Source organism: Vipera ursinii, assembly GCF_947247035.1.
Source record: "Vipera ursinii genome assembly, chromosome: Z".
Classification (NCBI taxonomy): domain Eukaryota; kingdom Metazoa; phylum Chordata; class Lepidosauria; order Squamata; family Viperidae; genus Vipera; species Vipera ursinii.
The window spans coordinates 2,316,074-2,383,915 of NC_139517.1; the positions used below are offsets into that span (position 1 = coordinate 2,316,074).

At 44.8% G+C, this 67,842-nt stretch overlaps 2 protein-coding genes across 5 annotated transcripts in view; both read right to left on the bottom strand.

Moving 5' to 3' along the window:
• Nucleotides 1-9,152, bottom strand: part of LOC310649330 (hydroperoxide isomerase ALOXE3-like) — a gene marked incomplete at its 3' end in the record, with an annotated part of 24,715 nt that extends 15,563 nt beyond the window's left edge. Inside the window, exons 1-5 of the mRNA XM_083377682.1 lie at nucleotides 8,924-9,152; nucleotides 5,056-5,260; nucleotides 3,366-3,450; nucleotides 2,216-2,338; nucleotides 378-481 (exon numbers count right to left, since the gene is read on the bottom strand). Of these exons, the coding sequence (XP_083233808.1) occupies nucleotides 378-481; nucleotides 2,216-2,338; nucleotides 3,366-3,450; nucleotides 5,056-5,260; nucleotides 8,924-9,070 (664 nt within the window). The 5' untranslated portion in view covers nucleotides 9,071-9,152. The remainder of the gene's footprint in view (nucleotides 1-377; nucleotides 482-2,215; nucleotides 2,339-3,365; nucleotides 3,451-5,055; nucleotides 5,261-8,923) is intronic.
• Nucleotides 9,153-19,495: 10,343 nt separating this feature from the next.
• On the bottom strand, nucleotides 19,496-59,444 carry LOC310649309 (polyunsaturated fatty acid lipoxygenase ALOX15B-like). 4 transcript variants are annotated; one of them, XR_014494210.1, is made up of 17 exons: nucleotides 59,283-59,444; nucleotides 59,016-59,087; nucleotides 57,041-57,176; nucleotides 47,186-47,346; nucleotides 42,286-42,495; nucleotides 40,585-40,789; nucleotides 39,475-39,559; nucleotides 37,310-37,432; nucleotides 36,420-36,523; nucleotides 33,834-34,006; nucleotides 33,236-33,379; nucleotides 32,197-32,400; nucleotides 31,053-31,139; nucleotides 25,664-25,833; nucleotides 24,388-24,610; nucleotides 21,032-23,450; nucleotides 19,496-20,992 (listed from the first exon to the last, which is right to left on the bottom strand). XR_014494210.1 is itself a non-coding variant. In XM_083377652.1 (17 exons), the coding sequence occupies exons 3-17, from the start codon at nucleotides 57,126-57,128 to the stop codon at nucleotides 21,785-21,787; spliced, it is 2,328 nt and encodes a 775-aa protein (XP_083233778.1). In that variant the 5' UTR covers nucleotides 57,129-57,176; nucleotides 59,016-59,087; nucleotides 59,283-59,444; the 3' UTR covers nucleotides 19,496-21,784. The 4 variants fall into 4 exon arrangements, 3 of the variants coding, with proteins under 3 accessions (XP_083233778.1, XP_083233776.1, XP_083233777.1); XM_083377652.1 differs by having other exon boundaries at nucleotides 19,496-21,964; nucleotides 23,280-23,450; XM_083377650.1 differs by having other exon boundaries at nucleotides 19,496-23,450.
• Between the last annotated feature and the right edge of the window lie 8,398 nt (nucleotides 59,445-67,842).

The window sequence follows — 67,842 nt, forward strand, 5'->3', positions numbered from 1 at the left end:
TCTCTCTCCATTTCTCCATCTGTCTCTCTCCATCTCTCTCCTCATCCCTCTCTCTCTCCATCCCCCCTCTTTAATCTCTCTCTATCTCTCCATTTCTCCATCTGTCTCTCTCTCCATCTCTCTCCTCATCCCTCTCTCTCTCCATCCCTCCTCTTTAATCTCTCTCTCTCTCTCTCCATTTCTCCATCTGTCTCTCCATCTCTCTCCTCATCCCTCTCTCTCTCCATCCCCCCCTCTCTAATCTCTCTCTCTCTATTTCTCTCTCCATTTCTCCATCTGTCTCTCTCTCCCTCCCTCTCCTCATCCCTCTCTCTCTCCATCCACCCGACCTGCCTCTTCTGCCTGCTTCTGGACCGCCTGCCAAAGGGGAGGCCCACCTGTGACGGGGGTTTTGTGAAACCAGAAGATTTTGCGGAGATCGTCCAGACTCTCCCACGACTCCACCAGGTTGGAGAAGCCCTTCAGCCTCAGTTCGATCTCCCTGCGAAGAAGGACCAGACGGGGGGGGGGGGGGGGGGTGAGCGGAGGAGGGCCAGGAGGCCCAGGAGGCCCAGCAGTTAAACGGACTCTCTCTCCCTCTCGCGTCTATCATCCATACAGGGTCTTGTCTGTCTGTCTCTCTCGTCTACTCCGCCTGCCTACCTGCCTGCCTATCTGTCTGTCTATTATCTGTCTGTCTGTCTGTCTGTCTGTCTGTCTGTCTATCATCTGTCTGTCTATCTCATCTATAAATCTGTCTGTCTGTCTGTCTGTCTCATCTATATTCTATATCTATCTTCTATCATCTATCATCTATATTATATCTATCTATCTATCTATCTATCTATCTATCTATCTATTATCTATCTATCTATCTATCTATCTATTATCTATCTATCTATCTATCTCATCTATCTATCATGTATCTATCTATCTATCTATCTATCTATCTATCTATCTATCTATCTATCTATCTATCTATCTCATCTCTCTCCTTCCATCCTATCTGCCCATCCATTCTCTCTCTCTCTCTCTCTTCTATATTCTATATCTATCTTCTATCATCTATCATCTATCATCTATATCTATCTATCTATCTATCTATCTATCTATCTATCTATCTATCTATCATCTATCTATCTATCTATCTATCTATCTATCTATCTATCTCATCTATCTATCATGTATCTATCTATCTATCTATCTATCTATCTATCTATCTATCTATCTATCTATCTATCTATCTATCTATCTATCTATCTATCTATCTATCTATCTATCTTGGTGGAGCAGTGGGCTACTGCTAAGCTTGTAAGCTGCCCTGAGTCTTCGGAGAAGGGCGGGATATAAATGGAATTAAAATAAAAAAAATAAAAAATCTATCTATCTATCTATCTATCTATCTATCTATCTATCTATCTATCGTCTATCTATCTCCATCCATCCATCCTATCTGCCCATCCATTCTATCTATCTATCTATCTATCTATCTATCTATCTATCTATCTATCTATCTATCTATCTATCTATCTATCTATCTATCTATCTATCTATCTCTTCTATAGTCTATATCTATCTTCTATCATCTATCTTCTATCATCTATCATCTATCATCTATATTCTATCTATCTATCTATCTATCTATCTATCTATCTATCTATCTATCTATCTATCTATCTATCTCTCCATCCATCCATATCTGCCCATCCATTCTATCTATCTATCTATCTATCTATCTATCTATCTATCTATCTATCTATCTATCTATCTATCTATCTATCTATCTCATCTGTACCTCTCTCTCTCTCTCTCTCTCTCTCTCTCTATCTATCTATCTATCTATCTCATCTGTACATCTATCTATCTATCTATCTATCTATCTATCTATCTATCTATCTATCTATCTATCTATCTTCTATCATCTATCTATCTATCTCTATCAAATTTATAGGCTGCCCATCGCACCATTCAAGGCGACGCTGGGGGGCTTACGGTGCAATAAAAAATAGAGATATAAAAACAATTATAAATATAAAAAGAACAGATTAAGATGACAAAAGATTAAATACGGACGAAAGGGCCACAGTTGAGAGGGGTGCAGCGTTGGGGCCTTCTCTGTCCCTGCACCAATTCCAGGGGTGCAATTAGCGGACATGGCGCCAACCACGCAATCCCACCCAGAAGGCGGCATCCGAAGCCGAAACCCGGATCCCGACCCGCAACCTCCGCTACTCACGACTTGAGGGTGCGCATGGTAAAGACGGAGGTTTTGCTGAGCGAATACTTTGAGTTCAAATGCAGGTCGTCGGTGGTGTGGGCGTCAACGCATCTCGGCCAGCCCGGGGCATACTTCTTCCAGCTGTTGTGAGAAAACGCATCCCAAAAGATTGTTTTTTAACAGAAACACACACACACACACATACACAAAAAGACTATGTAACTCCTCGCTACATGACACAATAGGTGCCAAGATTATTGTTGGAAATGAATTCATTCTCTTGTTTGAATGCGCAGCTACAGATGTGAGTTCCCCATTCCAAGCCCCCTTTGTACTGCACACACAAGGACACATGCACATAGACACACATAGGCACGCACACACACACACACACACACACACACACACACACACACACAGAGATGGACAGACAGACAAACACATGCACACAGAAATACATAAACTCACAGTCACAGACACAGGCACACAAACAGCACTGAAACACACCGACACACAGTCACAGAGAAACATGCACACAGGGGCACCCAGATACAGACCCACAAACATGCGCACACTGACCCAGACAAGCACCCAGACCCACGGATACAGACACGCAAACATGCACACCCAGACCCACACAAACACACAGGGAGAGACGCACAAGCACGCACCCACCGACCCACATAAACACAACAGACACTCGAAACACACAGACACACAGCCACAGGCAGGCACATACAGCTTCCCCCCCACACACACAAATGCACAAACGCACAAACGTGCGCAGGCAGACCCACACCAACGCGCAGACCCACAGCCACAAAGATGACCCAGATAAATGCACAAACAAGAAACACACACAGACACACAAACCTGCACGCGCGCACACACACAAACACATTCTGTCCGATCACACTTGTTTCAGATCACAACCTTCGTTCTTCCAGGTGAAGAGTTCCCCCCCCCTAATTCAGCCTCAAAGGGGAGAAATTGACTTGGAATGCAACCGTTCCCTGCTTGTAGAAATCTAGCAGCTCAAGCCAGTGGCCGTTTCTTCCCCAGAATCCCACTTTTCTGGGTCCTTTTTTGAAGCCCTGGGTTTTTGGGGTTCAGGGGAGCAGCTTTGGGGGTCCTGGGGGGGAGAGAGAGGGGGGTTTGCCTTGCTCACCCGTAGCTTTCCTGCCGTTTGGCCAGCTCTTTCTTGCGATGCTCCAACAGAGAAGAGCTCCCCGCATCGTCTCCGATCGTTTTGGCTGCAGGGAAGGAGAAACGAAGGCCGGTTGGGGGTCAGAGTGCGGAAGTCGCCCCACAAAACTCAGGGCGTGTTTACGCCCCAGGGCCCAGCCTTCTCTAATGAACCAGAGTGGCTGTTGAGTGCTGGAGACTCACGGCATGCTCAGAGGCACTGTTCCAACCTGTTTTACTGGCTAAGTCCTGGATCTTTTAACCGCACGCACCTCAAGCGTGGCACCCGGCGGTATGTCGGATATAGCTAATCCCCAGAAAGCGAGGGCGCTGGGGATGCTGGTTATTGCTTCATTTAATCCTCTTTCCTCCTCCTAATTTTCCCCAGAACAACAACCCCGTGAGGTGGGTGGGGCTGAGAGGCAGGGACTGGCCCAAAGTCACTCAGCAGGCTTGCACGCCTAAGGCGCGACTAGAACTCACCGTCTCCTGGTGATTGGCCCAAAGTCACCCAGCCGGCTTTCATGCTTAAAGTGGAACTAGAACTCACCGGTTCCTGGTGATTGGCCCAAAGTCATCTGGCCGGCTTTCATGGCTAAAGCAGAACTAGAACTCACTGTCTCCCAGTGTTTGGTCCAAAGTCACCCAACTGGCTTTCATGGCTAAAGCGGAACTAGAATTCCCCATCTCCTCGCGATTGGCTCAAAGGCACCTAATGAGCTTTCATGCTTAAGGTGGAACTAGAACTCACAGGTTCCCGGGGATCAGCCCAAAGTCATCCAGCTGGCTTTCATGGTGAGAGCAGAACTACAACTCCCTGCCTCCTGGTGATTGATTGAAAGTCACCCAGCCAGCTTTCCTGGCTAAGGCGGGAGCAGAACTCACCCTTTCCTAGTGATTGGCCTAAAGTCACCCAGCCAGCTTTCATGCCTAAGGCGGCACTAGAACTCACCCTCTCCTGGTGATTGGCCCAATGTTACCCAGCCGGGTTTCATGCCTAAGGCGGCACTAAAACTCACCTTCTCCTGGTGATTGACCCAAAGTCACCCAGCCGGCTTTTATGGCTAAGGCAGAACTAGAACTCATTCTCTCCTGGTGATTGGCCCAAAGTCACCCAGCCTGGCTAAGGCGGAACTAGAACTCACTCTCTCCTGGTGATTGGCCCAAAGTCACCCAGCCTGGCTAAGGCGGAACTAGAACTCACCCTCTCCTGGTGATTGGCCCAAAGTCTCCCAGCCTGGCTAAGGCGGAACTAGAACTCACCTTCTCCTGGTGATTGACCCAAAGTCACCCAGCCGGCTTTTATGGCTAAGGCAGAACTAGAACTCATTCTCTCCTGGTGATTGGCCCAAAGTCTCCCAGCCTGGCTAAGGCGGAACTAGAACTCACCCTCTCCTGGTGATTGGCCCAAAGTCACCCAGCCTGGCTAAGGCGGAACTAGAACTCACCCTCTCCTGGTGATTGGCCCAAAGTCTCCCAGCCTGGCTAAGGCGGAACTAGAACTCACCCTCTCCTGGTGATTGGCCCAAAGTCACCCAGCCGACTTTCCTGGCTAAGGCGGGACTAGAAGTCCCCGTCTCCTGGTGTCGAGGCGATCTGGCTCACCTGCCTTCTCCCCTCCCTCCCTCCGTCCCAGGTAAGGGGGCGGGGCGGAAAGGCGGAAGTGGACCCACCTGTCCCTTCCCGCAGAGTCAGGGTGCAGTAGCCTTCCAGCCACTGATAGGAGGGGAAGTGGTAGGTGTCCCCCCGGGGCGACGTCACCCGGACGGAGCTGCAGAACCAGTTGTCCTTGGGGAAAAAGAGGTACGGCTCCTTGTGCAGGCGGATCAGGAGGATGGGTCCCAGGTCCTGCTCGCAGGGCACCTCGTATTCGTCCACCTGGAGGCGGGAGAGAATCCCGACAGCGGCTTAGGCGAGGCGGGATGAAGCGTTTGCCAAGCTGGAACGAAAGGACGAAACTTCACCGGCAAGGGGGGGGGGACGGACAATTCACCGGTGGAACAGCTTGCCACCAGGACATGGTGGGCGCTCCGTCGCCGGGGTGGGGGTGGGGGTGGGTGGGTTGTTTTTTGTTTTTTGTGAAAAAGAAGAGATTGCACAGCCGTTTGCCTGACGTGGGCGAGGGTCTCCTACTTGGGCAGGGGGTCAGGCTAGAAGACCTCCGAGGCTCCCTGCCAGCTTCTGTTCTGATTGTAACATTTTGGGCTGTTGGAGCCAAGCGATGGAAATTGTCTCTGCTGCGTCAGTGTCTCTGTGTGTGTGTGTGTGTGTGTGTGTGTGTGTGTGTGTGTGTGTGTGTGTGAGAATCTGGGCTTTGGAGGCATCTCGGCTTCTCCTCTGCTCTGCGCCTACAGTTGCCAAATCCAGGCAACAATCACAACATCCAGGTGGGCCTTCCTCTCTCGGAAAGGAAAACTGAAGGACTTGTGCGCTCTGGGTGGAGACGAATACGTTGCATTTGTGTGATTTTGCTCCCCGTTGTGAGATTCTGCAATGTTCGCAAATTTGCAACAGAGTCTGTCTGTCTGTCTGTCTCTCTCTCTCTCTTTCTCTTTTTTCTTTCTCTCCCTCTCTTTTCTCTCTCTCTCTTCTTTCTCTCTCTGACTTTTTTCTTTCTTTCTTTTTTCTTTTTCTTTCTTTTTTCTCTCTCTCTCTCTCATTTTTTTCTTTCTCTTTCTCTTTCACTCTCTCTTTCTCTTTTTTTCTTTCTTTCTCCCTCTTTTCTTTCTCTCTTTCTCTCTCTCCCACTCCTCTCTTTTTTCTCTCGCTCTCTCTTTTTCCTTTCTCTCTTTCTCTTTCTCTTTCTCTCTCCCTTTCTTTTTTCTTTCTCTCTCTCTCTCTCTACTTTTTTTCTTTCTCTCTTTCTCTTTCTCTCTCCCTCTCTCTCTCTCTCTCTCTCCTTCTTTTCGTACAATCCTCTCTGATTCTCAGAGACTGCCCAAGCAACACCCAAGCAGGTTTTTTGACAAGGCTTTTTTTCTTTCTTTCCAGAAGTGGCTTGTCATTGCCACCTTTCTAGGGCGGAGAGAAGGTGGCTGGCACAAGATCACCCAGCTGGCTTCAACTGCCCCAAGGCGGGATTAGAACTCCCAATCTCCCACTTTCTAGGCGGGTGCCTTCAGCACTACACCAAACTGGTTCTCAGTCTTGTACAAAACAATTAAGAGGGTTGGCTGAAGAGGCCCGATCCACTTGGCGTAATCCCAAACACCCTTGCACCGGAGAGGAGACCGGGACGGCGTGCAAAATTCCCTCCCCCTCTTAGAAAAGCAGAAGCCTTTGTCCTACCTCCACCTCCAGGAAGGCTTGGCAACTTTTAATAAGCATCAGGAAATTACAAGGCACACTCCCCCCACCGTGTATATACATAAGGTAAAGGTAAAGGTTCCCCCGCACATGCGTGCTAGTCGTTTCCAACTCTAGGGGCCGGTGCTCATCTCCGTTTCAAAGCTGAAGAGCCAGCGCTTGTCCGAGGACGTCTCCGTGGTCATGTGGCCGGCATGACTAGACGCCAAAGGCGCACGGAACGCTGTTACCTTCCCACCGTAGCGGTCCCTGTTTTTCTACTTGCATTTTTATGTGCTTTCGAACTGCTAGGTTGGCAGAAGCTGGGACGAGTAACAGGCGCTCCCTCTGCTACGCGGCACTCGGGATTCGACCCGCCAAACTGCCGACCTTCTGATCGACAAGCTCAGTGTCCTAACCCACTGAGCCACCACGTTCCTGTATATATGTGTGTGTGTGTGTGTGTGTGTGTGTGTGTGTGTGTGTGTGTGTGTGTTGAGGTGAGGGGTCCCAGGTGGTCTCTGACCCAGCTAGGGAACATCATCAGTGCTGGAAGGAAGTGTGGGAGGAGGAGGAGGAGGAGGAGGAGGAGGAGGAGGAGGAGGAGGAGGAGGAGGAGGAGGAGAGGAGGAACTGTGGGGTCCTTGGTGCTCTCTGAGCTGGGTGCTTTTCTTGCAGACGTTTCATGACCCAATTAGGGAACATCATCAGTGCTACAAGAGAATGTGGGAGGAGGAGGAGGAGGAGGAGGAGGAAGAGGAGGAGGACAACGACTGTGGGGTCCTTGGTGCTCTCTGAGCTGGGTGGTTTCCTCGCAGACGTTTCATGACCCAGCTAGGTGACATCAGCAACGCTAGAAGGGAGAGGGAGGAGGAGGAGGAGGAGGAGGAGGAGGAGGAGGAGGAGGAGGAGGAGGAGGAGGAGGAGGAGGAGGAGGAGGAGGAGAGGAACTGTGGGGTCCTGGGTGCTCTCTGAGCTGGGTGCTTTTCTTGCAGACCTTTCATGACCCAGCTAGGTGACATCAGCAACGCTAGAAGGGAGCGGGGGATTGGATCTGTTGTACATCAACGGAGTGGTTTGCTGCTACCAACTCAGACAAACCATCACAGAGTATACAAAAGCTCAATCGAGCAACTACCAAGAAGAAGCCAATACTCCCATCCACACTGAGAGGGCAAGCCACTCGTGTGTAAACAGAGAGCAAGCCCCCTCCCTTCCAGCCCTGATGAAGTTCCCTAGTCCAGTCATGAAACGTCTGCAAGAGACCATCTAACACCTCACAGTCCTCCTCCTCCTCCTCCTCCTCCTCCTCCTCTTAGAATAGAATAGGAGCTGGAAGGGACCTTGGAGGTCTTCTAGTCCAGCCCCCTGCTCAAGCAGGAGAACCTATACCGTCACAGACAAGCGACTCTTTAGCCTCTTCTTAAAAACCTCCAGTGATGGAGCGCCCACGATTTCTGGTGGCAAGCTGTTCCACTGGTTAATTGTCCTCACTTTCAGGAAGTTTCTCCTTAATTCCAGGTTGCTTCTCTCCTTGATTAGGTGCCGTCTGTTGTTTCTTGTCCTGCCTTCTGGTGCTTTGGAAAATAAATTGACCCCCTCTTCTTTGAGGCAGCCCCCCAAATACTGGAATACTGCTAACATGTCGCCTCTTCCTCCTCCTCCTCCTCCTCTCCACACACCCAACTCCCTTCCAGCTCTGATGATGTTTCCTAGTCTAGTCACGAAATGTCTGCATGGAAAACCCCCAGCTCAGAGCACCAAGGACCCCACAGTTGTCGTCGTCGTCGTCGTCCTCCTCCTCCTCTTCCTCCTCCTCCTCCTCCCTTTTAGCACTGATGACGTTCCCTAGTGGGGTCATGAAACGTTTGCAAGAAAACTACCCAGCTCAGAGACCACCAAGGACCCCACACTTCTTCTTCTTCTTCTTCTTCTTCTTCTCCTTCTTCTCCATCTCCTCCTCCACAAATCCCCCTCCCTTCCTGATGATGTTACCTAGTTGGGTCTGCAAGGAAGCTACCCAGCTCAGAGACCACCAAGGACCCCTCAGTCCTTCCTCTTCCTCCTCTTCTCCACAATCCCCCCTCCCTCCTAGCACTGATGATGTTCCCTAGTCGGGTCACGAAACGTCTGCAAGGAAAACCCCCCCCCCAGCTCCGAGAGCACCAAGGACCCCACACCCCTCGCCCATCACGGAACCTCTTTCGAATCCCCCTCCCTCCCTCCTCGCCAGGATGCCGGGATCCCCCTACTCACAGATCCCGGGACGAAATCCTTGCCCAACTTGTCCAGGCGCTGCTTGGCGCTTTCTGCCCGCTCGCCCACCAGGGTGATGGAGATGCTGCTGTAGGTGCCGGCTAGGATCATGTCGCCGGTGGCCACGGAGACCTTGTACGTCGCCATTCGGGAAGCCGGGAGAGAGAGAGAGAGCTCAGAACGCAGCCGATGGAGAACGAAGGATTCTGGCCAGCCGATGCCTCGAACGGGCTGGGACATGTACAGCAGCCCCTCCCAGGTGCGCCCCACACACCTGTCACGGCGGATAAATTAGCCACGTCTCTCTCCCACGCCTTGGGCAAGAAATGGGGCTGTTCTCTGGTTTTGAAGTGGCCGAGCTGTGAATTGGCTGGTTTGGGCTTCAAAAGGAAGACCCACGCGTGCTCTTGAGTTACAAAACCACCTTGGCTCGTGTTTCACCATTCGTTGATTTATGGCCCTGCCGGCAGGGAGCCACACTAAGCAGGCCTATACATAGAATGAAGGCTATTGCTAAGCACATTGATTTGTGCTTCTTAGATTGTAAGCCGCCCTGAGTCTTCGGCGGGATACAAATGGGATTAAAAAAAAAAATAAGAAATAGAATAGAATACAATAAGAAATAGAATAGAATTAAAATAGAATAGAATAGAAATTAATAGAACAGAATAGAATACAAAATGGAAAATACAGAATAAAATAGAATAATAAGAAATAGAATAGAATAGAATAGAATAGAATAGAATAGAATAGAATAGAATAGAATAGAATAGAATAGAATAGAATAGAAATTAATAGAACAAAATAGAATACAAAATGGAAAATACAGAATAAAATAGAATAATAAGAAATAGAATAGAATAGAATAGAATAGAATAGAATAGAATAGAATAGAATAGAACAAAATAGAATACAAAATGGAAAATACAGAATAAAATAGAATAATAAGAAATAGAATAGAATAGAATAGAATAGAATAGAATAGAATAGAATAGAACAGAATAGAATACAAAATGGAAAATACAGAATAAAATAGAATAATAAGAAATAGAATAGAATAGAATAGAATAGAATAGAATAGAATAGAATAGAATAGAATAGAAATTAATAGAACAAAATAGAATACAAAATGGAAAATACAGAATAAAATAGAATAATAAGAAATAGAATAGAATAGAATAGAATAGAATAGAATAGAATAGAATAGAATAGAATAGAATAGAAATTAATAGAACAAAATAGAATACAAAATGGAAAATACAGAATAAAATAGAATAATAAGAAATAGAATAGAATAGAATAGAATAGAATAGAATAGAATAGAATAGAACAAAATAGAATACAAAATGGAAAATACAGAATAAAATAGAATAATAAGAAATAGAATAGAATAGAATAGAATAGAATAGAATAGAATAGAATAGAATAGAACAGAATAGAATACAAAATGGAAAATACAGAATAAAATAGAATAATAAGAAATAGAATAGAATAGAATAGAATAGAATAGAATAGAATAGAATAGAATAGAATAGAAATTAATAGAACAAAATAGAATACAAAATGGAAAATACAGAATAAAATAGAATAATAAGAAATAGAATAGAATAGAATAGAATAGAATAGAATAGAATAGAATAGAACAAAATAGAATACAAAATGGAAAATACAGAATAAAATAGAATAATAAGAAATAGAATAGAATAGAATAGAATAGAATAGAATAGAATAGAATAGAATAGAATAGAACAGAATAGAATACAAAATGGAAAATACAGAATAAAATAGAATAATAAGAAATAGAATAGAATAGAATAGAATAGAATAGAATAGAATAGAATAGAATAGAATAGAATAGAAATTAATAGAACAAAATAGAATACAAAATGGAAAATACAGAATAAAATAGAATAATAAGAAATAGAATAGAATAGAATAGAATAGAATAGAATAGAATAGAATAGAACAAAATAGAATACAAAATGGAAAATACAGAATAAAATAGAATAATAAGAAATAGAATAGAATAGAATAGAATAGAATAGAATAGAATAGAATAGAATAGAACAGAATAGAATACAAAATGGAAAATACAGAATAAAATAGAATAATAAGAAATAGAATAGAATAGAATAGAATAGAATAGAATAGAATAGAATAGAATAGAAATTAATAGAACAAAATAGAATACAAAATGGAAAATACAGAATAAAATAGAATAATAAGAAATAGAATAGAATAGAATAGAATAGAATAGAATAGAATAGAATAGAACAAAATAGAATACAAAATGGAAAATACAGAATAAAATAGAATAATAAGAAATAGAATAGAATAGAATAGAATAGAATAGAATAGAATAGAATAGAATAGAACAGAATAGAATACAAAATGGAAAATACAGAATAAAATAGAATAATAAGAAATAGAATAGAATAGAATAGAATAGAATAGAATAGAATAGAATAGAATAGAATAGAAATTAATAGAACAAAATAGAATACAAAATGGAAAATACAGAATAAAATAGAATAATAAGAAATAGAATAGAATAGAATAGAATAGAATAGAATAGAATAGAATAGAATAGAACAAAATAGAATACAAAATGGAAAATACAGAATAAAATAGAATAATAAGAAATAGAATAGAATAGAATAGAATAGAATAGAATAGAATAGAATAGAATAGAACAGAATAGAATACAAAATGGAAAATACAGAATAAAATAGAATAATAAGAAATAGAATAGAATAGAATAGAATAGAATAGAATAGAATAGAATAGAATAGAATAGAATAGAAATTAATAGAACAAAATAGAATACAAAATGGAAAATACAGAATAAAATAGAATAATAAGAAATAGAATAGAATAGAATAGAATAGAATAGAATAGAATAGAATAGAACAAAATAGAATACAAAATGGAAAATACAGAATAAAATAGAATAATAAGAAATAGAATAGAATAGAATAGAATAGAATAGAATAGAATAGAATAGAATAGAACAGAATAGAATACAAAATGGAAAATACAGAATAAAATAGAATAATAAGAAATAGAATAGAATAGAATAGAATAGAATAGAATAGAATAGAATAGAATAGAATAGAAATTAATAGAACAAAATAGAATACAAAATGGAAAATACAGAATAAAATAGAATAATAAGAAATAGAATAGAATAGAATAGAATAGAATAGAATAGAATAGAATAGAACAAAATAGAATACAAAATGGAAAATACAGAATAAAATAGAATAATAAGAAATAGAATAGAATAGAATAGAATAGAATAGAATAGAATAGAATAGAATAGAACAGAATAGAATACAAAATGGAAAATACAGAATAAAATAGAATAATAAGAAATAGAATAGAATAGAATAGAATAGAATAGAATAGAATAGAATAGAATAGAATAGAATAGAAATTAATAGAACAAAATAGAATACAAAATGGAAAATACAGAATAAAATAGAATAATAAGAAATAGAATAGAATAGAATAGAATAGAATAGAATAGAATAGAATAGAATAGAATAGAACAGAATAGAATACAAAATGGAAAATACAGAATAAAATAGAATAATAAGAAATAGAATAGAATAGAATAGAATAGAATAGAATAGAATAGAATAGAATAGAATAGAATAGAATAGAAATTAATAGAACAAAATAGAATACAAAATGGAAAATACAGAATAAAATAGAATAATAAGAAATAGAATAGAATAGAATAGAATAGAATAGAATAGAATAGAATAGAATAGAATAGAATAGAATAGAATAGAATCTGGAAGGGACCTTGGAGGTCTTCTAGTCCAGCCCCCTGTTCAGGCAGGAGAACCTATAGCATTTCAGACAAATGGTTGCCCAATCTCTCCTTAAAAACCTCCACTGACAAAGTACCCACAACTTCTGGTGGCAAGTCATTCCACTGGTAAATTGTTCTCACCATCAGGAAGTTTCTCCTTAGTTCTAGGTTGCTTTTCTCCTTGGTGAGTTTCCATCCGTTGCTTTGGAGAAGAGCTTGACTCCCTCTTCTTTGGGGCAGCCCCTGAGATACTGGAACGCTGCTATCATGTCACCCCCTCGTCCTTCTCTTCGTTAAACTGGACATCCCCAATTCCAGGAGTCGTTCTTTGTATGTTTTAGCCTCCAGCCCCTTGATCCTCTTCGTTGCTCTCAACATCTTTTTTAGTATTCCAAGCGTGGCCTTTACCAAAGCGTTATAAAGCAGTATTAATTCTGCACGTGATCTTGATTCTATCCCTCTGTTAATACAGTCTAGCACTGTGTTGGCTTTTTAGGCAGCTGGATCATATTTAAGTGACTTGAGGGGCTGCCCCAGAGAAGAGGGGGTCACGTTGTTCTCCAAAGCACCAGAGGGCAGGACAAGAAACAAGGGATGGAAACTGATCAAGGAGAGAAGCAACCTGGAACTAAGGAGGAATTTCCCGACAGTGAGAACAATTAACCAGTGGAACAGCTTGCCACCAGAAATTGTGAGTGATCCATTACTAGAGACTTTTAAGAAGAGTCTGGACAGCCATTTTCTCCTCTCCTCTCCTCTTCTCGCTTCTCCTGTCCTGTCCTGTCCTGTCCTGTCCTATCCTACCCCACCCTACCCTACCCTACCCTACCCTACCCTACCCTACTCTACTCTATTCTATTCTATCCTATCCTACCCTACCCTACTGTACTCTACTCTACTCTACTCTATTCTATTTCATCCTATCCTACTCTACTCTACTCTACTCTACTCTACTCTACTCTACTCTACTCTACTCTATTCCATTCTATCCTACCCTACCCTACCCTACCCTACTCTCCTCTCCTCTATTCCATCCTATCCTACTCTACTCTACTCTATTCTATTCTATTCCATCCTATCCTACCCTATCCTACCCTACTCTACTCTACTCTATTCCATCCTATTCTACTCTACTCTACTCTACTCTACTCTATTCCATCCTATCCTATCCTATCCTATCTTATCCTATCCTATCCTATCCTACCCTACTCTGTTCCATCCTTTTTCTTATTCTATTCTATTCTATTCTATTCTATTCTATTCTATTCTATTCTATTCTATTCTATTCTATTCTATTCTATTCTATTCTATTCTATTCTATTCTATTCTATTCTATTCTATCCTACCCTACCCTACTCTACTCTACTCTATTCTATCCTACCCTACCCTACTCTACTGTACTCTACTCTACTCTATTCTATTCCATCCTATCCTACTCTACTCTACTCTACTCTACTCTATTCCATTCTACCCTACCCTACCCTGCCCTACCCTACCCTACTCTCCTCTCCTCTCCTCTATTCCATCCTATCCTACTCTCCTCTCCTCTCCTCTACTCTATTCTATTCTATTCCATCCTATCCTACCCTATCCTACCCTACTCTACTCTACTCTATTCCATCCTATTCTACTCTACTCTACTCTACTCTATTCTACTCTACTCTACTCTACTCTACTCTATTCCATCCTATCCTATCCTATCCTACCCTACCCTACTCTACTCTGTTCCATCCTTTTTCTTATTCTATTCTATTCTATTCTATTCTATTCTATTCTATTCTATTCTATTCTATTCTATTCTATTCTATTCTATTCTATTCTATTCTATTCTATTCTATTCTAATTCTATTCTATTCTATTCTATTCTATTCTATTCTATTCTATCCTATCCTATCCTATCCTATCCTATCCTACTTTCCTACTGCTCTGCAAGGCCCCAATTTAGAGCTTTCGTTCGTTCTTTTCCATCCTATCCTTTAGCAAGCTTCAAACATCAGCCAGTCTGGCACCAAAAGTAGGCGTGGACAGAGAGGAGGGGGGCTGCCAGCCCTGTAATTCCCCTGACCCCAATCCCCTGACCTTCTTGGGATCCTTCCAGTGAAGCAACCTACCCATCATCCAGGCAGGGCCCTCCATCTGGGAACTGCAGACGGCTTCGGGCTGGGAGATCAAAGCCCATGGACCTTTCCCCGGAGTTATGAAGGAAGGCAGACCTATGTGGAGAGCAATTAGATTTAACTTTGAATTATTATTATTATTATTATTATTATTATTATTATTATTATTATTATTATTATTATTATTATTATTATTATTATTGCAAGTCAAAAATCGCTCACACTTTGGAGTGGGCCCAGAATTTTCAAGAAGTTATAACAATGGATACTTGGGGAAAAGATCTGGGTTAGAAATGTAAAATTTACACAGGCCCAAAACTTAAGAGAGAATTTTTATAAAATGTTTTATAGGTGGCACTTAGACCCTAAAAAATTAGCAAGAATGTATCCGAACTGCCAGCCCAAATGTTGGAGGTGTGGTGGTGAGGATGCAACCTATTTTCATATATGGTGGACTTGTAAAAAGGTTAAAGCCTTTTGGATTAAAATTTGGTGGAATATGCAAAAGATATTTAAGAAAAGGATGAAAGTTTTCTCCGCAATTGTTTTTATTGGGTATTATTACAGATACTACTGTTATAGACACTAAGTTGATGTTGCATCTAATTATGGCTGCAAGACTTTTAGTTGCGCAATATTGGAAGAAGGAAGAACTGCCGACTATAGAAGAGTGGACTTTGAAAGTTTCCAACTTGGCGGAAATGGCAAAGATTTCAGCATATTTGAAAGATCAATCGCAACAGACATATATTGTGGAATGGAGAAGATGGATTGAATATATTCAGAATAAATATGGGACTAAAACGTTTCATTTAGCATTTGAATAAGTAGTGGATTTTTATGATGTATGATTAGTTATTTGTTACTTTATTAATATTATGACTATGGAAAGTTAAAGTCCGATAGAACTTAATGTTTTATTTTTGTTGTTAGCATATTTTAATTTATGTTTGTATTATTATACCCTGTATTCAGCTCTGGGAAGTCGGGGAGGGGGGGAGGGGAGGGGAGGGGAGGGTTGGGGAGAGGGGAGGGGGAGGAGGGAGTTCATTGTATTTAGAAATGGTAAAACTTTTCTTTTTCTTTTTTTTATTAAAGAGTTTTACAAAAACAAAATTTTACAATATATCCCCAAATCCCTCCCACCCCAAACCCGCCCACTTCCCCCCCCACTTCCCAGAGCTAAATACAGGATTATAGTTACAATAATCATATTCTAAATAAAAATTATGCATAATATACAATTAACCAAATTCATAATGTGCTTTAACTCCCCTTTAACATAACTACAAACAACGTACCAAAATAACAATATCCCACTAAAATCTACTCAGAAGCTAAATGGAACTTTTTAGTCCCATATTTGTTCTGAATATAATTTATCCATCTCCTCCAAACTGAAATATATCTTTCCCGTGAATGATCTTTCAAATAAGCAGAAATCTTAGACATTGGTAAATCTTTTCAATAAAAAAAAAATCGCTCACACTTTGGGAAACGGAGCTCTGCTTTTCCAGAGTTTCAACTCGGGTTTTGGGTCAGAATAGACCTTCGAGGTCATCTAGTCCAACCCCCTGCTCAAGCAGGAGATCCCGTACCACTTCAGGCAAGTCGCTGTGCAATCTCTTCTTAAAAGCCTCCAGGGTTGGGAGAAGCACTCAGAACTTCTGGTGGCAAGGCGTTCCACTGGTTAATTGTCCTCCCTGTTAGGAAGTTCCTTTTTAATTCCAGGTCGCTTCTCTCCTTGAGCAGTTTCCATCCGTTGCTTCTTCTCCTGCCTTCTGGTGCTTTGGAAAATAAGTTGACACACACACCCCTTCTTTGGGGCAGCCCCTCAAGTATTGGAAGAAGAGGAAGAAGAAGAAGAAGAAGAAGAAGAAGAAGAAGAAGAAGAAGAAGAAGAAGAAGAAGAAGAAGAAGAAGAAGAAGAAGAAGAAGAAGAAGAACAGGAAGAAGAAGAAGAAGAAGAAGAAGAAGAAGAAGAAGAAGAAGAAGAAGAAGAAGAAAGAAGAAGAAGAAGAAGAAGAAGAAGAAGAAGAAGAAGAAGAAGAAGAAGAAGAAAAAGAAGAAGAAGAAGAAGAGGAAGAGGAGGAGGAGGAGGAGGAGGAGGAGGAGGAGGAGGAAGAGGAGGAGGAGGAGGAGGTGGTGGTCCTTGGTGTTGATCTACAACTTAATTGGTGCCCTGACCTATTGGGTTGTTGACCAACGTTTAGCATGTGGATTGCATGTTTGAAGATTATTATTATAAAGTGGGAAGGGACCTTGGAGGTCATCTAGTCCAACCCCCTGTTCAGGCAGGAAACTCTGTACCATTCCAGACAGATGTCCTCCCCACTAGCGCTTCTTTTCTCTAGACTGGCCATACCCACATCCTGCCCCCCCCCCGTGCTTCTTCCTATATTTTAATTTCCAGGCTTTTCATTAATCGTCTTGGTTCATGGGTCTTCAAAGTTGGCCCTTTGAGGACTTGTGGACTTCAAGTCCCAGAACTCCTCAGCTAGGCACAAGTGGCTGAGGAATTCTGGGAGTCGAAGTCCACAAGTCCTCAAAGGGCCACGTTTGAAGACCCCTGCCTTTTTTTTGTTGTTGGTTTGTTTGTTTTTTTGCTCTTCTCTGCACTTTTTCCAAAGTCTCTGAAGAAGGAAGAATTTCCAGTGTTGAGAATGAGGTTTCTCCCACAAGCCCTACCTGGGGTGGGCCCCCCATCAATCTGGCCTCTTGGACTGATCCAGTCTCACACTGCCCCCCCATTCCTATGGATTGGTACACCCCCCCCCCCCAAAAAAAAAAGAGAGAGAGAGAGAGAGAAAGAGAGAAATTCCTAGCAAAAACTGTAGAGGGATCCGCAGGCAGGCGGGAAGAAAGCAACAGCGCCACCTGGAGACCGCAGAGGGTAACGCCCGAGCCCTCCAGGTAGCTTTGCAAAAAGGCTTTGCAAGACTTTTGACCTAAATAAAAAATTTTAATTGTCGACCTTCCTTTTTTATCCCCTCCCCGCCCGGGAGGATTTTAATCCTCTGATGGATAGTTTGCAGCTTTTAAATTAAATATATATATATATATATACACATTCGCCCTCTCCTTCAAACCCAAAATACAGGGTGCAGATGCTTGAAGAGGCTTGTAATTATTATTATTTCTTTTGACAGTTTCATGGTTTCATCCTCCTTGAGATTTCCTGGTGGATCCCATCCAATCCCTAACCAGTTCTGACCCGACTGAGGCCTAGAACCAAGATCGCGCGCAAAGTATTAGCACCACTTTGTAAAACCCTAGTAAGGCCACACCTGGAATGCTGCAGCCAATTTTGGTCGCCCTATCATAAAAAAAAAGAGGTTGAGAGTTTGGCAAAAGTTCAGAGAAGAGCAATTAAGATGATTAAAGGCCTGGAGACTAAAACGCACAAAGGACGGCTGCGGGATTTGGGTTCGGCTAGTTCCAAGACAGAAGAAGGACTAGGGGTGACATGATAGCAGTTTTCCAGTATTGGGGTGGGGGGCTGCCCCAAAGAAGAGGGGGGGTTGTCAACTTATTTTCCAAAGCGCCTGAAAGCAGGACGAGAAACAACGGATGGAAAAATAATCAAGGAGAGAAGCAGCCTGGGATTAAGGAGAAACTTCCTCCCATTGAGGACAATTAACCAGTGGAACAGCTGGCCACCGGAAGTTGTGGGCGCTCCATCACTGGAGCTTTTTTTTTTAAAGAAAAGACTGGACAGCCAAGTGTCTGAAATGGTGGAGGTCTCCTGCCTGAGCTGGGAGGGGTTGGACTAGAAGACCTCCCGAGGTCCCTTTCCAGCTCTGTTCTGATTAAATGATATGGACAGCTGGCTCTCCTAGATTTTGGTTGAAATGTTTCACTTTCAGAGGAGAATGGACTTCCTGTCCCTTTGCACCAGGATGGTGGCTCCCAACTGTATCTTAATTTGCCTTAAGACGCTAGCCCTCAAGATTGTCCCACTGGGCAACTCAACTTTCAGAGCTGTTTAGCTTGGACAAAGGAGAGCTTGGAAGGGCACCAATTAAGTTGTAGATCAGAGGAGAGGAACTAACAACAGTTAGAAATTGGGGGGGGTCAGGTAATCCCGACTTACGGCCCCCAAATGGGGCCAGAATCTCAGTTGCAAAGCAACGTGGTTGTTAAAAGTGTCTCGGCTGATTCTGTGACCTTTTTTAGCCACAGTGGTTAAGGAAACCCACTACTGTTTGGTTACCGTCGTTCAGCGAATCACCTGGTCATTAAGCAAATCCAACCTCCCCCCCACACTTGACTTTGCTTATCAGAAGGTTGCCGAGACACGGCCACCATCATAAATAACATGCCGATTGCCAAGCGCCCCAATTTTGATCACACTAGCATGGATGCTGCCACGGTCGTTAAGTGTGAGGACTGGTTTTTATGGCCCTTTTTTCAGTCGCTAAGTCGAGGACTACATGTGTTAAGTAAATCTGACCGCCAAAGCAGAGCCAATCTGCCAAATTATAGAGACTGGACAGCCATTTTGTATGGTATATAGCGTCTCCTGCCTGAGCAGCGGGTTGGACTAGATGATCTCCAAGGTCCCTCCCAATAATAATAATTATTAAATACGCAGTATATTTTCTCAATTTATTTTCAAGAAGCAACGCTGTTGAGTTTTAATCGGCACACCAAAGGAAGAAAGCATACCGCTTTAGATCTAAGACATACTTTTATTTCAAATGTGTGTATATACATATATTTGAGTCCCGGGTGTATTCATTTAAAGGATTATAAGAGACCGTTGAAATGTTGATCTCTGGGATAAAATCTTTTATTTATTTATTTATTATTTATTTTACACTGAGGTTTTATCCAGTGATCAACATCTCAACAGTCTCTTATAATCACACACACACACATACACACACACATTTCCATTTATTAAAAGTATAACCACCTCCATACGCATTCGAAAGAGGGAAACATCCCAAACACCCTTAATTAAAAATTAAGATGCCCTTAATTACAAAAAAAACTGTGTAATTCTTTACTTGCAACCCAAGTTGCGACGTAGGTACTCCACTGTGAAAACGCTGTGCAAAACAGGCACCAAATTGTCAATGTCGCGGGCCGTTACACAACGTCGCATGGCTTTATATAATTGGACGAGCTTAAAAAAAAAGTACATTTCAGGCTGGGCGGCTGACCGAGAATCTCGCCAACACAAGGTCAATGTGTTGTTCCCAAACAACAACAATCACACAAATGTTTTGTCCGGCTGGGAGACTCCGATTTTGAAGCGTGAGGCTGAAACTAGGAAGACTCAAATTTTTCGCCTCGACGTGGCTCAGACTTCGAAGTCGGGCCAAGCACGAGTAGGCGTTCTCCTGCTTGTCGCCAACTCCCATCATCCTGGGCCAGCTTAGGTTGCTTCTGTCTTTCGAGGCCGAGTCCTCGACTTACGACAACCGAGTCCCAAATTCCTGTTGTTAAGTGAGACATTCGTGAAGTGAATTGGGCCCACCCGTTTGACGACCTTTCCATGACCTGGTTAAGTGAATCACTGCGGTTGACAAGTTAGTAACTTGGTTGTTGTGTGAAACTGGCTTTCCTGTTGACCTTGCGCGTCAAAACGGGATCTTGGGACACAGCGACGGTCGTAAGTGTGAGTCGTAAGTGGCCAAGCAGAGCTGAATTTGGATCAGGTGACAAGGAGAATGCTGCAAAAGTTATAAAACGCAGACAAAACGGTCATCGTTCCCTTTTTTCCCCAATGCTGTTGTAATTTTGAACGGTTACTAAATGAAGCATTGGAACTTGAGGACTGACTTTATGATGCCAAGATTTGATCTCATGATTGCAGCTGCCATCTTGGCTTCCTTGGGCAAATATCCATGTTCCCAGGCCAAGTCATTCTTTATGACCAACCAGCTACCTCTCCTCAAAGAGGTCCGGTCTCTTTAGGGACCTACCAATGAGTAAAATATTTGCAGGGCAGAAACACCCAGAAGAAGCTCCAAAGTCAACATCCTCCTGTCCACCCGTCTTAAAGTGACTGAGGAATTCTGGGAGATGAAGTCCCCAAGTCTTAAAGTGACTGAGGAATTCTGGGAGATGAAGTCCCCAAGTCTTAAAGTGACTGAGGAATTCTGGGAGATGAAGTCCACCAGTCTTAAAAGTGACTGAGGAATTCTGGGAGTTGAAGTCCACCAGTCTTAAAGTGACTGAGGAATTCTGGGAGATGAAGTCCACCAGTCTTAAAAGTCATTGAGGAATTCTGGGAGATGAAGTCCACCAGTCTTAAAAGTGACTGAGGAATTCTGGGAGTTGAAGTCCACCAGTCTTAAAGTGACTGAGGAATTCTGGGAGATGAAGTCCACCAGTTTTAAAGGTGACTGAGGAATTCTGGGAGTTGAAGCCCACCAGTCTTATAGTGACTGAGGAATTCTGGGAGATGAAGTCTACAAGTCTTAAAGTGGCTGAGGAATTCTGGGAGTTGAAGTCCCCAACTTTTAAAGTTGCCAAGTTTGGAGACCCCTTGGTCTAGTCTAAAGAAGAAAAGGACGAGGGGGGACATGATAGCCGTGTTCCAGTATCTTGGGGCTGCCCCAAAGAAGAGGGAGTCAAGCTATTCTCCAAAGCCCCCGAAGGCAGGAGAAGAAGCAACGGATGGAAACGAATCAAGGAGAGAAGCAACCTAGAACTAAGGAGAAACCTCCTGACAGTGAGGACAATTAACCAGTGGAACGGCTTGCCACCAGCTGTGGGTGCTCCATCACTGGAGGTCTTCAAGAAGAGACTGGAGAGCCGTAGCGTAGGGAGTCCTGCTCGAGCAGGGGGTTGGACTAGAGGACCTCCAAGGTCCCTTCCAACTCGGTCGTTCCCGAAAGGATCCTGCTGGATGGGCCAATCAGGTGAGGCTGACGCCCAGGTCTCTGGATCTCGTCGTCTGCGTCCCCAAAACTAGATCGAGACGCTGTTCTCCACGCAGGTGGGGTTGAGGTAATCGTAGGGGAGAGCCAACGCCTGGTTCCGCCGCTTGATCTGCTCGCCAATGTCGGCCAGGCGGGTCTGAAAAGCCTCCATGAGCCTCGTGGGCTCCTCTTCCACAAAATGGCGGTCTGGGTAGAAGCCCAGCGGTCTCTGGGAGGGAGGGAAGCGGAGAAACACGTCAGCAGCGCAACAGCCGCGGAGAACGGCCAGGCTCTGTGCCCCAGGCCTTTCCTAGCCGAAAACGAGACTTAATGTCTCTTGATCTACGGAGGAATAAAAAAGGGATTCCAGGCGAGGGGCCCTCAAAAAGACCCTTACAAGGGGTCTCTTTCTTTCTTTCTTTCTTTCTTTCTTTCTTTCTTTCTTTCTTTCTTTCTTTCTTTCTTTCTTTCTTTCTTTCCATCCTTCCTTCCTTCCTCCGTTCCTTTCTACTCTTTCTTCTTCTTTCTTTCTTTCTTTCTTTCTTTTTCTTTCTTTCCATCCTTCCTTCCTCCGTTCCTTTCTACTCGTCTTTCTTTCTTTCTTTCTTTCTTTCTTTCTTTCTTTCTTTCTTTCCATCCTTCCTTCCTTCCTCCGTTCCTTTCTACTCTTTCTTCTTTCTTTCTTTTTCTTTCTTTCTTTCTTTCTCTTTCTTTCTTTCCATCCTTTCTTCCTTCCTTCCTTCCTTTTCCTCCCTCTTTCCTTCTTCTCATTCCCATCACCTTCCTTGTCTGTTTTCCTTTCGTCTATTTTCCTTCCTTCCTTTCTTTTCCTTTCTCTTTCCTTTCTTCTTTCTCTTATTTCTTTCCTTTCTCTTTCTTTCTGACTTCCTCTTTTTCTCTCTTCTTCTTTCTTCCTCCCTTCCTCCCTCTTTCTACTCTTTCATTTTTTCCTTCTTCTTTCCTTTCTGACTTCCTCTTTCTTTTCTTTCTTTCTTTCTCCTTTCTCCCTTCCTTTCTTCTTTCCTTTCTACTTTTCCTCCCTTTCTTTCTTTTTCTTTCTCTTCTTTCTTTTCTTTTTGACTTCCACTTTTTCTTTTCTTTTTCTTTCTTTCTTTTGTCTTCCTTTCTCTTTTCTTTTTCTTTTCTCTCTCTTCCTTCCTTTCTTCTCTTTCCTTTCTACTTTTCCTCCCTTTCTTTCTCTTCTTTCTTTTCTTTTTGACTTCCTCCTTCTTTCTTTCTACTCTTTCTTTCTTTCTTTCTCTTTTTCTTTCTTCCTTCCTCCCTTCCTCCGTTCTTCTACTCTCTCTCTCTCTTTCTTTCTTTCTCTCTCTCTCTCTCTCTTTCTTTCTTTCTTTCTTTCTTTCTTTCTTTCTTTCTTTCTCTTTCTTTCTTCTTCCTTCCTTCCTCCCTTCCATTCTACTCTTTCTTTTTCTTTCTCTTTCTTTCCCCCCCTTCTTCTTTCCTCCTTCTTTCTTTCCCTTCTCAAACACCGAGGGGACATCTTGAAATCTTTTCCCTTCTCCATCGGGTTCCCGGCGACTTACCCGGTCCCCGGCTTCCTTGCTCAGGAGCCAGAGGGAAGAGAGGGCAATGCAGGTAATGTTGACCTGTGGCAGGGTCTTGAGGATGCCTTCCAGAGACGCAGAGCCCTTCGCAGTTGGCGGGGGTCTCCTCATGGTTGGGGGGACGTTTGGCATCCAGGCGCCGAAGTCAAACTGAGAACGAGAGAGCAGGCGGGTGAGCAGATCCCCGGAACTCCCGCCCTGCACGATAAAGGGCAGATTTCCCCATAACTTGCAAGACATTACACCGGATATGCTTTCTCTGTCATGAACGAGGGTTGTTAATCAAATTTGGGGTCCAAATGCTCCAGGTTTCAGACTGCAAAAGAAGGGGAGAGGGTTGGGAATCGTCAAGACTTAAGACACGGTATTAGCGGGAGGAGAGAACCTTGGCAGCTCAGGGTTGAATTAACGGGTTCCTTGGGGCTGTCTGAGCCGAGTTGTTTCCTTGCGTATGTTTCATGATCTACAAGTAGTCCAGTATTTGAGGGGCTGCCCCAAAGAAGAGGGGGGCGGGTTTCCACCTATTCTCCAAAGCGCCCGAAGGCAGAACAAGAAGCAACGGATGGAAACCAGAAGCAACCTAGAACTGAGGAGGACAGAACAATTAACCAGACAGAACAATTAACCAGACAGAACAATTAACCAGTGGAACCACCTGCCTCCAGAAGTGGCGAATGCTCCAACGGCGGAAGTCTTTAAGAAGAGACTGGACAACCATTTGTCTGAAATGGAATAGGGTCACCTGCTTGGGCAGGGGGTTGGACTAGATGACCTTCAAGGTCCCTTCCGACTCTGTTATTCCTCCTCCTCCTCCTTTTAAAGAAGAGACTGGACAACCATTTGTCTGAAATGGTATAGTTTCCTGCCTGAGCAGGGGGTTGGACTAGATGACCTCCAAGGTCCCTTCCAATTGTGATTCCATTATTATTCCTTCTCCTCCTCCTTTTAAAGAGGAGATTGGATAACCATTTGTCTGAAATGGAATAGGGTCTCCTGCTTGGGCAGGGGGTTGGACTAGATGACCTCCAAGGCGCCTTCCAACCTTGTTGTTCTGTGATTTGATTATCTAGAGTAGGATGGTTCTCACCTGCCCGCTGTTGACCGCAGCATGTTGAACCGAACAGGTAAAAATGACCATGGTCAGGAATTTGGTGAGCTCCTCCGCGGTTGTCAGAGATGAGGGAGCCCCTGACGCCTCTCGGCTCTTGAACGCTTCCTTGAAGATCTCCCAAATCCAGGCCTGCAGCTCGGAGTCGCCTCGGATCCGATCGTCCTTCCAGTAGTAATATCGGACGAAGCCCGCCACGAAGCTGGAAGACAAGGAGACATAGTGGGGAGGTCTTCTAAGACAGCTTTGCACCAACTTGGATAGTCCTCAGATATGTCGGCTGTTCCGTTCCCGGAATTGCCCGCTAAGCTAATTGAAGGGCGAGAGAGAGTCAGGTCTATGTGTGCGGCCGCCGCCAAAAAAGGCTAACACAATCCTGGGTTGCATAAACAGAGGCACAGAGTCAAGATCATGGGAAGTATCAGCACCGCTTTATAAAGCCCTAGTGAGGCCACCCCTGGGATGCTGCAGCCAATTGTGGTCACCGTATCACAAAAAAGATGTTGGGAGTTTGGAAAAAAAAATCAGAGAAGAGGATCCAAGGCCTGGAGACTTAAAACTTACAAAGGACGGCTGAGGGACTTGGGTTTGGCTAGTCTAGAGAAAAGAAGAAATAGGGGAGACAAGATAGCAGCATTCCGGTATTCTATTCTAATTCTAATTCTGTCATATTCTTGTTCTGTTCTATTCTATTCTATTCTATTCATTTAATTTCTATTCTATTCCATTCCATTCCGCATTTTCTATTCTATTCTATTCTATTCTATTCTATTCTATTCTATTCTATTCTATTCTATTCTATTCTATTCTATTCTATTCTATTCTATTCTATTCTATATTCCAATATCTATTCTATTCTATTCTGTATTTTATTATTCTATTCTATTCTATTCTATTCTATTCTATTCTATTCTATTCTATTCTATTCTATTCTATTCTATTCCTTATTTCTAATTCTATTCTATTCTATTCTATTCTATTCTATTCTATTCTATTCTATTCTATTCTATTCTATTCTATTCTATTCCTAATTCTATTCTATTCCTAATTCTAATTCTAATTCTAATTCTACTTCTAATTCTATTCTATTCTATTCTATTTCTATTCCTGTTCTGTTCTGCTCCATTCCATTCTAATTTCTATTCTATTCTATTCAATTTCTTATTCCATTCCATTCCATTCTAACGTTTTCCTATTTCTATCTCTACTCTACCTGAGACCTCAGAGAGCGTCCACACCCAAGACCAGACCCCACCTCTCTATGGCCGCCCAGATCCTGGTGGCATCGTCTCGGTAGTAATAGTTGGCGACGGAGTCCACTCCGCGAGCCTTGATGTCCTCCGGCAGGCAGAGGGAAGAGTAGGTCAGCTGCTCCACGCCTCTGCTCACCAAGGGGCCGATGCCCTCGAATCCGGCCGAGGTGGCCTGGAAGAGGGAGAAAGTGGACGTTAGGACCACAACGGAGCCCCAAATCTCTGCTGTTCCGAGCACGATGGGGGTTAAGCGGGTTTTACGCTACCGTTGTTAACCGAGTCATCGCAGTGGTTAAGGGAGCCACACGGTCGTTAAGCGAATCTGGAGTCCCCCCTCCCCACCTTTGACGTTGCTTGTCAAAAGGTGGCAAAAGGGGAGCACGTGACCGGGGGACGCTGCAACCGTCGTAAATGCTGGCAGGCCGGTTGCCAAGCCCCTGGACTATGGTCACATGAACGTTGGGGATGCTTGAGGGTTGTTAAGGGTAGGGAGCAGTTGAGGTCATTATGTCTATCTATCTGCCTGCCTGTCTGCCAGTCTGTCTGATCTATTTATCACCTATCTATATCTATGTATCTCCATCTCTCTCTCTATCATCTATCTATTTCTATCTCTATATCTATCTGTCTGTATGTCCGTCTCTCTCTCTGTCTACATATATATATATATATATATATATATATATATATATATATATATATATAGAGAGAGAGAGAGAGAGAGAGAGAGAGAGAAGAGAGAGAGAGAGAGAGAGAGAGAGAGAGAGAAGATGATTATATGTGTGTGTGTGTGTGTGTGTGAGAGAGAGAGAGAGAGAGAGAGAGGGAAGTATTTAGAACACCTTGCTAGGCCCCAAACACAGGACAAATCTTGGCTGACTGATGAGAACAAATAAGTTTGAAATGGCCATATTAGTCTCGCTTTAATTCTTTGTTAGCAATCCAAAAAATTTTTTTTTACACACACACACACACACACACACACACAAACATATATATACACAGACACATATATAATCATTATAAAATACTTAACAAACACTTAACATAATCATCTATCTCTCTATATATCTATCAACTATCTCTATTATCATCTATATATCTCTATATCTATCATCTATCTATTATCATCTATCTCTATCTATCATCTCGGCCTTCTATATCTATCATCATCTATCTCTGTATCTCTCTATCATCTATCTCTCTATATCGGTCTATCCATCCATCTATATCTATTATCATCTATCATCTATCATCTCTCTCTCTCTCTCTCTCTCTCTCTCTCTCTCTCTCTCTCTATATATATATATATATATATATATATATATATATATATATATATATATATATATATATATATATATATATATATGTTTTCTGAGGTTTTCGCGGGTGCCTGTATGTGGATCCTTGGTTTTTCGGGTTTTTCCCCGCGTAGAACTAAAGGTGTGGGCGCAACGTTTCGACGGAATCCCATCCGTCATCATCAGGCTTTAGCTTCCTTCTTCTGGGAGAAGCATGTGGCTGTTTGTTCCTCTTTTTTAAACTGCCAGAGGTGGTGTGTTCTGTGGAGGTGTGCTCTGATTGGGTAGGGGACCAAGTGTGTTCTGATTGGGTGGGAGTGTGTTTTGAATGGTGGGTGTGTTCTGATTGGGTGGGGGGGTGTTCTGAGTGGATGGGCTGGTCTCAGCTGCCAGCTCCAGACCTGAGCTGGTGAGTTGTGCTGCTTTTGTTCGGCTTCGTGTTTGTGGTGGTGCCATGTTTTTATAGTGGGTGTCAGTTTGCTTATTGTGTGGTTTGGAGGGGTTTAAAGTGGCTGATGTTGCAGCTGTAGTTAGGTTTCTGTTTTGTGGTTGTGTGTCTTTATCGTTGTGGGTTCGGATTTGCTTTTTGAATGGTTGTGTGGTGGTGATGCCATGTGATGTTATCATGAGTTTGGGTCTGGTATCATTCTTGGTGGTTGGGCCTCGTCTGTCAATCAAGGCGGGTTTCCAAATGGCTGGTAGACGAGAGGTATCATCTCGTTTATTCATGCTGTGGGGGCGTTTTTCTATCTCAATGGCTTCTCTGATTATTCTGTTGTTAAAATGTTCAATTTTGGCGATAGTTTTGGTTTTTTTAAAATCAATTTCATGTCCCGTGGCTTCAAAGTGTTGGACCAGGGATGAAGTTTGTTCTCCCTTTCTGAGTGAGTTTTTGTGCTCTTCAATGCGTGCACTTATTCTTCTGTTGGTCTGTCCGATGTATGTAGTGGGGCAGGTGGTGCATGGGATTTCGTATACTAATTGGTTTTCTAATCCAATTATGTCCTTGGGGTTTCTTAGGATGGTGGATATTTTTCTGTCTGTGTAGAATGCTGTTTTGATGTTGTGTTTTTGGAGGACCTTGCTGATTCTGTCTGTGGTCCCTTTTAAGTATGGGAGGAGGGCTTTGCCATTTTCTTGTTCTCTGTCTTGGGTTTTTGTGGGTGTCTCTCTTCGGATTAAGTTGGTAATCATGTTTCTTTGGAATCCATTGGCTGTTAGTACATTAGTGAGAGTGTGTAGTTCGGTTTTTAGGTGTTGTTTGTCAGCTAGGTGTTTTGTTCTGGAGATGAGTGTCTTGGCTACGGAGTTGATCTGTGCTGGGTGGTGGTGTGAGAGTGCGTTCAGATAGCGGTTTGTGTGTGTTTTTTTTATGGTAGATAGTGTGTCCTAGGGAGCCGTTGGATTTCTTGTAGACTAAGACATCAAGGAAGGGAAATTGATTGTTAGCTTCTGTTTCCATGGTGAATTGTATTTTGGGGTGTAGGCTATTGAGGTGTATAAGGAAGTCATCCAGTTTTTCTTTGCCGTGTGGCCAGATTACGAAGGTGTCATCTACGTATCTGAGCCAGAGTTTGGGTTTGTGGTTGGATTTTTCTAGAGCGAGGGTTTCAAAGTGTTCCATGTAGAGGTTTGCGATGACAGGTGAGAGGGGTGATCCCATGGGTGCTCCTTCCATTTGTTTGTATCTTTGTCCATTGTAGATGAAGTATGTGTTAGATAGGCAGTGGTTGGTCAGATCTAGGATGTGTTTTGGGGGGTTGTATTTATTTAGGATAGCTGTCAAGGCTTCTTTGATTGGCACTTGGGTGAAGAGGGATACAACATCGAAGCTCACAAGTAGGTCACAGGGCTGTAAGTTTAGTTTACTTATGATCTCTATGAATTGGAATGAGTTTTGTACGTGTGAGGTGATGGAATTTGCATAAGGCTGTAGTTGTTTGGCAAGAAATTTGGCTAGATTTTGTAGAGGTGAGCCTATGGAGCTGACTATGGGTCTGAGTGGGGTTCCTTCTTTGTGTATCTTGGGCAGACCATAGAGCTTAGGACATCTGGATGATTTTTCTCTGGGAATGATTGTTTTCTGGATCTCTTCACTGATGGGGGTGGCTTTTATTTTTGATTTTGTGGTTTTTTCCAGGTAGGTGGTGGGATCTGTCTTGAGGAGTTTGTATGTGGAGTCTCGGAGTAGGTTGGATAATTTGGTATGGTAGTCAGATGAGTTCATTACCACCGTGGCGTTGCCTTTGTCTGCTGGCAGAATGATTATGCTGGTGTCATTTTTAGGTTAAGTAGTGCTGTCTGTTCCTCTTTGGGTAAGTTGCTTTTGGGTGGTTTGCTGGTGCAGAGGATGTTGGTAACTTCGAGTCTGATTTTACCAACATCCTCTGCACCAGCAAACCACCCAAAAGCAACTTACCCAAAGAGGAACAGACAGCACTACTTAACCTAAAAAAAAAAAAAGAAAGAAAAACTGGATGACTTCCTTATACACCTCAATAGCCTACACCCCAAAATACAATTCACCATGGAAACAGAAGCTAACAATCAACTTCCCTTCCTTGATGTCTTAGTCTACAAGAAATCCAACGGCTCCCTAGGACACACTATCTACCATAAAAAAACACACACAAACCGCTATCTGAACGCACTCTCACACCACCACCCAGCACAGATCAACTCCGTAGCCAAGACACTCATCTCCAGAACAAAACACCTAGCTGACAAACAACACCTAAAAACCGAACTACACACTCTCACTAATGTACTAACAGCCAATGGATTCCAAAGAAACATGATTACCAACTTAATCCGAAGAGAGACACCCACAAAAACCCAAGACAGAGAACAAGAAAATGGCAAAGCCCTCCTCCCATACTTAAAAGGGACCACAGACAGAATCAGCAAGGTCCTCCAAAAACACAACATCAAAACAGCATTCTACACAGACAGAAAAATATCCACCATCCTAAGAAACCCCAAGGACATAATTGGGTTAGAAAACCAAGGAGTATACGAAATCCCATGCACCACCTGCCCCACTACATACATCGGACAGACCAACAGAAGAATAAGTGCACGCATTGAAGAGCACAAAAACTCACTCAGAAAGGGAGAACAAACTTAATCCCTGGTCCAACACTTTGAAGCCACGGGACATGAAATTGATTTTAAAAAAACCAAAACTATCGCCAAAATTGAACATTTTAACAACAGAATAATCAGAGAAGCCATTGAGATAGAAAAACGCCCCCACAGCATGAATAAACGAGATGATACCTCTCGTCTACCAGCCATTTGGAAACCCGCCTTGATTGACAGACGAGGCCCAACCACCAAGAATGATACCAGACCCAAACTCATGATAACATCACATGACATCACCACCACACAACCATTCAAAAAGCAAATCCGAACCCACAACGATAAAGACACACAACCACAAAACAGAAACCTAACTACAGCTGCAACATCAGCCACTTTAAACCCCTCCAAACCACACAATAAGCAAACTGACACCCACTATAAAAACATGGCACCACCACAAACACGAAGCCGAACAAAAGCAGCACAACTCACCAGCTCAGGTCTGGAGCTGGCAGCTGAGACCAGCCCATCCACTCAGAACACCCCCCCACCCAATCAGAACACACCCACCATTCAAAACACACTCCCACCCAATCAGAACACACTTGGTCCCCTACCCAATCAGAGCACACCTCCACAGAACACACCACCTCTGGCAGTTTAAAAAAGAGGAACAAACAGCCACATGCTTCTCCCAGAAGAAGGAAGCTAAAGCCTGATGATGACGGATGGGATTCCGTCGAAACGTTGCGCCCACACCTTTAGTTCTAACCAAGGATCCATATATATATATATATATATATATATATATATATATATATATATATATATATATATATATATATATATATATATAATCATCTATCTCTCTATACATCTATCATCTATCTATTATCATCTATCTCTATATATCTATATCATGTCTCTCTATCTCTCTATTTATCTGTCTATCTCTATCTATCTCTCTATCTCTCTCTCATCATTTATCTATCCCCCTTACCTGATCCATCATGCCACCCTTCCTGATCAGCCGGATCCTGGCTAATATGTTGATCTGAAGTGTGTATCTTTGGTGAGGAATCAGGAGCTGCGGAGGAAAAGGGGGCAGAAGCGATTAAGGCCTTCAGCCCTTGTGCTGGAGAAGGTTGGTGGAGACCACGGAGGTCAACGGAGAGGGCAACGCAAGGCATCCGACACAACTTTAGTGTGTGACCAACACGCCAAATGGCAGAAAGCAGGCTGAGGCACCTGGACCTGCCAGGTGAGCAGAAAACCTGGATTTGCACCTTCAAGAAGTAGATGGAGACGAGGACAGGGACAAGATCTCAAGGTGACCAATTCCCCAGGAACAAAACGGGGGACTTGCTTGGTGGGACAAACTCTCCAGGGCAGAAGAAGAGAGTTGGGAGGGGGCCTTGGAGGTCTTCTAGCCCAACCCCCAGCTCCAGCAGGAGACCCTAACCCACTTCAGACAAATGGTTGTCCAGTCTCTTTTTTTAAAAAAAATCACTTCTGGAGGCAAGCCGTTCTACCTATTTATTGTTCCCACTGTCAAGAAAGGACATAGAACAATAGAACAGAACAGAACAGAACAGAACAGAAATAAGGTATAGAACAGAACAGAACAGAATAGAATAGAATAGAAATATGGAAATTAGAATAGTATAGAATAGAAATAAGGAATAGAATAGAATAGAATAGAATAGAATAGAATAGAATAGAATAGAATAGAATAGAATAGAATAGAATAGAATAGAATAGAATAGAATAGAATAGAAATAAGGTATAGAATAGAATAGAATAGAATAGAATAGAATAGAATAGAATAGGAGTATAGTAGGAATAGAGTAGAATAGAATAGAATAGAAGTAAAGTAGGAGTAGAGTAGAGTAGGAGTAGAGTAGAATAGAGTAGGAATAGAGCAGAGCAGAGCAGAGCATAACAGAATAGAACAGAAGCTGGAAGGGACCTTGGAGGTCTTCTAGTCCAGCCCCCTGCTCAAGCAGGAGAACCTATAGTACCATCTCAGACAGGTGACTGTCTAGCCTCTTCTTGAAAAGCTCCAGGGATGGAGCGCCCACGATTCCTGGGGGCTGGCTGTTTACCTGCACCAGAACCCACGTGAGACAGCAATGGATCCATACCTTGAAAACTGGGTGGCACATGGGGAGGTGCCGTAGAGTAGCCATGGTGAAGACCTCGGCCATCAGGTGGGTCTTCAGCAGGTGGGAGATGTTCTGGTGGACGTGGAAATCGGCATTACGGACCCACATCTTAGCCAAGGTCCAATCCCAGCGTGGGTCAGTGGGAAGGAAGATGGGACTCTGGGGGCCGGGGATTTGGCTCAGCTGAGAGAAGGAAGAAAAGAAAGAATGATAGATGTAAAAGAAGGGATTTGTCTGAAATCGTTAAGCGAACCAATGGGTCACTAGGGCAGGGGTCCCCAACCTATGTGTCACAGCCCACTACCGAGCCGGGGCCTGCTGGCCACCGGGACACGGGACGTGTGTGTGCATGCACTCACCCCCACTCACGCTAGCACCTGCAGACCCGTTTGCGCATGTGCATGGGGCTAGTGGCGGAAACGGGGCCAAGAGCGCGTGGAGCTTTTGTGGCCCATTCGTGCATGTGCGCGGGTGCTAGTGGTGGCGCACAGCGCCTGCACAAACAGGGCCGCTGGCCCCGTGCGAGTTGCACAGCCCATTTGCACGTGTGCTAGCGGCGGCTGGCCCCTGCGCCAACGCACAAACAGGCCGCTAGTCCCCGTGCAGATGCGTGCGGCCCGGTTCGCATGCACACACACACATTTCCCAGCTGCTCCCTTTCCTTCCGGGCCACCAGCACGAAAAAGCTGGTGACCTCTGCACTAGGGGGTACGTTTTTCCTGCAAACCAGGAGTAAATGCTGGTTTTTCTGCAAAACGGTCATAACACGGAACGATCGGGGAACGCTGCAGACGAAGGTGGAATAACCGTCAGAATTCCGAATCCAGGTCAGGTACCCCTTGGGTATCTGGAATGACCTCTGCAGTGTCAAAAGAGGTTGTGTGGAGGTAGACCTGCCAGTACCAATGTTGTTGTGGTCAAGAAGACCTTTAACCACCTTGAGGTGTTCCTCTTCAACCGTGTCGAGGTTCAGTGGACCCAACTCTTTCTCAAGCTGGGTTAATCAAAGTGGGTTTACCTGGATGGCTATGGGTACGAGATCCCCAGATGGGCCCTGGTGGAAGAGGCACAAAGGACTGGCCAGGTACTGCTGTTCCCCTTGGATGACGTTGGTCGGGATGCCTTGGAGGATCTTGTAGTCCACTAGGAAGAGGTTCCCCTTCTTTAAACAGAAGAAAGAAAGAAGTTAGAGAGGTCCTTGTTCTCGTTGGGAAAACAGCTCACCTTCACAGCCAAAATGCAGCCCGCAACAAGGAGATGTTCATGTGTGTCCATGGGGAAAGATCAGAAGGTCAAGAAGCTTCAGAAAGATCAGGTCAAGATGGGGGCTTCATAAAGATGAGAAGGTCCAGATGGGGGCTTCATAAAGATGAGAAGGTCCAGATGGGGGCTTCAGGAAATTCAGAAGTCAAGAGGATGGCTTCGGAAAGATCAGAAGGTCAAGATGGTGGCTTCAGGGGTGGAGTCGCAACCACCATCTTCCCTCTACTACTTCTCCTTGGAGATTCCCCAGTTCCTCCACTGAGAAAGTCACTAGGTCAACCCAACCCTAGTGTGGTTCTTGGGGAAGCGCAGCTACAATTCACAAGAGAAAGCTAGAAACCACACCCAGTCACCTGAATTTCTTCCGAGAGAGTGGTGGATTTTCCAAGGGACTCGGCGACCATCTCCTGGGTCACAGGGAAGTTGGCCGGGATCTCGGTGCACTTCTCAATCACCACAGGGTTGACCCCGTTCAGATACTGGTAGCCAAAAAACGTGTCTTCTTCCCAGTGATCAGCCACGTGTTCTGGAGAGTCAGAGGGGATCGAAAGCAAAATAGGAGGTGACTTTCCGATGGATCGTTGAGGTCCGCGCCGAAGATCTTGAAGGTCAGGCTGGACCACGAAGAAGGGAGGACCAACAAGTTGGACAAGGTCCCTTCCAACGCTGTTATTCCACTAGTAAGTCAAAGTTGCAGCGTTACAACTGTCTGTCCTTTCACAACATCCAAGAAAAAGAGCAGGCACAGCTGGAGGTGGAATTAAGTGTGTCATGAACTTAGAATCGTTACATTGCCACAAACGGTTCACCTCCAGCTCCTGAATTCTGTTGACCCTTATTGGGCTCCAATTTAGCATTGAACTTTAATTGACTAGATTCTTGTGCATAAGCTTGAATCAACTAAAGTTCAATACTCAGTAATTTAATGTTTTCCACAGTGGTGGGTGAATTCTGGGAGTGGAAGTCCACCCGTCTTATTTATTTATTTATTTTATTACATTTATATACCGCCCTTTCCCGAAGGACTCAGGGCGGTTTACAGGGTGATTAAAAAAAAGCAGGTTGAGTTTGGAATTCTGGGAGTTGAAGCCCACCCATCTTAAGGCAGGCAAGCTGGGGAATTCTGGGAATCGAAGTCCACCTGTCTTAAAGCAGGCTGGCTGGGGAATTCTGGGAGTTGAAGTCCACTCATCTTAAAGCAGGCTGGCTGGGGAATTCTGGGAGTTGAAGCCCACCCATCTTAAGGCAGGCAAGCTGGGGAATTCTGGGAATCGAAGTCCACCTATCTTAAAGCAGGCTGGCTGGGGAATTCTGGGAATCAAAGTCCACCTATCTTAAAGCAGGCTGGCTGGGGAATTCTGGGTGTCAAAGCCCACCCATCTTAAAGCAGGCTGGCTGGGGAATTCTGGGTGTCAAAGCCCACCCATCTTAAAGCAGGTTGGCTGGGAAATTCTGGGAGTTGAGGTCCACCCATCTTAAAGCAGGCTGACTTTGGAATTATGGGAGTTGAAGCCCACCCATCTTAAGGCAGGCAAGCTGGGGAATTCTGAGAATCGAAGTCCACCTGTCGTAAAGCAGGCTGGCTGGGGAATTCTGGGAGTTGAAGTCCACTCATCTTAAAGCAGGCTGGCTGGGGAATTCTGGGAGTTGAAGTCTACTCATCTTAAAGCAGGTTGGCTGGGGAATTCTGGGAGTTGAGGTCCACCCATCTTAAAGCAGGCTAACGTTGGAATTATGGGAGTTGAAGTCCACCCATCTTAAAGCAGGGTGACTTTGGAATTATGGGAGTTGAAGTCCACCCATCTTAAAGAAGTCTGGCTGGGGAATTCTGGGAGCTGAAGTCCACCCATCTTTAAGAAGTCTGGCTGGGGAATTCTGGGAGGTGAAGTCCACCCATCTTAAAGAAGTCTGGCTGGGGAATTCTGGGAGCTGAAGTCCACCCATCTTTAAAGCCTCTCAATTCTGGAGCTCCATGTTCTGTACATGGCCCACGTTGCTTCTTCCACGGGGCCTGTCGGCCGCTGGAGGACTCCACGGCCGACTCAGAGGAGGAAGCACAGGGGTGGACGTTGGTCCCAGTGTCATGGCCATCTGAAAGCTCCGATGGGGACGAAGGACTGGAGAGGTTGCAGCCAGGGATAGTGGCGGAGCCTGGGCCCTCCGCTGGCCCCCAGACGGAACGGCTGAAACCTCCACGCCTGGAGGGAAGTGATTCAGGAGAGGAGGATCACATGGGGCCAGTGATTGATGCGGGGGCGTGGCGGAGGCCGAGGAGAACAGCGAGAGGCTATGGGCTGGTCTTCGGGGTGGAAGAGTCACTGCTGCTAAGAGACCCTCAGCCAATGGTGGGATTCAGCCAGTTCTCACCAGTTCAGCAGAACCAGTAGCTCATTTCTTGTTGCATTTCCGGAAGCACCATCCACACAGAGAACCGGCAGTTCACCTATTTGAATCCCAGCCCTGCCCTCAGCAGTGGGTAAAAGGCAAGCGCGGATGACGAATAGGCACTCGTCTCCTTGCCGGTGGGCAGTAGTTGGAACTACTCCTGTTAGGAAACTTGCCGGAGTTTCCAAGTGGCGGCGGGAGTCGGGAGCGCCTTCTGAGCATGTACGTGCGCCTTGAGCTGGAGGAGAGCCAGCTTGCCCAAAGGACGCTCGCTGCAAGCGTGCTGAGAGAGTGAGATTAACTCTGGGGTTTTGGGAGGTCCCTGCAGGAGAAAAGGGAGCGAGAGCCGTTTGCCTGGGAGGCAACGAAAAGACTTTCCACAGCTGGCTGCGTGAAACAGCGGGTGCTCCCGAACGAAAGGAACGTTGGAGGTTTATTGGCACGTCTGTTGTCTTCGGGGAATTGGGTCAGGGCACATTTTAGCCACTCCCTACATCGGTGGCCGTGCCGCATTTTGTCCTTCGTCGCCCTCCTCCTCCTCCTTGCATACCAACCTGAAACCAAAGTCTTGTTGAACCAGAAAATCTTGCGGATGTCCTCAAGTCTTTTCCAGGATTCATGGTAGTTCATTAAGCCTTTTAACCTGAACTCCAGCCGCCTGGGGACCCAAGGAGAAAGGGAGAGGGAGTGAATCCGGATCGCCCTTCGGTTGCCGGATCAGGGTGAACCGTTTTTCTTCACAAGCGAGCGAAAGGAATGACAAATTCAAAGGCTTTCCCTGTCAGCCTTCGGTGGGAGATTCCTTCGCTGGGTCTACATGAGCCGCTGGTACATAAAAAGAGAACCCCCCTCCCTTCTAGCACTGATGAGGTTCCCTAGTTAGGTCATGAAACGTCTGCAAGGAAAACAGCCAAGCTCAGAGAGCACCAAGGACCCCATACTCCTCCTCCTCCTCCTCCTCCTCCTCCTCCTCCTCCTTTTTAGCACTGATGATGTTCCCTAGTTGGCCCATGAAACTTCTGCAAGGAAAATAATCAAGTTCAGAGAGCACCAAGGACCACAGTTGTTGTCCTCCTCCTCCTCCTCCTCCTCCTCCTCCTCCTCCTCCCTTCTAGCACTGATGACGTTCCCTAGTTGGGCCATGAAATGACTGCAGGAAAACAGCCAAGCTCAGAGACCACCAAGGACCCCACAGTCCTCCCCCTCCTCCTCTCCAGAAACCCTACTTCTTCTACCACTGTCACCTAGCTGAGCCATGAAACATCTTCAAGAAAGCCACCAATCATACTCCTCCTCCTCCTCCTCCTCCCCTCTGCAGACCCCCTCCCTTCTAGCAATGACAAGGTTCCCTAGTTGGGTCACGGAAGGTCTGCAAGGAGACACCCCCCCCAGCTGAGTGAGAGCCCCAGGGACTCCCCCATCCCGTTCCAGAGCCGGGACTCACGTCAGTTTTGAGCGGACCATGAATGTGCTCATCTTGGTTAAGGAGAACTTGATGTTGGTGTTCATCTCGTCCACGGTCTCCACCGCCACACACCGAGGCAAGCCGGGGGCGAATTCGGCCCACCTTGCGTTTCAAAGGGAGAGATTAAATTCATTTTCAGCCTAGTTTTCACAGCAGCCATCCTGGTGGGTCCCAAAAGACTTTTACAGAACCAAACAGAACAAGATTAAAGAAAGTGGAAACCGCAACAAAATGTGACAGTTGCAGATAGATAGATAGATAGATAGATAGATAGATAGATAGATAGATAGATAGATATAGAGATGGATAGATAGATAGATAGATAAAGGTAAAGGTTCCCCCGCACATGCGTGCTAGTTGTTCCTGACTCTAGGGGCCGGTGCTCATCTCCGTTTCAAACCCGAAGAGCCGGCGCTTGTCCGAGGACGTCTCCATGGTCATGTGGCCGGCATGACTAGACGCCAAAGGCGCACGGAACGCTGTTACCTTCCCACCGGAGTGGTCCCTATTTTTCTACTTGCATTTTTACGTGCTTTCGAACTGCTAGGTTGGCAGAACCTGGGACCAGTAACAGGCGCTCACTCTGTTACGCGGCGCTCAGTATTCGACCCGCCAAACTGCCGACCTTCAGATCGACAAGCTCAGCATCCTAACCCACTGAGCCACCACGTCTTTTTATAGATAGATAGATAGATATAAACATAGATAGTTGTAGATATAGATAGATAGATAGAGATGGATAGATAGATATAGATAGATGTATATATAGAGAAAGAGATAGCTATAGATATATAGAGAGATATAGAGATAGATGTGTAGAGATAGAGATAGATAGATAGATAGATAGATAGATAGATAGATAGATAGATAGATAGATGGATAGATAGATAGATAGATATAATTAATGTTTATAGGGTTAGGTTGTTTTTTTAAAAAACATTCTTAATATTTAGCAAACAGCATGTTGTCTGGGTTCATGTATTTTAAAAAAACAATGAGCAATAATTAATTTCTGTATTATCATCATCAATATGTTAATCACTCAATAGTCTTCATACTAATATATATTCAGTGTTATATATCACGTTCCTTTCTCGCTAACTTGTTTTTCTAGCCATTGATAAAAATTGTCCCACGTTCTAAAGTACACTGCGTCTTCTTTCTCTTTCATCCTTTAATGTCAATCTGTCCATTTCTGCAAAATCCAAAATTTTCTTAATTAGTTGTTCTTCTGTTGGTAAGTTTTCATTTTTTCCAATATTGGGCAAATACAATTCTTGCTGCAGTTAATACATGTAAAATTAAGTATATACAATCTTTCTCATAGTTTCCTCCTATTAGGCCTAACAGAAACAGTTCTGGCTTAAAATCTATGTGTTTTTTTAGTCATTTTTCCCCCCAACCGTATGTGTAGTTTTGACCAAAATCTTTTAGCTTTACGGCAGTTGCAGCTTTAAGACGCCTCCCGAGTAAGCCACTAACTGTGACCTTTTTTTGGAGAAAATCCCTTTCCTTCCTTCTCCTCCCTACTTTCCCCTCTCCATTCCAGACTTACAAGCACAATTGGGGCCAGAACCGCTCTGGCTAAGCGACTCGGTCATTAAGCGAGTCGTGCTTCCTTTTACGACCATTTTTGCCCCGGTCGTTAAGCGAATTCAGCAGGTTCGGAAATCTGGAAAGTTCGCAAAGGGCCCCGGGGACGCTGCAACGGTCATAAACAGGATGGCCAGCCATAAATTTGAAGTTGGTCATAAGTGAGAGGAGCGGTCATAAGTGCGAGGACCTGAATTTTTTTTTTTCCCCTTCCCCAGAATCATGGTAATTTTGAACCGTTGCGAGAGTCGAGGCGCTTTTATAAAACCGTCCGTAAATCGGGGAGACCTTATAACGGAAACGTCAGCGGCCCGAGCCAACTTCAAAAATCGGACAAAACAACCGTCCACAGACACGCGGGCCTAAATCGCGTTTACACACGTCGGCGAAAAGGGTATTTGCAAGACTGTTTGCAGAGAGGAGGCTGCGGTGTGTTGTGCGTGCTGTGGGGGTGTGAGTGTGCTCGGGCCTGCAAGTCTCTTGCGTCGGAATAAAAGGGATGGTTTTTTTTAAAAAAATAAAAATAAAAAACCAGCTCCGGAAAGCCTTACCTGTAGGTGTCCTGCCTGTTTCTCAGCTCCTCCGTCCTGTGTCCCAGGAGGCAAGGGTTCTGACCATCATCACAGATCAATTTGCCTGGCAGAGGAAAAAAAAAAGGAAGGACAATGTCCTTCTGGGCACTGGGTTCAAATCGCGCGTGGGTTTCTGCCAGGGATCTCAGATCCACCAGCAAGGGGGCGGGGCTAACTCTGGGAAAAAAAACAACAAAACCTTCCTATTCCTCAGAAGTGGAGAGGAGAATATTGTCTGAAATGGTACAGGGTTTCCTGCCTGAGCAGGGGGTTGGACTAGATGACCTTCAAGGTCCCTTCCAAAATTATTATTATTATTATTATTATTATTATTATTATTATTATTATTATTATTATTGTTGTTGTTGTTGTTGTTGTTGTTGTTGTTGTTGTTGTTGCTGTTTTTGTTTGTTGTCGTTAAATTTTAAAAATATTGGAATGCGCAGAAACGGATAGGTTAACGTTAAAAATTAAAGAAAAAGAAAGAAACGGAATATTACATGATTTATTTTGCCAATGGTTAGCTGATCGAAACAGAGGTCAGAAAGTTGGAAATATGAGAACATGTGGATTAAGCGAGCGAGATTTGTAACGGATTAGTAAATGCTTTTTAACTGCGATATAACTAATGTTAAGGCTATTTTTAATCATTTGATGGCTATTTTCTAGCATGCGAATGCCTTTTGATAAGATTATCGAACAAGCCGGCCTGGCCTGATGGGTGATGGGTTTGGATTTTAATATTGTTTTAATGCATTTTAACTTATTGTTGTTAGTTTCTGGGCACCTTGTTTAATCTTTTTTAATATTTGTATTCTTGTATTTTTATATGTTTGCCCTGTTCACCGCCCTGAGTCCTTCGGGAGAAGGGCGGTATACAAATAAAATTATTATTATTATTATTATTATTATTATTATTGCAAACGTCACGATTACTCTATTTTAATACTTGCATACCTAGCCAAGAGGTTTAGGTTTTAGGTTTTATTTGATTTGTATACCGCCCTTCTCCCTACGGGATTCTTTCAGGGTTATTATTATTATTATTATTTTATTTCCCAAGATGGGGGATGGACTGGATGGTCTCACCTGTCCCCTCTCTGAGCTCCAGGGTTTGGTAGCCCTCCAGCCACTGGTAGCAAGGGAAATGGAAGGTCTGGCCATCCGGCGCGGTCAGCTGGACGAAGTCGCAGAACCAGGGATCCTCGGGGAAAAATTGATACGGTTCCTTGTGGAGACGGATTAAAAGCAGGGGACCCAGGTCACGATCGCTCAGGATCTCGTAGTCATCCACCTAAGGGAAGAAGAGGATCTGTTGCAGGACGGAAGCACTACCGGTTGGACATCTGTCTGTCGAGGCCCTCATTAACCCAGAACAAAGAAATTAGGGAAAAGGTAAGAATAGAATCGAACGGAACGGAATGGAACAGGACAGAATAGAAGAATAAAAATACAGAATAGAATAGAATAGAATAGAATAGAATAGAATAGAATAGAATAGAACAGAATAGAACAGAATAGAATAGAAATAGAATATTAGAATAGAAATTAGAATAGAATAGAATAATAAAATATAGAAGAGAAGAGAATATAAATTAGAACAGAATAGAAATAGAAGACAATATACCAGAACAGAATAGAATAAAATAAAATATAAGAATAGAATAGAATAATAAAATACAGAATAGAATAGAATAGAATAGAATAGAATAGAATAGAATAGAATAGAATAGAAATTTGAATAGAATAGAAATAGAAGAGAATACAACAGAACAGAATAGAATAAAATATTAGTATAGAAGTTAGAATAGAATAGAATAATAAAATATATAAGAGAATATAAATTAGAACAGAATAGAAATAGAAGAGAATATACCAGAACAGAACAGAATAAAATAAAATATTAGAATAGAATAGAATAATAAAATACAGAATAGAATAGAATAGAATAGAATAATTAAATATAGAATAGAATAGAATAGAATAGAATAGAATAGAATAGAATAGAATAGAATAGAATAGAATAGAATAGAATAGAATAGAATAGAATAGAATAGAATAGAATAGAATAGAATGGAATAGAATGGAATAGAATGGAATGGAATAGAATGGAATGGAATAGAAACTGGAAGGGACCTTGGAGGTCTTCTAGTCCAACCCCCTGCTTTGGCAGGAGAACCTAAGCAGATGGTGGAGCAGAGGGTCCAAGATGCTGTGGACTGCTCACTTGTCAGTTCTGAAGGCACTTAAGGGACAGGTGTGTACCTGTAGATAGTCCTCAACTTACAACCATTTGTTTTAGTGGCCGTTCAAAGTTACAACAGCCCTGAAAAAAGTGACCTACAACTGTGTTGCACGCTTACGACCGTTGCAGCCTCCTCGTGGTCACGGGATCAAAATTTCAGATGCTTGGCCACTGACTCCTATCTATGATGGTCCCAGGGGAGGGGGGCGCAATACATGATCCCCTTTTTTGCGACCGCCCGTCGAGCCAAGTCAACGGGGGAAAGCCGGGTTCGCTTACACAACCGAGCGCCTGGCTTCAAAATGGCAGCGATTCGCTTAACGACCGCGGCAAGGGAAGTCGTAAAAAACAGGGGGGAGAGTAAAAAAGTAGTATCCCTTAACTGTGGTTGTGGCCGTCGAGTCCACCGATAATAAATCAGCGAAGCCACAACGCTCTGCACGGTGGCGAGTCGCCAGTGCGAAGGGAATTCTGCAAGGTTGCAAAGCCTAAAGATGGCCTCTCGCCTGCCCTTCCCCTGCCTGAGCCCAGGGTGCGAATCTCACCGCCCCGGGGATGAAGTCCTTCCCGGTCTTATCCAGGAGCTGCTTAGGGCTTTTCCCCTTTAAGCCCACCAGGGTGATGGAGATGGAGTCGAAGGTGGCGGAACCCCAAATCTTCCCGGTGGCGACTCGGACTTTGTACACCAAGGGTGGCGTTGCATCCCTGCAAGACCCGGAACTCCATCTTCTCCCAAAATTCTTCTTTTCCTGCTCCTGGAGGAGGAGAAAAGGTGAGATGGAGGATTGCACGCTTCGGAATTGAAAGGACAACAGCGATTTTTGTTAATATAAGCGGGGAGATAGCAGCTGGACGTCCGTGTTGTTGTTGTTGTTTTTACTTCTGAAGACTTTTCGCTTCTCGTCCCAGGAGCTTCTTCAGTTCTGTCCGGAGGGTGGGGAAATGGAAGGATTTATGTTCCTTTGCAGATCGCTGGTCATTTGCGTTCTTTTGGAGGGTCGTTGAGGCCCTCAGGTGCTTTTTTTTCAGGAGGCAAACTGGATCTTCCGGTTTTTCTTTGAAGACATTTCGCTTCTCAGCCGAGAAGCTTCTTCGACTCCTACTGGACGGTGGGGGAATGGAAGGATTTATACTCCTTGCGGGCAGCTGGTCATTTGCACCCTTTTAGAGAGTCGTTGAGGCCATCTGGAGGTTTATCTTGTGTCCTCAGGCTCAGCTGAGTGGTGCAAATGGGCGTGGAGCCTTCTTGGAAACACCGAAACGACTGTGTGGTAGACTGAAGGTAGAGGATGTGATTTGCACCACTCGGGTGACTCTGAGGACACAGGTAAAACTCCAGGTGGCCTCAACAGCTCTCTAAAAGAAGGCAAATGACCAGCTGTCTGCAAGGAGTATAAATCCTTCCCTTTCCCACCATTCAGTCAGAAATGAAGAAAGCTTCTGGGATGAGAAGCGAAACCTCTTCAAAGAAACGCAAGAAAGTCCAGTTGGCTCCTGGAAAAAGCACCCTTGGGACAAACCTCCAAGCGGCCTCAACGGCTCTCTAAAAGAAGGCAAATGACCAGCTCTCTGCAAGGAGTATAAATCCTCCCATTCCCCACCGTCTAGTCGGAGCAGTAGAAGCTTCTGGGAGGAGAAACCTCCCTTCCCCTAATTTCCTTTTTTTTTAAAAAAAAAATTTTTTTATTAATTTTCCAATATTACAATTATATCTTTGAAAAGCAACGTGGTGTCTGGGTTACAATAGTTCCATTTCCTACATATGTATATTATTACAAATCTCCAGTTGTTATATCCAATAATTTCCTCTCTTTTTTCCTTTAACACAGTTTGTCTCTTATCTAAATTAACATACTCCTTATTTTATCCGTCAGCTATTTAGTAGTTTTTTATATATTTATTTTAACATTCCATCTTTAAACCATCGATCCCCTTATAACTTTTCCCAGCTTTAATTTTGCACTAAAATGTAAGTTAACCGTTTGAAATTTATCATTTCCAAATTTCTGAGTGACCCCATTTCCCTTGGTCACAATTCTCTCCAATACCTAGTAACCCAGATACGTATCTATCTCATTTGCATACCAACAGATTAGTAGTACAATATAATATTCTTATTTGGATTGTAATTGCCACATACTGTAGATTCAGTCACCAAGATTTCTCCCATTTCAGCATTTAATACATCCTCTCTCTTCTCCTTTATATCCGCTCTCTCGTGCTTAAAAGGTAAAGGTAAAGGTTCCCCCGCACATGCGTGCTAGTCGTTTCCGACTCTAGGGGCCGGTGCTCATCTCCGTTTCAAAGCCGAAGAGCCAGCGCTTGTCCGAGGACGTCTCCGTGGTCATGTGGCCGGCATGACTAGACGCCAAAGGCGCACGGAACGCTGTTACCTTCCCACCGGAGTGGTCCCTATTTTTCTACTTGCATTTTTATGTGCTTTTGAACTGCTAGGTTGGCAGAAGCTGGGACGAGTAACAGGCGCTCCCTCTGCTACGCGGCACTCGGGATTCGACCCGCCAAACTGCCGACCTTCTGATCGACAAGCTCAGCATCCTAACCCACTGAGCCACCGCGTCCCCTCTCGTGCTTAGGCTTATAAAAATACGAAGGAAATCCCCTAATTTCCTATAGGTTGGTTTCCTTCGTATTTTTTTAATACTCGGACAAAACAATAAAAAGTCGGTGCTTAAAAAAAGAAAGGAAAAAAGATTGCAGGATGGAGACAGGAGGAAATTTATCTCGCCAGAAGCCGAAGCACCTAACATCCCCCACTACCACCACCACCTTGGACCACAGAAATTTGGCCTCAAGGATGCGTCTCCCGTCTGTTATGACTCAGGGCCAGCCGGTGGGTCCGGCAGCTGGTTCAGATGTATCGGATGACTCAGATGAGGGGGAGGAGGAGGGTGTGGAAGACGAACCGGCTGATGATGGCTTGGAGGCTTTGCAGAGCCCTCAGCCGGGGACCTCTTCTCAGCTGCGTGAGCCTGATAGTGCGGAGGATGATGACCCACAGCTGGCCCTGTTCAAGGACGCCCGACGCAGGAGGCAGTCGAGCAGGAACAAACAAAGAAAGGCTGTGGGACTCCTCGGGAGGAGGCACAGGGAGACCACGCCCTGAACTCTAAATAAAAGGAGTGTTTGGGGAGGGGCTGGTTGCTGAAAGCAACCCTTCCGCTTGAGGATTCAAGTTCCAGTGTTTTTGTTTCTTGTTCTGTTAATTGACTAATAAATCTTGGCAGACGCTTTTCAGCCTTGGACGCTCTCCAGTCTCTTCTGTTTGAATAGGGGTTTGCCTTACTACAAGGCCGGAAGAGGGCTGGTTCAGAACACCGTCTTACAAATCTGACCGATTTGTATCTTGCAAGCTTGACCGACCAGTTGCGCTGGCCAATCAAACTGCTTTATTGTCCAGCGCAAAACTGGTCAAGCCTGCAAGATACATACCTGTCAAATATATAAGGGGGATTGTAACAATTCTTTTTTTAAAAAACAAACTTCTGGGTCATTTTGAAGAATACTATAATTCTAAAAAAAAAATGGTTCGTGAAGGTGCCCGTTTCTTCTCTTCCCTCCACCTCTTCCTTTCCTTTTATGATGTTGCTCCAGAAGGAAAGTTTTATCACTCGTATTATCTTCTGGGGGCCTTTTTCTTTTTATAAATATTTTATTAATCCCTGGAGATTTTCAAGAAGAGACTGGACATCCACCTGTCTGAGAGGATATAGGTTCTCCTGCTTGAGCAGGGGGCTGGACTAGAAGACCTCCAAGGTCCCTTCCAGCTTCTATTCTATTCTATTCTGTTCTGTTCTGTTCTGTTCTGTTCTGTTCTGTTCTGTTCTTTCCATTTCCATTCCATATTTTCTATTCTATTCTATTCTATTCTGTTCTGTTCTATTCTATTCTTTCTTATTCTATTCTATTCTATTCTATTCTGTTCTGTTCTGCTCTGTTCTGTTCTTTCCATTTCCATTCCATATATTCTATTCTATTCTATTCTATTCTATTCTATTCTATTCTATTCTATTCTATTCTATTCTATTCTATTCTATTCTATTCTTTCTTATTCTATTCTATTCTTTCTTATTCTATTCTATTCTATTCTTTCTTATTCTATTCTATTCTATTCTATTCTTTCTTATTCTATTCTATTCTATTCTATTCTATTCTATTCTATTCTATTCTATTCTATTCTATTCTATTCTATTCTATTCTATTCTATTCTTTCCATTTCCATTCCATATTTTCTATTCTGTTCTATTCTATTCTATTCTATTCTATTCTATTGTATTCTATTCTATTCTATTCTTCTATTCCTCTAACTTTGCAGGCAAATACTTAATAAACAGCGTGTTGTCTGGGTCCATTAGTAATCCAGTGGTCTATATTAACTTCTTGAGTATAGAAGATCCATTATTGTACCATCAAATGTTTCCTCTCTTCTTCCAATGGTACCTGTTTTCCCACACGAGGCAAATAGAATTCTTATTGTTATTAAGTCTATATATAATTGAGTATCAACATCTTTGTTACATTTTTCTGATAATATCGATAACGTCAGTTTAAGATATCTTTTCTAACCAAAACATTACTTAATTGCATTTGCATTTAATATCCATATGTTCAACCAGTATCCTGTTTTCTCTCTCTCTCTCTTTTTATTTTAATTTCCCATCTGTGTTCCAAAATGCCTCTATTTTTATAATTCCAAAGTAAGTTATATTGGGGGTAACCAAAAGCTTCCCTTGCTAGAAACAGAATTATTGTTATAACTAGAATGATAAGATTTATAATTAGAATATTAGATGTTGGTGTGAGAAGCGAAACAGGAAAACGCTAAGGAGTTTGAATAAGGGAAGCCTTTTTCAGATGACGGGATAAAACATGCGAAGAAAATCAAAAATTGCAATTTCACTGACTTTGCTTGTCGGTCGCAAAAAAAGGGGATTACGGGACCCCAGGACACTGCGACCGTCATAAATATGAATCAGTTGCCAAGCGTCCGAATTTTGATCGCGTGGCCCCGGGACTCTGCGACCGTCGTAAATACAAGTCAGTTGCAAAGCATCTGAATGTTGATCATGTGACCCCGGGACTCTACGACTGTCGTAAATCTGAGTCACTTGCCAAGTGTCCAAATTTTGATCCTGGGATCCTGGGACACTGAGACCGTCATAAGTACGAGTCAGTTGTCAAGCATCCAAATTTTGATCACGGGACCATGGAAATGCTGCAATGGTCGTAAGTATGAAAAATGATCATAAGTGACTTTTGTAACTTCAAACGGCCACTAAACGAAGGGTTTAAGTAAGCCGAGGACTACCTACCTCGTGCGACTCACTTAACGACAGCCAACAGAAGTTTCCTTTGCGGTCACAAGTCGAGGACTGCACGCACACACTCGCAAAAAAAAACCAACAACAACCCAACAGATAATCTTACCTGCATTTCTCTTTGCAAAATGGCGGCTTTTCCTAATAACAGAAAACCACATCCTTGAATTCCCGGGAATCCAGCCCAAGGCCTGGATGTGTTTAGACTCGTCTGGTTCAAACCAGGGTTGCCAAAACCAGCCAATTTTCTCCAAGGATCACCGCTGTAGGCTGCAAAAAAAAAAAAAAAAAAAAACCAGGACTTTTTTTTTCTTCCCAAAAGACCCTGGGTCATCTGGGTCCATTTCCTGCTTGAAGAAAACAATGCGCTGATTTATTGCAGCGGAAAATTTATTGCAGCCCTGATAAATCAGGCCATTGTTGAATTTTTTTCTCTCTCTCCTTAATATCCATTTTGGCTGAGAAGCGAAGCAACCTTTTGACCCCAGGCTGCAAAAGGGCGTGTTAACTTCCAGTCACAATCTCATTTCTCCCAGCTGTTCCCCGCTCTTGCATCACTGCTGCAACAACCCCTTTTTAATCACTTCCCTTTATTCCTTAAGCCTTGCACAATATTTATTTACTGGGGTCATTGGCCAGCCAGAGAGAGAGAGAAATACACAAGCCCAAAGTGGTTTATGAGGCTGCCTGGATTGGAATGGGATGGGATGGGTTGACTCAAGGTTGACTCAGCCTTCCATCCTTCCCAGGTAGGTAAAATGAGGACCCAGATTGTTGGGGGCAATTAAGCTGACTTTGTAATAATGCCGCTTGGGGTGTGTGTGAAAGCCCTAATAAGCAGGCATATACATAGAATGAAGGCTACTGCTAAGCTTGTAAGCCGCCCTGAGTCTTCGGAGAAGGGCGGGATATAAATGGAATTAAAATAAAAAAAATAAATAGGGTAGAATAAAGAATAGCACAGCACAGCATAGCATGGAATGGAATGAAATGGAATATAGAATATGGAATAGGATAGGATAGGATGGAATATAATAATAATATAAAAATAGAAATAGGGATAGGATAGGATAGGATAGGATAGGATAGAAATATAGAAATAGAAATAGAAATAAGAATAGAATAGAATAGAATAGAATAGAATAATAATATTGAAATAGAAATAGAAATAAGAATAGAATAGAATAGAATAGAATAGAATAGAATAGAATAGAATAGAATAGAATAGAATAGAATAGAATAGAATAGAATAGAATAGAATAGAAAATATGGAATAGAACAGAATAGAATAGAATAGAATAGAATAGAATTGAATAGAATTGAATTGAATTGAATAGAATAGAAAATATGGAATAGAATTGAATAGAATAGAATAGAATAGAATAGAATAGAATAGAATAGAGTTACAGAGTTGGAAGGGATAACAGATTAATAATGGACAGAATTAAATAAAATACAGAATAGAGTAGAAGAATAATGGATAGAATAAAATAGAAAACAGAATAGAGCAGAGTAGAATAATAATGGATAGAATAAAATAGAAAACAGATTAGAGTAGAGTAGAGTAGAGTAGAGTAGAGTAGAATAACAGGGTTGGAAGGGACCTTGTAGGTCATCTAGTCCAACCCCCCAACCAAGCAGGAGACCCGACACCATTTCTGACAGATGGCAGTCCAGTTTCTCCTTGAAAGCTTTCAGTGGCGAAGCTTCCACAACGTCATGTTTAAAACATGAAAAAAAACACCCAAATCTCGAAGGTAATTAATGATAAATAAGCTGGTTCCAGATGGGTAGTGATGCACAGCTGCAGATAGTCCTTTAATTGCCTTTCATTTAGTTTGAAGTTACAGCAGCGCTCAAAAAAAAAAAAGGATTTGGGAGCGTTTTTCACACTTACAACTTGATCGAAATTGGGATGCTTGCAAACTGACTCGCACTTATGACGGTCGCAGCGTCCTGGGCAAGGGGGTGGCGGTCATGCAATCCCCTGTTGCACGCTTGCGTCCATCAAATTCAACGGGGAAAGGTGGATTCCCTTAGCAGGTTAAGTACGAACTAAACAACCGCAGCGATTTGCGGCACGGAAGGTTGTCAAGTGGGGCAAAACTGACTTGTTTCGCTTAGTGGCGGAAAGTTAGGGCTCCATTGCGGTCGTAAGTCAAGGACTAGCTGTCTTTGCCAAACCCTCAAGTTGCCATCGAATTGAACGAGTCCGCCCAGGGAATTCCTAAGAACTCTTAAACGTTTTCGTGTTTTTTTTCCTGCAGTGTAAACTAACTTCTCTGGAAAATTCCCCCACCCACTTTTTGCAAAATGCTCACATTGTGCATTGTTGCTTTTTTTTTTTTTTTTAAAAAGATTTTGACCTCCCTTTCACTTATTTTTTTTTTAAAAAAGTGCTTAATTACTTTTAAGTTACAGCCTTGCAGGATAACTTTCCAGCAATGAAAGCAAACTCAAATTCCACTTTTTTTTTTCTTTTTTGCGTGGGAGAGGGTGGTACACAATGTCAACACAATTCTGCAGCTCCCTGGCAGAGCTGAATCGGCACAAAGGGGAACTATTTGGCAAAACAAAAAAAAAGTTGGTTCAAATCCAACTGAAACGTGGTTGAAGGCCGATGACCTCTTTACTTCCAGGCTAATAAAGACATTTTGATCCCCAGAATGGCGGAACGGCTGCAAAAGCTGATGTAGTTAGCAGAGATGGCTAAATTGACTGCTTTGATCAATACTATATCTATATCTCTATATCTCTATCTATCTCTATCTCTATCTCTATCTCTAATAATAATAATAATAATAAGAAGAAGAAGAAGAAGAAGAAGAAGAAGGAGAAGGAGAAGGAGAAGGAGAAGGAGAAGGAGAAGGAGAAGGAGAAGGAGAAGGAGAAGGAGAAGGAGAAGGAGGAGAAGGAGAAGTTGGAAGGGACCTTGGAGGTCATCTAGTCCAACCCCCAGCTCAGACAGGAAACCCTATACCATTTCAGGCAAATGGCTGTCCAGTCTCTTCTTAAAAACTTCCAGTGTTTAAGAAGAGACTGGACAGCCATTTGTCTGAAATGGTATAGGGTTTCCTGCCTGAGCAGGGGGTTGGACTAGAAGACCTCCAAGGTCCCTTCCAACTCTGTCATTCTGTGAAATTCTGAAAAAAGATCTTTTTTTAATAATAATAATAATAATAAAAAATGTCCATATATTTCTGGGAAGCTCAGCCACAACTTCTAGCAGGCCTTATAACCATTTTGTTTAGCGACCCGCTCAAAGTTACAATGGCCCTGGGAAAAGTGACTTCCCAGCAGTCCTCGCACTTACGACCAGCACGGTTTCTCTACGGTCACGGGATCAAAAAAAATTGGGCGTTGGGCATCCAGCCCCGTATTCACAACAGTTGTAGCGTCGTCCCCTTGGCGACCATGCCAGCTGGCTTTCGACAAGCGAAGCCAACCTGGGGGTGGGAGCCAGATTTGCTTAATGACTGGGTGATTCAGTTACCGACTGCACCGACTGACTTCACAATTGTAGCCAGAAAGGTCATAAAACCGGGTGCGACTCATTTAGCGATATAAATTCTCCTCCCCATTGTGGGAGCCAGTTTTTGGTTTTTTTTGCCTCTGTTTAAATACCTTCCGTTCAGGGTAGAACAACACAACTTACTGTTGTGTTTGAATTGTGACTGTGACAAGCCCACAGCAGCCAGAAATTCCACGAACGCAACTTTGGCACGTTAGCTGCAGGTTTTAAAACCAACGCAGGCGGTCCTCAACTTATGGCCACAACATTTCTAGTGTGAAGCAAGACTACTCTTATTTGACCCCCTTTCTTGCCACGGTTGTTAAGTGGATCGCAGCTGCCGTTAGCCACACAGTCATTAACTGAATCTAGCTTGTCCACACCAATGTAGGCAGTCCTCGGCTTATGGCTACAGTTGAGAGCAAGTGAGTTTTAACTCGATTATAAAACCATTTTTGGCCAGGTGCGTTAAGCAAATTTGTCTGAAATGGTATAGGTTCTCCTGCTGGAGCAGGGGGCTGGACTAGATGTCCTCCAAGATCCCTTCCAACTTCTTCTCCTCCTTCTCCTCCTCTTCTCCTACCCCTCCTCCTCCTCCTCCTTCACCTCTTCCTCTCATTACTGTTGCTGTTGTTGTTATTATTATTATATCATTGCAGTTGTTCAGTTAGTAACACAGTTGTTAATTGAATCCGACTTCCCCATTGGCTTTGCTTGTCAGGTCACAAAAGGAGGAAGCACCCTCAGACCGTCATAAATACGAGGCAACGTCCAAATTTTGACCACCTGACCACGGGGAGGCTGCAACGGTCGTAAGTGCAAAACGCAGTCAGGAGTCACTTTCTTCAGGGCCCTCGTCACTTTGAACGGCCGCTAAACAAGTGAAGACAATCCGTAACTGGAGGATGAAGACGTTAAATACACACACACACACACACACACACACACACACACCCAAAAAGGGAATTTTTCAAAGATCCAAGATCAGGGAGAAAAAAAAACGGGAGAAAACGTCCTGTCAGCTGAAGAAATCTTGGGGATTACTGCAGCAAATGCAAATCGTAGGTTATTATTTCGAAATCACGACGTTAAGAAACGAAATGAAATTAAGAAGGATGTGTTAACACAGGGGAAATAAAATGTCGTCACCTCGATGAAGAGGAAAGTCTGGCCGAGGGGGATGGGTTTTATTTCGTTTTGGTTTTTTTTTTGCCGTTCGCCACATTAGAATTAGGACAGAATAGAGCCGGAAGGGACCTTGGAGGTCATCTAGTCCAGCCCCCTGCTCCAGCAGGAGAACCTATCCCATTTCAGACAGGTGATTGTCTAGCCTCTTCTTAAAATGGAGGAGGAGGAGGAGGAGGAGGAGGAGGAGGAGGAGGAGGAGGAGAATAGAGCCGGAAGGGACCTTGGAGGTCATCTAGTCCAGCCCCCTGCTCCAGCAGGAGAACCTATCCCATTTCAGACAGGTGATTGTCTAGCCTCTTCTTAAAATGGAGGAGGAGGAGGAGGAGGAGGAGGAGGAGGAGAATAGAGCCGGAAGGGACCTTGGAGGTCATCTAGTCCAGCCCCCTGCTCCAGCAGGAGAACCTATCCCATTTCAGACAGGTGATTGTCTAGCCTCTTCTTAAAATGGAGGAGGAGGAGGAGGAGGAGGAGAATAGAGCCGGAAGGGACCTTGGAGGTCATCTAGTCCAGCCCCCTGCTCCAGCAGGAGAACCTATCCCATTTCAGACAGGTGATTGTCTAGCCTCTTCTTAAAATGGAGGAGGAGGAGGAGGAGGTGGAGGAGGAGGAGGATAGAGCCGGAAGGGACCTTGGAGGTCATCTAGTCCATCCCCCTGCTCCAGCAGGAGAACCTATCCCATTTCAGACAGGTGATTGTCTAGCCTCTTCTTAAAATGGAGGAGGAGGAGGAGGAGGAGAATAGAGCCGGAAGGGAGCTTGGAGGTCATCTAGTCCAGCCCCGTTCAAGCAGGAGAATCTATCCCATTTCAGACAAGCGACTGTTTTTAGCCTCTTCTTAAAAACCTCCAGGGATGGAGCACCCAGGATTTCTGGTGGCAGGCTGTTCCACTGGTTAATGGTCCTCACTCTCAGGACATTTCGCCTTAATTCCAGGTTTGGGGCAAATAGCAAAGTGAAATAAAACCTAGAGAAAAAGCAGGGTCTACACCTAGGTAGGGGGAAAAAAATAATTTAAAAAAAGTCCACGTTCAGATGAGGCGAAACCTGGCTGAAAAAACACAGCAACGGTGAGAGGGACCTTAAAGGCGAGCCAGCCGTGTGCGGCGGCAGCCCCCCCCCCCAAAAAAAAAGCCAACACGACCCTCGGCTGTATAAACAAGAGGCCCGGAATCAAAACCAGGTGAAGTGTTTTAGCAGCGGCTTCCGTAAAGCCTTAGTAAGGCCAGAGTTGGAATGAGGCATCCAGTTTCTCGGACACCGCTTCACCAAAAAAAAAAAAAAAAAAAAAAAAAGAGGATGAGACTTTGGGAAAAAAAAACGCAGAGAAGAGCAACTAAGATGATTAAAAAGTCCAAAGGACGGCTGCGGGATTTGGGGTTTGGCCAGCCTAGAGAAAAGAAGGATTTGGACGGTGGGGGGAGGGGGGGAGACAGGATAGCAGTCTTCCAGTATCGAATCCCGAGTGCCACGTAACAGAGGGAGCGCCTGTTACGCGTCCCAGCTTCTGCCAACCTAGCAGTTCGAAAGCACGTCAAAATGCAAGTAGAAAAATAGGGACCACTCCGGTGGGAAGGGAACAGCGTTCCGTGCGCCTTTGGCGTCTAGTGATGCCGGCCACATGACCACGGAGACGTCCTCGGACAAACTCTGGCTCTTCGGCTTTCAAATGGAGATGAGCACCGGCCCCTAGAGTTGGAAACGACTAGCACGCATGTGTGGGGGAACCTTTACCTTTACCTCTTTTACCCAAAGAAGAGGGGGGGGCTCAACTTATTTTCCAAAGCACCTGAAAGCCGGACCAAAAAAAAACAAAAAAAAAACAACAGATGGGAAATGAGAAGCAGCCTGGAATTAAGGAGAAACTTCCTGACGGTGAGGACAATTAAACCGGTGGAACAGCTGGCCACCAGATGTTGTGGGCGCTCCTTCCCTGGAGGTTCTTAAGAAGAGATTGGACGACCATCTGTCTGACATGGCATTGGGTGTCCTGCTTGAGCAGGGGGGGTTTATTTGTTTATTTATTTATAATTGAATTTCTATACCGCCCTTCTCCCGAAGGACTCAGGGCGTTGTACAGGGCAGTGAAAGCTTTACATACCAAAGTTGAAATGAAATTAAATTAATTAAGCCCTAACAATAAATAATTAAAAATACCCCAAACCCTTAAACCAAGCCGGCCTGTTCAAATAAATAGGTTTTCAGATCCCGGCGGAAAGAGCGAAGGTCGGGAGCCATCTGGAGGTCAACCGGTAATTGATTCCAAAGGGTTGGACTAGAAGACCTTTAAGGTCCCTTACAACTCTATCCTCCTCCTCCCCCTCCCCCTCCTCCTCCAAGAAGAGATTGGATAACTATCTGTCTGAAACGGGTTAGGTTCTCCTGCTTGAGCAGGGGGTTGGACTAGAGGACCTCCAAGGCCCCTTCCAGCTCTCCTCTGATGGGACTGCCTTGCGTTGTTGTGGGGTTTATTATTATTATTATTATTATTATTATTATTATTATTATTATTATTATTATTATTATTATTATTATTGACAACTGATCAACCATTCAAACAGTAGCCAAAAAAAAAAATAGGCACTATTTAAATTCGGCCCGCAAGGGAAAAAAGAAACCACAAATTAAAAGTGTTGCAAAGTGTAGAGGAAAACGCAGGGCTGGGTTTACCGGTTTGGGAAATATATTTTGCATGCATGTATTTTTGCGGTTTGGTTTTGGATGGAAGGAGCAGAACGTTGCAGAGAGACGAAATTCATTTAGAGTTAGAAGGTCACAGCCTGAGGCTTGGGTGGCGTGTGGGTACTTAAAGGGTGCAATAAAGTTTTTAAAAAAATAATAAGGTGGTTTTTAAAAATTATTTCCTGAGAGGTCTCCCGTCGACAATACGGGCTACGACAGAATAACAACAGAAAAACGGAATCGGAAGGGGCCTTCGAGGTCATCTAGTCCAACCCCCTGCTCAACAAGCAGGAGGCCCTGTATACCATTTTAGACAAACGCTTGTCCGATCCCGTCTTAAAAACCTGGGTGCAGGTAGACCTCGACTTGTGACTGTAACGAAGCCCGGAATAACACAAAAACACAACCATACAATCGCTTATATGATTGCGGTTCAAGGCACCCGTGCAACCCACCTGATTTTATCACAACTCTGCGGTGGTCATTAAGCAAGCACCCTGGTCATTAAGCGAGTCAGTGCATTCCTACGGGCAGGTTTGGTTTTTGTGTTTTTTTGCTGGGAACTGACCGAAAAGATCAGTTCCCAGCCTCCCCCCCCCCCAAAAAAGCGGGTCATAAATTGTGTCACGTTGAATGCTTCAACCGGTTGTAAAGATGTGTCTGAAATTTCGTCATGTCCCTCTGTGTGTGTGTGCGCGCGTGTGTGTATGTATATATATGTACATATATATATGTGTATATGTATGTATATGTGTGTGTGTGTGTGTGTGTGTGTGTGACATTAATGGACAGCTAGGAAAAAAAACAACCACGGGCAGATTGTTTCAATATATGACCAGTGCGGTGAGATTACAGCTAGTTCTTCATTTACAACCGCTTGTTTAGCGACCGTTCTAAATTATAACAGCGCTGGGAAAAAAAAGTGAGTTAGGACGGCCTTTCGTACTTGCGACCGTCGCAGCGTCCCTCCCCCTATGGTCGCGGGATCAAAATTCAGATGTTTGCCAACCGACTCTTATTTATGACGGTCGCAGCGTCCCCCGCGGGGGGGGGGGTGTCACGCGATTTCGACGGGCAAAGTCAACGGGGGAATTGGGGTTCGCTTAGCGACCGTCTTCCCTAGCTTAACAACTGCAGTCGTTCCCTTAACAACTTTGGCAAGTGAAGCTGTCAAATGGGGCAAAACTGACTTTTAACAAGGGTCTCACTTAACAGCAGAAAATTTGGGCTCCGCTGTGGTCGCAAGTCGAGGACTGCCTGTATTTGTTTGGCGACTGATCGAAAGTTACAATGACACTGAAAAGGGAGGAAGGAAGGAAGGAAGGAAGGAAGGAAGGAAGGAAGGAAGGAAGGAAGGACAGAAAGAAGGGAGGATGGGAGAAAGGGAGGACAATAGAGAAGGAAGGAAGGAAGGAAGGAAGGAAGGAAGGAAGGAAGGAAGGAAGGAAGGAAAGAAGGAAGGAAGGAAGGAAGGAAGGACAGACAGAAAAAAGGGAGGATGGGAGAAAGGGAGGACAATAGAGAAGGGAGGAAGGAAGAAAGGAAGGAAGGAAGGAAGGAAGGAAGGAAGGAAGGAAGGAAGGAAGGACAGACAGAAAGAAGGGAGGATGGGAGAAAGGGAGGACAACAGAGAAGGAAGGAAGGAAGGAAGGAAGGAAGGAAGGAAGGAAGGAAGGAAGGAAGGAAGGAAGGACAGACAGAAAGAAGGGAGGATGGGAGAAAGGGAGGACAATAGAGAAGGAAGGAAGGAAGGAAGGAAGGAAGGAAGGAAGGAAGGAAGGACAGACAGAAAGAAGGGAGGATGGGAGAAAGGGAGGACAATAGAGAAGGAAGGAAGGAAGGAAGGAAGGAAGGAAGGAAGGAAGGAAGGAAGGAAGGACAGACAGAAAGAAGGGAGGATGGGAGAAAGGGAGGACAATAGAGAAGGAAGGAAGGAAGGAAGGAAGGAAGAAAGAAAGGAAGGAAGGAAGGAAGGAAGGAAGGAAGGAAGGACAGACAGAAAGAAGGGAGGATGGGAGAAAGGGAGGACAATAGAGAAGGAAGGAAGGAAGGAAGGAAGGAAGAAAGAAAGGAAGGAAGGAAGGAAGGAAGGAAGGAAGGACAGACAGAAAGAAGGGAGGATGGGAGAAAGGGAGGACAATAGAGAAGGAAGGAAGGAAGGAAGGAAGAAAGAAAGGAAGGAAGGAAGGAAGGAAGGAAGGAAGGAAGGACAGAAAGAAGGGAGGATGGGAGAAAGGGAGGACAATAGAGAAGGAAGGAAGGAAGGAAGGAAGGAAGGAAGGAAGGAAGGATGGAAGGATGGAAGGAAGGAAGGGAGGGAGGAAGGAAGGAAGGGAGGAAGGGAGGGAGGGAGGGAGGGAGGGAGGAAGGAAGGAAGGAAGGAAGGAAGGAAGGAAGGAAGGAAGGAAGGAAGGGCGGGCCACGGCAAGAAAGGTCGGGAAATGGGGCCAGGCTCACTTCACAAATGTCTCCCTCGGCGACATAAATTTTTGGTCGCAAGCCGAGGACCCCGTGTCGTTCAGCCCCTGATCAAGAGCATCGCTTTTTTGGGCCTCTGGATCTCACAGCAAGAATCCGGAATCTTACCTCTGGCTGAATTTTGTGGGAAAATTCGGCCGCTGTTCAGGAGAACCGTCCAAGTTCTTTGCAACTTCGGAACCGCTTTGAGCTGCATTTTGGGGCACTTTAAGGCAATTTAAGCCAACTTATTCCGCCGACATTCCTAAGAGGCAAAAGCATCCCAGAGGGAATTTTTATTATTATTATTATTTTTTCCCCCAACATCAAAGGCCGGCGCTGAAATTGCAAAAGTCATTTTTATTGTTTATATATTTTTCCCCTCTGGCCTTCCTAGCGGGCTGCCTCCAGGGCTAACCAGGGATGACCCACTCACAGTATCGGTGCAGTAGTCCAGCCGTTGACACCCCCACCCCCCCCAGGCCGACGGCGAGCAGGTGGATCCCGTTTAACTCCAGGGCTGCCAATCCTCCCCGTTTCTTGGCAAGGATTTTTCTTTGGAATAAGCGGGGAGACCGGACTGAGAAAGGGATTAATTAGGTTGGGAGTGGGGAACCCGAGTGCTAATCCTGCTTCGGGCGGGGAAGCCAGCTGGGTGACTTTGGGCCAGGCCTCTGACTTTTTGGGGTGTTTATTATTTTTTTTAAACAAATGGCTGCCAAGAAAACCGCACGGACTTGTCCCCATCCGTTGCCAGAGGCCAAATTTGACTTAAGGCACACGTCTCTCTCTGTGTGTGTGTGTGTGTGTGTGATTAAGACCGGGCAGCACAATCTGGCAAGGCGCAGCGGCCACACACGAGGGGGGACCTGGACAGAAGGGAGGGGGGAGGGAGGGAGGAAGGCTGGGTGCCTCCTCCTCCTCCTCTTCCTTGCAAAGTCCACTCCCTTCTAGCACTGATGATGTTCCCTAGTTGGGTCACGAAACGTCTGCAAGAAAAACTCTAAGCTCAGAGACCACAAAGGACCTCACAGTGCTCCTCCTCCTCCTCCTCCTCCTCCTCCTCCTCTTCCTCCTCACAACCCCCTTCCCTTCTACCACTGATGATGTTCCCTAGTTGGGTCATGAAACGTCTGCAAGGAAACCACCAAGCTCAGAGAGCACCAAGGACCCCACAGTCCGTCCTTCCTTCCTTCCTTCCTTCCTCCCTTCCTTCCTTTCTTTATAGCAGTGATGAGATTCCCTAGTTGGGTCATGAAACGTCTGCAAGGAAACCGCCCAGCTCAGAGAGCACCAAGGACCCTACAGTCGTCTTCCTCCTCCTCCTCCTCCTCTCTGCAAACCCCCCTCCCTTCTACCACTGATAATGTTCCATATATACAATTATATATACATTCGCAGAAGCGACGCTGCCTGAGGACAGCCCTAAATTGGGGCTGATACAGGCAAAAGATTTCCCATTTTTCGGCTGACCGGGTGCATTGAAAAAAGAAAAAACACTTATTTATGGGTGGCAAAACTCATTTCTAATCACTGCTGCATCACTCAAAGCACTGATTTTTTTTAAAAAAAAAAACAATACAGGAAGTCCTCGCCTTACAGTTCACTTAGCGACCGTCCTAAGTTACAGCGGCACTGAAAACAGCGACTTGTTGACCTTTTTTCGCGCTTACGACCCTCGCAGCCTCCCCACGGTTGCCGGGATCAAAATTCGGACACTTTGTCCACCGACTCACACTTACGACGGTCGCTATGTCCCGGTGGGGTGGGGTGGGGAGTGTCACGTCATCCCCTTTTGTAACTTTCTGACCAGCCAAGTCAATGGGGGGGGGGAGAAAGCTAGATTCACTTAGCAACCGCCTGACTCCCTGAAGGACGGCCGCGATTCGCTTAACGCCCGTGGCCGTAAGAGGTCATAAAACGAGGCAACGCTCCCTTGACAAAGGCCTCGGACATTTTTTTGGGGGGGGGGGAGGTCAATGGAGGCGGCGAGGAGCCGCTGCAAAGGCAAGAAAGAGATGGATAGAGAAAAGCAGGGCAGCTCTCCCTGTTGAATGTCTGCCTGTCCTGCAAAGGCATCGATTCCGCCAAGGAGGGCGCTCACCTCGCCGGTAGATCTCCTCCCGCTTCCCTTCCCCGAACTAGGAGTACTCCAAGTCCCGGGAGAGGTGTCAGCCTGGAAAGGGAGGGGGAAAAAAAGAGTCACAAAACCCATGCGTCGCGGCTCCGGCGCAATTCGGGGCTTCTGCGTTGGGCTTCCCCAGCCGGCTTCCCTGGGCGCTTCTCCAACCTGGCGCCCCTTGCAAAGTGGTCCAGCGACTACACCCCCCATCGGGCTCCCCGCCGCCAGGTGCGGGTGGGGCAGACAGACCTGGGCGATCCTCCAGCGCAGAGGAGGATCGGTCAGGATCGCGCGGCGGGCCGCCGCTCTCAGGATCGCTTCCGCAGGATCCTTTCCTCCGCCGCGGGCGCCCGGGGCTCCGTCGGGGCTCAGCCGGGGCCAGTCCGGCTCCAACCCGCTCTGCGCTCCCAAAGAGCTGCCGGCCGACTGGCTGGGCGGCCCCGGCTGCGCCGCGGAGCTCCACCTGCCGAGGGCGGGCCGCCTCCCCCGCCGCCAACCGGGTCCCTGCCCGCCCGCGCCTCCGGCAGCGCCACCCGGCAAGGCGCAGCGGCCGCGCGTAAAGGCGCAGCTGGGCAGGCGGGAGGGAAGGAGACGAGGGGGGGGGGAGGAAGGCTGCGTGCCGCCTCCTCCTCCTCCTCCTTCTCCTCCCCTTCTACTACTACTACTACTACTACTACTACTACTACTACTACTACTACTACTACTACGGCAACGACTCCTCCTCCTCCTCCTCCTCCCTCCCTTCGAGTGTTGATGATGTTCCCTAGTTGGGTCAGGAGACGTCTGCCAGGAAACCAGCCAGCTCAGAGACCCCCATGAACCCCACAGTCCTCCTCCTCCTACTACTACTACTACTACTATTACTACGACGACTCCTCCCTCCCTTCAAGTATTGATGATGTTCCCTAGCTGGGTCAGATATCTGCCAGGAAACCAGTCAGCTCAGAGACCCCCATGAACCCCACAGTCCTCCTCCTCCTCCCCTTCTACTACTATTACTACGATGAAGACGACGACTCCTCCCTCCCTTCGAGTGTTGATGATGTTCCCTAGTTGGGTCAGATATCTGCCAGGAAACCAGCCAGCTCAGAGACCCCCATGAACCCCACAGTCCTCCTCCTCCTCCCCTTCTACTACTATTACTACTACGAGGACGATGACTCCTCCCTCCCTTTGAGTGTTGATGATGTTCCCTAGTTGGGTCAGGAGATGTCTGCCAGGAAACCAGCCAGCTCAGAGACCCCCATGAACCCCACAGTCCTCCTCCTCCTCCTCCTTCCAAGCTCCACTTCCTTCAAGCACTGATGATGTTCCCTAGTTGGGTCAGGAGACGTCTGCATCAAGTAACCAAGCTCAAAAAGCACAAAGCATCTACTGTCCTTCTCCTCCTCCTCCTCCTTAAGAAGAGATTATTGGACAACCATCTGTCTGAAATGGCATAGGGCAGACATGTCAAACACAGGGCCCGGGGGCCGGATTCGGCCCACGAAGCCATCCTGGAAAGAGTGAGGGAGCGGCCCCTGCTGCCTTGGCCCTGGCCCAGAGACCCTCCTTCTGCCAGAGACCCCCAGATCTGTCCCACTCCTGCCCAGGCCCCCATAGGCACCCTTGATGCCAACGATGTAGAGCTGGCCATGCCCACCCAGTAGGCCATACACACTCTAGCCACACCCACCCAGTAGGCCATACACACTCTAGCCACACCCACCCAGTAGGCCATACACACTCTAGCCACACCCACCCAGTAGGCCACGCCCACCCTGGCCACACCCACCCGGCCCCCTGAGGGTAACCGCAATGCTGATGTGGCCCTCAATGAAATTGAGTTTGACACCCCTGGCATAGGGTCTCCTGCTTGAGCAGCGGGTTGGACTAGATGACCTCCAAGGTCCCTTCCAGCTCCGTTATGCTGTTATTCTTCCTCCACCTCCCCACAAACCTTTCAAGCAACGATGTAGTTGGATCCCGAAATGGCTGCATAAAATAACCAAGCTCAAAGAACACCATGCATCTTCCTCCTCCTCCTCCTCCTCCTCCTCCTTTTTCAACAGTGAGAAAAAAAAGGACGGTTCCGTATTTAGGCAAGGAAAGCCAAACGCACAGGTATGGAATAGGCGATATTCAATAATCGCCACGGCAAAGGAGGGAATCTGGCCACACAAACGCCAGGTCCCACTGACGGTCGTAAGTCAGGGACCTAGAATACCTGCATTCGCCGCCTGCCTTTCTGAAGGCTTGTAAGCCGCCCTGAGTCTTCGGAGAAGAGCGGGATATAAATGGAATTAAAATATAAATGGAATTAAAATATAAATGGAATTAAAATATAAATGGAATTAAAATAAATAATAAAAATAAATCAGGACGTCCTCGGCAGGGAAATACGTTGTGGACCATTGTGACGAAAAGTCATTTGGCCGCGGGCCAGACGGAGGCCGCTTTCTGACCGCTTTCTGAAATCAAAGAATTGGCCGTTGGAGAAACATCAAAAGGCAGGAAGGGTGTTGCCTTCTTGATAATCCCCTCTTATCTGGTTTTCCTCTTATCTCTGTTTGAAGCGGGCCCGCTCAGGATGGGCTTTGGTTTTATTCCTGGCACATGAATCCTGCACTTCGCCTGCACCTGGAATCCGTGTCGCGTTTATTGTTTCCCAGGCATTGTTTGTAGCTGGGGGGTTGAACCGTGAGGTCCTCGGTGCCCACCGATCTCGGTATTCATCTGTTTATTCTTTTTTTTTTAATTAAAGAATTTTACAAAAACAAGATTTTACAATATATCCCCAAATCCCCCCCACCCCAAACCCACCCACTTCCACCCCCACTTCCCAGAGCTAAATACAGGATTATAGTTACAATAATCATATTCTAAATAAAAATTATGCATAATATACAATTAACCAAATTCATAATGTGCTTTAACTCCCCTTTAACATAACTACATACAAAGTACCAATAACAATATCCCTCTAAAATCTACTCATAAGCTAAATGGAAATTTTTAGTCCCATATTTATTCTGAATATAATCTATCCATCTCCTCCAAACTGAAATATATCTTTCTTGTGAGTGATCCTTCAAATAAGCAGAAATCTTAGACATTTCTGCAATATTCGAAAATTTCAACACCCATTCTTCTATAGTAGGCAAACTATCCTTCTTCCAATATTTTATTTATTTATTTATTTTATTGTCCCACCAGTTACCGTGCTGCTGTTATCATATTCAACATCTGTTTATTCTTATGATGATTATTTTCTGAGTCTCTAGAACATCTGACATGAAAAAGAGAAAATACGACGTTCAAAATCAGTACAGTAAACTAGATATCTGGTATATAGGGTTTCCTGCCTGAGCAGGGGGTTGGTCTATATGACCTCCAAGATCCCTTCCAAAATAATAATAATAATAATAATAATAATAATTATTATTATTATTATTATTATTATTATTATTATTATTATTATTATTATTATTATTATTATTATTATTATTAAAGATACAAGGGAGTCATACCAGAATAACAGAGTTGGAAGGGACCTTGGAGGTCATCTAGTCCAGCCCGCTGCTCAAGCAGGAGACCCTTTTACCGTTCCAGTCAAATGTTTGACCCATTTCTTCTTAAAAGGGGGAAGCGACCACAATTCAGCCCAAAATATTCCTGGTGGATAAGTGAGATGGCCGTTAAATGAATTTTACTCCATTTTGCGACCTTCCTTGCGCCCCCCCCCGGTTGTTAAGCAAGTTGTTGGAGTTGTTCGGTTAGTCACACGGTCCTTAAGTAAAGATTGATTTTTTTTCTTGTCAGAAGGTCGCCAAAGGGAATCACGTGACCCCGGGACGCTGCGACCGTCATAAGTACGAGTCGGTTGCCAGGTTTGATGACGTGACCAAGGGGGGGGGGTATTGCAACTGTCGTAAGTGTGAAAAAGGGCCAGAAAATCACATTTTCCCATGCCGTCGTAACTTTGAATGGTCACTGAACGGCTGTACGTTGAGGACTACCGCTTGCAATAACTATATAACCAATATAAAAACGACGTAAGGAATTTAAAGCACCTAGCTGGGCTTAGCGGCTTTCTTGCAGACGTTTCATGGCCCAGCGAGGCAACATCATCAGGGCTACAAATGTAAACCTCACCGCCTATGAGCACTGATGATGTTACCTAGTTTGGTAATCAAACGTCTGCAAGGAAACCACCCTAGTGAGGTCAGCCCTGGGATCCTGCAGCCAATTTTAGTCACCATACTACAAAAAAAAAGATGTTGAGAGTTTGGAAAAAGTTCAGAGAAGGGCAGCTCAGAGGATCCAAGGCCTGGAGGCCAAAACCTACGAAGAACGGCTGAGGGACTTGGGTTGGGCTAGTCTGAAGGAGAGAAGAAATAGGGGAGACACGAGAGCAGTTATTCCAATATTTGAGGGGCTGCCCCAAAGAAGAGGAGGGGGTCACGTTATTCTCCAAAGCACCGGAGGGCAGGACGAGAAACAACGGTTAGAAACCGACCAAGGAGAGAAGCAACCTCGAACTAAGGAGAAACTTCCCTGACAGTGAGGACAATTAACCAGCGGAACTGCTTGCCACCAGAAACCGTGGGCGCCCCATCCCTGCAGGTTTTCAAGAAGAAACTGAGATGGGATAGGTTCTCCTGCTCGAGCGGGCTGGACTAGAAGACCTCCAAGGTCTCTTTCCAGCTCTATTCAGCTACCAAGTCGATCCAAGATGTATCCTGCCCATCACACCTGCGCGATGCCGTGTGGTTTACGCAGGGCTTTTTTTTCCCCTCATATAACGCTCAGAACGGAGTTCCGGAACCTTTTTTGGATGGAACCTTGTAGGGTAGGCAAGGCGGGTTGTATGACACGGGTGAGTTCCGGCACCTTTTTCCTTTCACCAAAAAAAAGCACTGGGTTTACGAATTAAAGCTATAGAATCATGTACCAAAGCCGTACTTTGGGTTGTTGTTGTTAGTTGCGAAGTCGTGTCCGACCCATCGCGACCCTGTGGACAACGTTCCTCCAGGCCTTCCTGTCCTCTACCATCTTCTGGAGTCCATTTAAGCTCACGCCTCCTGCTTCAGGGACTCCATCCAGCCACCTCCTTCTCTGTCGTCCCTTTCTTCTCTTGCCCTCAACCTTTCCCAGCATGAGGCTCTTCTCCAGCGAGTCCTTCCTTCTCATTAGGTGGCCAAAGGATTTGAGTTTCAGCTTCAGGATCTGCCCTTCTAAAGAGCAGTCAGGGTGGATCTCCTCTAGGACTGACCGGTTTGATCCCCTTGCAGTCCAAGGGACTCGCAGGAGTCTTCTCCAGCACCAGAGTTCAAAGGCCTCAATTCTTTGGCGCTCAGCCTTTCTTACGGTCCAGCTTTCTCTGCCATACATTGCAACTGGGAAGACCATCGCCTTGAGTATACGCACTTTTGTCGACAGGGTGATGTCTCTGCTTTTTAGTGTGCTGTCTAGATTTGCCATGGCTTTCCTCCCGAGGAGCAAGCGTCTTTTAATTTCTTGGCTACAGTTCCCATCTGCAGTGATCTTGGAGCCCAGGAAAATAAAATCTTTGGGTAAACCAATACAATTCATTGGTCGAGGCAGTAACCTCCCTGCAGGCCTCTCCGTTGTGTTTGTACGCATCGCAACCCCATCCGCCCGGTTCACCCGAGGAGACACCCGGGTTCAAAGGAATGCAGGGCAGGCTGCAACTGGCGAAGGCACTATCAATTTGACAATCTCTTCCGGCCGTCCCTCGGCTTCCCGTCCCTCGTTCAACAGGAACAGATGCTTCGGATTGTTGCGTTGAGACGCAACCTGAAATTTGAATTTGGCGTTGCGTATTCTACAGGGGAGAGGTGGCAAGTTTCTCTTGGGCAACAGGTTTCTGTTTTTTGTTGTGTTTTTTTCCGCCCTAGGAGAAGACGCCGCCAGCGTGTTGTGGGACGAACTCACAAGACTTCAATCCTTCGGCGGAAAGAGCCCGGCGAATTGGTTACGTGCCTGGTGTTCAGATAGACTGCCCCTGAGCGGGGAGGCTCTGCGGCTAGCGTGCTAAGAGGTAGGGCACGCGCCCCCTTCTACGAACGTGGAAGAAAGCGACAGGCCATCCTGGCGTTCAGCCAGTTGCTGCTCAGGGTCCCAACGGCACTAAAAAAAAAAAAAAGAGGGACTAGTGACTTGGGGCTCACACTTAAGGACCGTTGCAGCATCTCTGTGATCAAAACAAATAAAAATAAAAAATAAAATAAAATAATCAGGGGCTTGGCCACGGGCTCCTATTTATGACGGCCGCAGTGTTCCCGGGGTTCACGTGATCCCTTTTTGCAAGAAGATGGGGAAAGAGAAGAAGGAAGAGGAGGAGAGGAAGAAGGAGGAGAAGAAGAAGAGGGAAGGAAGGAGAAGAGGAGGAGGAGGAGGAGGAGGAGAAGGAGAAGAGGAGGAGGAGGAGGAGGAGGAGGAAGGAAGGAAGGAGAGGAGAAGGAGGAGAATCGAGGGGTCCTTGGTGGTCTCTGAGCTTGGTGATCTTCTTGCAGACGTTTCATGACCCAACTAAGGACCATTATCAGTGCTAGAAGGGAGGAGGAGGAGGAGGAGGAGGAGGAGGAGGAGGAGGAGGAGGAGGAAGAAGAGGAGAAGAAGAAGACGAGGAGGAGGATGAGCTGGTTGGAGAATTCTGGGAATTGAAGTCCACAAGTCTTAAAGTTGCCAAGGTTGGCCACCCCGGTTCTTGCGTCTGCAGCTTCCTTTGAAGGCGGCCTCTTCTCTTTCCTGGTTTCCAAGAAAGGAGAAAGTGACCCCAAGCTAAAAGTCAACGGACTTCCTCCCGAGGACGATCGGAGGTCACTTCCTGCAGCGAACGGACTTCCGACGTCCAGTTTCACTTCCTCCCCCGGCTGCGACATCAGCAACTTTTGGCTAAATCAATCTCTTCTCCGTGTCTCCATCTTCTGATGGAGCTTGGTCTGCCCTGGAAGAGCCCAGACGTGAATGGAAGACGAGGTGGGCCCTCAGATCTGCTGAGGGCTCAGACCAGGATCAACCCTACCTTGCATTTCCCAGGATCAACTTCCTTTTTTTTTTTTTTTTTTGGCAGATGAACCTCGTTCATCCTTCCCTCCGTTTCAGGTTGGCCATCAACGGTGATGGCCTTCCACCCAAGGTCCTGTCTTGGCTTTGAAGTTACGCTGCTTGGTCTTATGAGGTGGACGGAAGAGCAGGTGGACCTACTCATAGCCCGGCTGTGAGCCCAAAAGCTGACCGTCATCACCTTGAACTGAAGCCGGAAGCCAACGTGCTCGGAAGAGGTACGATCTGTGGTTATTGAGGACCATTCCTAGGTCCTCCAGATGTTGGATTCTGGAGCAGTTGTGGCTTCCAACTGGCCACCGAGGATGACTTCATGGTGGGAATGTGTTGCCCTGGTCCACCTGTGGGTAGTCACTCTTCAAGTGTAACGGATTGTGTGTAAAGTCTCCCATTCTGGAAGCCTTCACACAATTGTGAAGACCTTCTTGGTCAGTGTTTGTACAGGGGCCGTGAATCTAGCAAGACCGCCCCCCAGCTCCATCTGGGATTCTACCTTAATTCAGAACGAGAAGAGAAGAGAAGAGAACAGAACAGAACAGAATAATAAAATACAGAACAGAACAGAATAGAATAGAACAGAACAGAATAGAATAATAAAATACAGAACAGAATAGAATAGAACAGAACAGAATAGAATAATAAAATATAGAGTAGACTAGAATAGAATAATAAAATTCAGAACAGAATAGAATAGAACAGAACAGAATAGAATAGAATAATAAAATATAGAATAGAATAGAATAGAATAGAATAGAATAGAATAGAATAGAATAGAATAGAATAGAATAGAATAGAATAGAATAGAATAATAAAATACAGAACAGAACAGAATAGAATAATAAAATACAGAACAGAATAGAATAAAACAGAACAGGATAGAATAAAACAGAACAGAATAGAATAATAAAATACAGAACAGAACAGAACAGAATAGAATAATAAAATACAGAACAGAACAGAATAGACGCCTGTTGCCAAGCGCCTGAATTTTGAATCCATGAGGGTGCTGATGCTGCGACGGTCATAAATGTGAGGAAATGGCCACAACTCATTTTTTTTTCTTTTTTCTTTTTAAATACGTCATTGATTTTTAACCTAATCCCCTTGATCTTTGGTAAACAGCATGTTTGTCCGGGTTAGTATTTTTTTTTAAAGAATCAACGGCAATTAATTTTCATAATTCTATATAGTCCATTTTCCCCTTCGTGGATTACTGCCTGGTCGTGGCGAAGGGGCTTGCGTAATTCAATGAAGCTATGAGCTATGCCGTGCAGGGCCACCCAAGACGGACAGGTCATAGCAGAGAGTTCTGACAAAACGTGATCCACTGGAGAAGGAAATGGCAACCCACTCCAGTATCTTTGCCACGAAAACCCTATGGACAGTACCAAAAGGCAAAACGATATGACGCTGGAAGATGAGTCCCTCAGGTCGGAAGGCGTCCAATATGCAACTGGGGAAGAGCAGAGGGCTAGTACTAGTAGCGCCAGAAAGAATGAAGCGACTGGGCCAAAGCCGAAAGGACGCTCAGCTGTGGATATGTCTGGTGGTGAAAGGAAAGTCCGATGCTGTAAAGATTCTTTCTCCATAGGAACCTGGAATGTAAGATCCATGAATCAAGGAAAGCTGGACGTGGTCAAACAAGAGATGACAAGACTAAACATTGACATCTTAGGTATCAGCGAACTAAAATGGACAGGAATGGGTGAATTTAATTCAGATGACCATCAGGTATACT

What these genes read in the sequence shown, in the direction of transcription:
- LOC310649309 (XM_083377650.1), bottom strand. Translation starts at nt 57,128, where the DNA reads ATGCAGCTCAAAGCGGTTCCGAAGTTGCAAAGAACTTGGACGGTTCTC. An exon ending in AACAGGCAGGACACCTACAG is followed by an intron (nt 37,433 to 39,474) that starts GTAAGGCTTTCC and finishes TTGAAACGCAAG; the next exon opens with GTGGGCCGAATTCGCCCCCG. An exon ending in CTGCGGTCAACAGCGGGCAG is followed by an intron (nt 23,451 to 24,387) that starts GTGAGAACCATC and finishes TCTCGTTCTCAG; the next exon opens with TTTGACTTCGGCGCCTGGAT.